The 71,650-nt window shown below is 45.3% G+C and overlaps 1 protein-coding gene across 1 annotated transcript; it reads left to right on the top strand.

The window, feature by feature from the left end:
- Positions 1-13,067: 13,067 nt before the first annotated feature.
- On the top strand, positions 13,068-48,464 carry Serpinb5 (serpin family B member 5). Its single transcript, XM_004654793.2, has 7 exons — positions 13,068-13,141; positions 27,132-27,306; positions 31,031-31,168; positions 35,848-35,965; positions 37,801-37,943; positions 41,516-41,683; positions 46,735-48,464. The coding sequence occupies exons 2-7, from the start codon at positions 27,139-27,141 to the stop codon at positions 47,125-47,127; spliced, it is 1,128 nt and encodes a 375-aa protein (XP_004654850.2). The 5' UTR covers positions 13,068-13,141; positions 27,132-27,138; the 3' UTR covers positions 47,128-48,464.
- Positions 48,465-71,650: the final 23,186 nt, after the last annotated feature.

The raw sequence follows: 71,650 nt of genomic DNA on the forward strand, positions 1-71,650 counted from the left end.
CTCTGGTCCCTCTCTCTATCTCCCCATGTATCACTTTTTGTGTCCTGATTATGTGAGTGGCTTGGAAATTGAGCCTGGGCCACCAGGCTTTGCAAGCAAGCACCTTTAACTCTGACAACTTCCCCCCCCCCAAAGCCCAGCAGAGGAGACTTCTCATGGCAGTAGATGAATGCACATGTAGATGGTGTTTTATCATTTGCCAAAAGCTGGCCACACGTACTTATTCCATGAAGCCTCATCTTTGGTTTCTTGAGGAATATACAATCCAAGTAGAAAGTTCTGCATCTGGGCTGGAGAGATGGCTTAGTGGTTAAGCACTTGCCTGTGAAGCCTAAGGATCCTGGTTCGAGGCTCCTTTCCCCAGGACCCAAGTTAGCCAGATGCACAAGGGGGCGCATGGGTCTGAAGTTCGTTTGCAGAGGCTGGAAGCCCTGGTGTGCCCATTCTCTCTCTCTCTCTCTCTCTCTCTCTATCTGCCTCTATCTCTGCCTGTCACTTTCAAATAAATAAAAAGAAACAAAAAAAATTAAAAAAAATAAAGTTCTGCATCTTATACCAGAAAAATGGAAAAGAGGGTGATATATACCCTGTTTATCTTCAAAGCATTTTCAGGCCTAATTATTTCTCCATCTCCCCAAAGAAGCAGATGTTATTAACTTCATTTGAAAGATTAAAAAATGGAGGCATGAAGAAGGCATGGGAGCTTCTTGCCCCAAGGTACGAGGGCGTCACCATGAGAGATGAGATTACAATTTTTAAATGACTTAATGTTTAATGTTAACCTCAGGAAGATAGGTTTGGAGAGACCCAGAGAAAAGGAGATCTAGAGATCTCTACTTCAGTTCTGACACCACCACCACCCTTCTGCACAGAAACTTGAGGTTTTTTGGTAGCGTAACTGTTAGCAATAAAATATTCGGTATTATGAGAAAATGCCAGATGACTGCACACAGACAATACACCGCCTTGCACCACGATCGCATCCTTCTCATGTGGTGATAATGATAGTAAACTTGTCACTATATTTAAACTCCTCAATTTCTGGACAGCAGGCAGGTGGGAGATGCTAGCCACTTCTTTCTCGAAGTTAAAGCTATTTACCTCTTGAACCAAGCCAAGCTAATATTTCTAGTGATCTCTGCCTTCGCTTCATGGCTGAAAAGTCACCTGTGTGACTGGGAACCTTGAGCAAGTGCCTTCGGTCGGTGCTTGTGCTTTTCAAGGTAGAGATATTAATGTTCAAATACTTCCATCCATCTTGGAGCTGGGATATATTAAGTTGGAGTCCTCCACCCAGACTAATTGCCCCAACACCCTCTAATTGCCTGGGCCTTGGGGAAGCTTGCTTCATCAGCACAAACTGGCTGTTAGTGGGGTGAGAGAGGGAAACGCAAGCATGAGAGCGCACAGGATGCTTCGAAGGGAAGAAGTGCAAAGCCTCATCCTGAAGTTAGATTTTCACAAGTCACCCAACAACGCCCTCGAACACAGCCCATTGGAGAACCCGGAGTTGACCCGGCAACGTCCCTCCTCCTTGCAAAGGGCCTGCACTCCCCAAGTACCGTAGACTTTTACCCATGACTCAGACACTGCATTTGACTCACTGGGTGAGAAAACTCTCTGTTTAATTTACACCTCATTGAATTCCCAACTCATGTACCAATAAACATGTGCTGATGTCTTGTTGCTGTTGGAGGAAGCGCATTTCCCTCTTCTGTTTTCCTTCTTCCTTAAACTCAAGCAGCCTTTGATGTTAGGGCTGCTCGGCTCTCTAAAGGCATGGTTAACCTTTCTGACAGGTAGAGAGGAAGGAGGAACCATCCTGATATTCCTACCCAGCCCCCTCCTACCTGGATACACTTGGAGACTCTCTCCACTCCCCTCAGGCTCCTCCTTCTCTTGCTAGGAACCTTGTCCTGTGATGTGTGACCTTGTAAGTGATGACAGCAGGTTTGCTCATCGAATTCCGGAATACTAACAGCTTGACAAAAGTAGGTATCATTGTTCGTATCCAAGACACACTTCATACAAGCACAGCAAATTACTTGTTTGTTACACTAACAAGTGGAATAGCTAATGATATAATTCAGATAGGAGTTGTGTCCACTTTTTGTCTTAACAGGATCCTGAGAGAATCAGCTGATTATATTTATTTTGGCCTGTTTTTGTATTTTTAAAAAGATATTTTATTAATTTAATTTTTTTAAAATTTTTATTTATTTATTTATTTGAGAGCGACACACACAGAGAGAAAGACAGATAGAGGGAGAGAGAGAGAATGGGCGCACCAGGGCTTCCAGCCTGTGCAAACGAACTCCAGACGCGTGTGCCCCCTTGTGCATCTGGCTAACGTGGGACCTGGGGAACCGAGCCTCGAACCAGGGTCCTTAGGCTTCACAGGCAAGCGCTTAACCGCTAAGCCATCTCTCCAGCCCTTATTAATTTAATTTTATGAGATGAGGGAGGGAGAGAGAGAGAGAGAGAGAAAGAGAGAGAGAGAGCTCCAGGGTCTGTAGTCACTGAAAATGAACTCTGAATGAATCTGGCTTTACATGGGTCCTGAGGAATCGAACCAGGATCCTTAGGCCTCACAGACGAGTGCCTTAATGGCTAAGCCATCTCTCCAGCCCTGTTTTTGGATTTTTCAGTCAATGATTGGTTGGTCCCTTTGTTTTTAGGTCTATGGCGAGGGAGAACTTCATCATAGGGTAGTAAGGGGAAGAGAGCTGGATTTTACTATTGTCTCTGAGGGTGTATCCCCCTTGACTAAAGACCTCCCATTAGGCTCCACCTCTAAAGTTCTCCAGACCTAGCCTCTAACACATGGGCTTTGGGGGATGCTGAAGATCCCAAGCAGTGCATTTGCGGGGGATAGCTGTAGCTTCACCCTGGATGAGAGGCAGCGGGTCTGGATGTGGGCGGGGCTTGGTGCTGACCACGTGAGTCTTGGGAGGTGAGACTTCTTTGGGGAGAAAGCTGATAATAATTGTCAGGGGGAATTCTTTTTTTTTTTTTTTTTTTTTTTTTTTTGGTGGTTTTTCGAGGTAGGTTCTAGCTCTACCAGCCCAGGCTGACCTGGAATTCACTATGTAGTCTCTGGCTGGCCTTGAACTCACGGTGATCCTCCTACCTCTGCTTCCTGAGTGCTGGGATTAAAGGCATGCGCCACCGTGAAGGTGTGGAATTACTTTTGGTTCTTTCATTCTTGAGCTATACTCAGGGCTCCAGATTTAGTTATTTCTTTCATCTCTCTCTCTCTCTCTCTCTCTTTTTTGGTTTTTCGAGGTTTGGTCTCACTCTATCCCAGGCTGACCTGGAATCCACTATATAGTCTCAGGGTGGCCTTGAACTCACGGTGATCCTCCTGCCTCTGCCCCCTGAGTGCTGGGATTAAAGGCGTATGCCACTATGCTCCTTTGTCTCTATTTTTTAAAATTTATTTATTTGAGAGCGACAGACAGAGAGAGAAAGAGGGAAGGAGGGAGGGAGGGAGGTAGAGAGAGAGAGAGAGAGAGAGAGAGAGAGAGAGAGAGAGAGAGAAAGAGAATGGTTATGTCAGGGCCTCCAACCACTGCAAACAAACTCTAGATGCATGCACCCTCTTGTGCATCTGGCTAATGTGGGTCCTTGGGAATTGAGCCTCAAACCAGGGTCCTTAGGCTTCACAGGCAAGTGCTTAACTGCTAAGCCATCTCTCCAGCCCCTTTGTCTCTATTTTTTTTTTTTTTGTTTGAGGTTGGGTCTTGCTGTAGCCCAGGCTGACCTGGAATTCACTATGGAGTCTCAGGGTGACCTCATACTCACGGGCAATCCCGTGCGCCACCACGCCTGGCTTTTTGTCTCTATTTTTAACAGAGGAAGATGGTGTGGTATTTGGATAGCCTTAGTGAATTGTGAGTGGGAGTTTGACTTCTTCTTTTATTATATTTATATTATGCTTTTATTTCTCATATGTTTACTTATATTTATGTACATATATCTACTTATATATTTACTTATATTTCTCATATCATTTTTTTTCTCTTTTTGATGGTGGGGTGAAACCCAAGTCTCTGCATATACAGGGTAAAGTATTTGGTATTATGAGAAAATGCCACTGAGCTGTACCTGAAGCCCTCTAATATCACTTTTTTTTCTTTCTTTCTTTCTTTATGTTCATTTGCAAGCAGAGAGAGATAAAAGAGAGGCCTCCAGCTGCTGTAAATGAACTTCAGATCCATGTGCTACCCTGGGCACGTGACCTCATGTGCCTGCTGGGAAAGTGAGCCAGGGCTGTTCGGCTTTGCCAGGATCCATCGCAACCGCTGAGCTATCTCACTATCTCTCTTGTGTTTAAGATGGGCATCATAAAAACTGCTAGGTTTCTTGGAGTTTGAGAAGAGACAACACATTTTATATAACTACGTTGGGGAATATGGTGGTAATTCGATAACAACATGATAAATTGCAAAGCACCATAAGTATTACAGTGAAAATTGCAATAGTGACAGCAGTAATATTCATTACTTAATATAAAATGTTAAATATATGTCCTTCTTTGAACTATTAGTCCTGTTATCTAAGTATGCATCTAATTCACATTTATTTTTATTTTTCTTCTTTATGAGTGTAAGCAAAATTGCCATGCAGGTCGCACACGTAGCATATGTAGTGTAGCTAATTAATTCACCTCAGGCTTTCAAGACTATTATTTTTTTTCTAATTAAAATATAATCTTTTTATCTCTGCACCTACTATAAAAGGAAAACTAACATCTTTGCATTTTATGACCTCACTATAGCTTTAGAGAATAAAAGAGGATAATGAGCACATCCAGGCAAGCTTTTACCCTTGAACTTTTACAATGTAAAAGTCACATAAATCAAAAAAAATAAAAGAAGTTACATGAATATCCACTCCTTTTTTATTGTGGAAGAGTCTCAGGCCCAGGGGAGTTGTTTCTTCCCTCCCTCCCTCCCTCCCTTCCCTCTTTCCTTCCACTGAGAACTTTAATATATGAAGCTACTGTACTTTGGTTGTAGTACCACCATATTATCTTCTTTTGTCCCCTACCCTCATCCCTGTCCCCCCTCTTTCTATTTTGCTGTCTTTTTGTCCTCCTCTGTCTTCTAAGTCAAAATGTCGATGGGCTCAGAACAGTGCACGTCTTGTGGGGACATTGGCTCCTGGTGTAAGGCCATGAATGCACCAGTTAGCTCGTGTGGGAAGGACAGCGCCCCAGCCCCATGCCTTCCCGCGTGTGACTCTGTCGCCTCAGAGAACTTGCTTCTTGCCGATTGCTGACATCTATTGAGTGGCAGAATGTGGGTCAGAACCAACTCCAAGTTAAATCCTCCCCCCACCTCATTTTACCCCTCTCCATGTCCATAATATCAAGTGTTTGATATTTTTCTGTTCTGATATGTTTTTACACGCAGCTAAGCATTTGTAAAGGAAATTATCCCCCCCTTAAAAAAAAACAAACTTGTTGCCTGTGGTTGAACCGTGTTTCTGCTCTATGTTTTTTCCATCATTAGTTTTTGTGTCTTGGTAAAAGATTTCACATATTCTTTTTCATAATTAGCTATTATTTACTATAAAATTTCTTCTAGACAAGCACTAATGGTTGATATTGATATGGATTAGGACCAAGGTAGCTTTTTCTTTCTCTTTCTTTCTTCCTTTCTTTTAAAAAAAAATTTTGTTTATTTTTATTTACTTGAGAGCGACAGACAGAGAGAGAAAGGGGCAGACACAGAGAAAAGAATGGGCCTGCCAGCCACTGCAAACGAACTCCAGATGCATGTGCCGCCTTGTGCATTTGGTTTACATGGGTCCTGGGGAATTGAGCCTCGAACTGGGGTCCTTAGCCTTCACAGGCAAGTATCTAACCTCTAAGCCATCTCTCCAGCCCAGCCCATCCCTTCTTTCCCCCCTTCCTTCCTTCCTTCCTTCCTTCCTTCCTTCCTTCCTTCCTTCCTTCCTTCCTTCCTTCCTTCCTTCCTTCCTTCCTTCCTTCCTTCCTTCGGTCACGGATGTCACCTGGCCCAGGCGAGAGTACAGCTACAGCCGTCTTCAGTCTCATCCAAGATGGTGACAAGCAGTACCATCCTGGTTCTTACTGATTCTTTCCTGAACTTTCTCAGGCTTAGCACCAGTGGGTGGACCCTTCCTGAGTCTGCGGTCATCATGGGCTCAACAACCAATCTAGATTCTTCATATACATTTGGACTTGACAATGAGGCTTATCCCAATTGGATCCCTAATTTATATAAATGGGCCTGAGCCAAGCCTCCATGAGAGATCCTTCCCCCTCCCCATTACTGTCCCCTTCCATCTGGGCCGAGAGGGAAGGAATTCTTCTTTGGTTGGGAGCTTTCTTGATTTTTCCTCTCGTCTCAGCTCTCCATTAATAGACCTTTCATAATTTGCCTTTCTCTACTGTGTGCGCCTTTCTCAATTCTTTGCTAAATGTGGCCAAGAACTCGAGACTGGCGAGTCACTGGCTTAGGAGTTCTAAGCCCATGCAGAGCCCAGAGCTCTTTTGCAAGAGTAAGACAGAAAGCCTGACACTGCTGGATTGTCAGCATGGAGCGACTGCATCATAGAACGAAGAAGAGATCACAGCCCACAACTGGATCTATGTAGATTTATGGATTGTCAAAATGGAGTTCATGCAGGTGCAGTGGCACATGCCTGGTCATCCCAGCATCCAGAGGGTCCATGCAGGAGAATCCAGAATTCAAGGCCAGTTATATAGGAAGTCATGGCCAGCCTGAGAACTTCATGAGACTCTGTTAATTGTAGGACTGGAGAGATGGCACTTATCTGCAGAGCCTAACAACCTGAGTTTGATTCCCCAATACCCACATGGAGCCAGATGCACAAAGTGGCGCATGCATCTGGAGTCCATTTGCCATGGCTGGAGGCCCTGGTGCACCCATTCTGTCTGTCTCTCTTCTCTCTATCTTTGTGCTTGTAAATAAATAAATAAAAATTTGTAAAAAAAAATCTGGGGTTTTGTTATAAACTGTTTCTATTTGTTTACTTCTTTATTTGAGAGAGACACAGTGAGAGAAAGAGGCAAAGAGAGAGGGAGAGAATGGGTGCATCAGGGCTCCTAGCCACTGCAAAAGGACTCCAGATGCATGTGCCACCTTGTACATCTGGCTTACATGGCTCCTGGGGAATCAAACCTGGGTCCTTAGGCTTCTCAAGCAAGTGCCTTAAGCAGTAAGCCATGATTTAGCCTCCCCTATTTTTTTTTTTTCTCGTCTCAACCAGAAACTTCAGGATAATGTCTACCTTATCTTGTCTGACTCAGTTTCTCCACCCTTGAGCAAGAGATAAATAGCCTTCAGTTACTAGGTGGGAGTCTTCGTTTCGAACTTCCTATGACCTGTTGGAAGTGTGCAAGGCTGATGCTATTCCTCTGTGGCATGAAGAGAGGTCAGGTGAATCAGTGCAGAGCATTCCTCACAGTGAGGCTAATAGACATGGTGACTTATAGAGGGGGACAGGGTTCAGGAACTTGTTCCTGAAACTTCTTAGAAAAGAGGAGAGGACAGAGAAAGAAGGGAAGGGGAGGAAAGAGAAGAGAAAGAAATAGAGAGAGAGAGAGAGAGAGAGAGAGAGAGGGAGAAAATGGTAGCATGTCACAACAAAGCTCCTTTGAGCTGTTCCTGGGAGCGGCTGGGCGCGTCTAGTCACCCCTGAGCCAGAGTGCTGTGTAATCCAGTTATAATGTTTGCAATGTTTCAATCTATAGTCCAGAAAAACCACTGACAAAACCGTCTCCTAGGTTATTAAATATTTGGACCAATGACTGCTTCTGTTGAACTAGAAGACATTATTGTGTGATAAAATTGTATAGTGAATGAATGGGTAAGTTATTCTTTAAGCTACAGTTCCGCCTTTCCCTGCTTCCCCCTCCCCCAACACACCTCTTAAAAGAACATCGTCAATAAAATGGATTTTGTGGCATGTAAAACAGAAAGAGCATTATGGATTAATTTTGAGTTTATAGAGCACACACATTGTCCTAAATAGGTCTATCATTTTTCACTCGGTATTCCTAAAGAAATATTGATTTTACAAATGTAAAGTGTTTGCCATGAATCAAATGTAGTGGCCCTGAGTATCTAGCAAGAGAACCGGGAGGAAAGGCAGCCAGTATTTAAGGAAGTGTCAAACTAACTTCACATGTAAGGAAGGGCTGAATTTGTAGTTGTGTGAATTTGCCACATTCTATGCAACCTCCTTTTTCTTCAGGTGGGTTATTTCTCAGTCATCTATCCATTCTCTATCCACTATGTGCTAGGTACTATTTGAATTCTTGGGGGGCAGGGGCTGGAGAGATGGCTCAGGACTTAAGGCTCTGGCTTGCAAAACCTAACAACCTGAGTTCAGTTCCCCATTGCCCACATAAAGCCAGATGCACAAGGTGGCAGAAGCATCCGGAGTTCATTTGCAGCGTCTGGAGGCCCTGGTGCACCCATCCTTTCTCTCTGTCTCTCTTCTCTCTCTCTCTGCTTGCAAATAAATAAAAAAAAAATATTTAAAGTTCATGGGAGCAGGGAGCAATAGAGAAGTACACAACCCTGTTCAGACTTTAGCTGGAAGAGACAATCAATTGTAAGCAGATGTGAACGCACATTATGTAGAAAGCTCTAAAATGATTTTATACCTGCTTCCTATAGGTTCAGTTTTTTTTTTTTCCAAGAGAAAACAAGACTGTAAGTGCTCTCGAGTTGGCTTTTTATGAGGCCACATGTCAAGAGATTGAGACTTGTACATGATAACAGTGGCATATTGTTTGGATTTTGCTGCTTGTTGAGGTTTTATTTTTAGTGGCGTGATTTTTATTGGTGTGTATTAATTACACAGTGTTGGGTTTTATGAAGATAATTCAAGTATGCCATATGTTTTGATCACACCCACCCCTGATTCTTCCCCTTCCTCTCCCTCTAATCTTTCTCTCCCCACAGTCCTTTCTGCTTTCCTGTCACGTATTTATGTCATATGTATATATTTGCATGCTTTGATGTCTCTGAAAGCCTCATGTCTCTACGTCCTCATGCTCACAACTCTTCCCGAGCATTCCCTCCAGGCTGTGTATTTATTTTTAAACTATGACAACAATCATGTCTCTGAGACTCAGAAACTTAAAGCTAAGCATCGGTTGTCCTTGAGACCCAAATCTAGGTCTCATTCTCCGTGGTGTCTGCTCCAGGCACTTGCCTGAGGCGGACACTCTTCACTGAGGCTTGCTCTAATCAGCCAGAGACTCTAGTCAGAGGGTCAGATGGACGGGGCTAGGGGCAGAGAAGGAACTCACGTTGCTGGAAGCAGGGGCCCTGAAGCCGTCGCCCCACAACTACCTCACCAGTCTACACGTACGAGATTCGTGCATAACTCTGTCCTCTCTCATTTTTTTTTCTAGTGGTATCTTTTTTTTTTTTTAATTTTTTTTTAAATTTATTTATTTGAGAGCGACAGACACAGAGAGAAAGACGGATAGAGGGAGAGAAAGAGAATGGGCGCGCCAGGGCTTCCAGCCTCTGCAAACGAACTCCAGACGCGTGCGCCCCCTTGTGCATCTGGCTAACGTGGGACCTGGGGAACCGAGCCTCGAACCGGGGTCCCACATTAGCCAGATGCGCAAGGGGGCGCACGCATCTGGAGTTCGTTTGCAGAGGCTGGAAGCCCTGGCGCGCCCATTCTCTCTCTCCCCCTCTATCCGTCTTTCTCTCTGTGTCTGTCGCTCTCAAATAAATAAATAAATAAATAAATAAATAAATAAATAAATATATTTTATTTATTTGCACAGAAAGAGATAGAGAGAAGGAAGAGAGAGAGAGAGAGAGAGAGACAGACAGACAGACAGATGGACAGAACAGGTGCACCAGGGCCTCCAACCGCTGCAAATGAATTCCAGATGCATGTGCCACTTTGGACGTCTAGCTTTACATGGGGACTGGGGAATTGAACTCCAGGGTCATTAGGTTTTGCAGAGAGGTACCTTAACTGCTAAACTGTGCCCCCAGCCCTCTTTGTTTTTAAAACTATTTTATTGAGAGAGAGAGAGAGAGGGAGAGGGAACAAGAGGAAGATAGAGAATGGGCACACTGGCGTCTCTAGCCACTGTAAATGAACTCCAGATGCATGTGCCACTGTGTGCATCTGGCTTTACGTGGGTGCTGGGGAATCAAACCTGGATCCTTCAAAGGCAAGCACCTCAACCACTAAGCAATCTTTCCAGCCTTCTGGTGGTATCTTTTAAGGTAGAACTTAAAAAGAACAACCTTGTGGCCACCATGAAGAAAAATGTCCTTGGAAAACTGCTCCCTTTAGTCAATTATAATTACTCTTTAATGCTGTGTCCCCTGAAGGGGAATCAGCTTTGCCTCAGCCAGGGGTTCTTGTCAGTGATGTTACTCTGGGACTTCGATTCAACTAGAAGGTAAAAACCCTGGAGGACATAGTTTCATCCCCAGAGACACATCAACAGTGAATGCTTTTGACGGGAATGAGGCTCTCGGTAACCTCCTGACCGTGTCTGTCCAACGTACCTCCTGCAACCCGAGCCAAGCATTTTTTCTTATTCTCTGTTCCTAGACTGACTGAACCTCTCAAATGCCAAGACCCTTGTCCTGTTCCTCCTGAGTCACCCCAAAGCTAAAGGCTAAAACCTATCTATGTACTTTATATTCCTTATGATGCACGTGCAGGCATATTGATCTTTTATTTTCTGTTTTGAAAATAGGTTTATTTATTTATTTTCAAGCAGAGATAGATAGAGAGACAGACAGACAGACAGAGAGAATGGGCACACCAGGGCCTCCAGCTGCTGCGAATGAGGTATTGGAGAATCAAATCCAGGCCATCATGCTTTGCAAGCACATACTTTTAACTGCTGATCTATCTCTCCAGCCCCCCCCCTTTTTTATTGGTGTGTGTGTGTAGTTTGCATGTGAATGGGTTGTGTGCATGTGTCCCATACACATGTGCAAAGGCCAGAGGAGGTTGTTGGATGCCCTCTTCTAAACCCTTCCACCTTGTTTCCCTGAGAGAGGGTCTCTTATTGAACTTGGAGCTTGTAGTTTTTTGACCAGACTAGCTGACCAGGAGCCTCAGTGGTCCTCCTATCTCCACCCCTCCCCCCTGCTCAGTTGTGTGGTTATAGGTATGCACGAATGCACCTGGCTTTATTTTATCTATGTGTTCACTTGAGAAAGAGACGAGGAGAGACTTCAGGCTTTGACAATAGGCCTTCAACCAATGAGCACTCTCTCCCGCCCTATATAATGTAATTTTAAGAGACATCTTGCCTTCACCCTCCTCTTAAGACTTTTTCCACTCGCTTCACTGCCTGGAATATGACTTTCAGAGTCAAGCTCATGTCTGTTTATGAGTCTGATACTGGTTAATAGTAAAATACTCAGGACGAGGGGTTTGGGGACACTGCTAATCAATCGTGATTTCGTGTGAAGTTGCTGTCATTCATTTTGTCAAGAAGCACTCACTGGCCGACCTCATAGAGCAAGTCATGCGGTGCTAAGGTGCGGCGTTAACAAGTGAGTGAGGCTTGGCCCTTACCCTTCAGACCCTGCAGTCTGTGTGGAGCGGAGTGGGAAGTAGGAGGTCGGGATGAAACAGGCTGGCAAATAAACGTGGGGAACGCCGGCACTGCGGAGAAGCGACTGGCTGGCTTTCAGGTGCTTTCCTGAGAACAGGAAGCGTGTAGGTCCCGTGAGTCAAGGCGCTTCAGGAGACCTGAAGTAGTCAAACTAGTCACAAGCAGGCTGGGGAGATGGCGAAGGCACCTGCTTGCAAAGCCTGCGGGCCCAGGTTCATTTCCCCAGCTTGCAAAGCCCAGGTTCAATTTTCCCCCGTAAGCCCAGGTGCACCAAGTGGTGCTTGCCTCTCGAGTTGTGTGCAGTGGCAAGAGGCCCTGGCGCGGCACCCATGTTCTCCCCCTCTCTCTGCTTGAATACATATTCCCAAAGTGCTTTAGAGCAAAGCTGAGCGCTCTCTTTTTTCCGCTCTCTCTGAGAAACTCCCTCTGCCACCCATCAAATTGTTTCTCCTATCAGTTCGCTATTACATATGCTGTCAAGAATGCCATAAACGGGGCTGGAGAGATGGCTTAGCGGTAAAGCGCTTGCCTGTGAAGACTGGAGCCCGGTTCGAGGCTCGATTCCCCAGGACCCACGTTAGCCAGATGCACAAGGAGGCATCTGTCTGGAGTTCATTTGCAGTGGCTGGAGGCCCTGGTGTGCCCATTCTCTCTCTCCTCTCTCTCCCTCTCTCTCTGCCGCCCTCAAATAAATAAGAGTAAACAACAGCAAAAAGTTTTATTTTATTTTTTAAAAAGAACCCCATAAACGCGTAGGAAAGATGAGACTGCAATTTACACGCAGAAGATGGGGGCTGGAGTTATTTATTTATTTGCCACTAACCAGTCTGAGAAGTTTGCATGTTCCTCTGGCCTCTTTTCGTTTCAAACGCTTTACCTTCCGGTCCGTCCTGGCTTGGCTAGGGTGGCCTTGATTTTCTTTCTTTTTATGTTATTTATTTATTTTTATTGCACATCACTCCTTTATTATACTGATCTGGAAAAGATTTAGTAGTTATGCCCAAAATGAGAACTGAGCCCACGTAGCAGGACCAAGTAACTGGAGCATGATTCAGAAATGAGGCATGGTGAAATGCACACACTTAGACATGATCAAGGGGCATTTCATCTCGCTGTCACAAAACAAGGCAGAGGAGGGATGCTAAGACACACGGCGGGAGTCAAGCATCTGGACGGTCTCTCTGAAGGGGCCATCATGGAGCTGAACCTGCCAACTGGGATTCCCATTGTCTGTGATCTGGACGAGGGCCTTGATTTTCTTAAGCACGCTTGCTTGTGTTTAGCTCCAGGCAGGATCCACCGGCAGCCGCTTCGTGCCCGAGCTTGTCGCAGGCCTCCAGAAGCGGTGCGGGCCGCAGCCAGCTCCCCCTGATTCACCGCTTTCAATGCCAGGAGTAAGAGCCCCGGGCAGCGGTGGGCGTGGCGGGCGGGCGCGGCCCAGGTGAGCCGGGCTCCGGGTCGCCGAGCTGCCGCCTTCCTGCCTCTTCCCTGCGCGCTCGTCTTCGCGGACAGCTGCCGTTCCAGGTAAGCCGGGGCTCCTCTCCTCTCGCCCGCAGTCCCCGCTCCCGGCTTCGGCGCCCGGGGGCACAGCTACATAGTCCCACAGGACGAGATGACAAGGGACATGGATACAAAGTTTCCGAGGGCCTCACCAGTGATCCGCCTAGGACGTTTCCAGCCTCCCTTGGAAACCCTGGGTGATTTTTTTCTTTTCTTTTCTTTTAATGCTAGCCTCAGAAAGGGTGTAGGATTGAAGACCCGCCGAGTGTTGCAAAGAGCATATGGGGGTTGAAGTACAAAGACGCTGCTTTTTCATTTTATTTTTCATTTGGAAACATCAGACCAGTGTTCACCTACTGGCAAACGCCTTCTCTTTCTTTCTTGTTGTACTTTAGACAAGTTGCGTGGTTCAAACACAGCCCGTCCTGGCTGGGGAGGTAGCTCAGTGGCAGAGTGCCTGGGTTCAAACCCACAGGGCACTGGGTTTGAACCCCAGCTCTACCACGGCAAGAAAAGGGTCAGTGGGGTTTTGGACTTTTGAGTTAACCTGGCTCATAGCTTTTTCCTAATGGGCTCTATTTGAAAAAAAAAAATTTACTTGAGAGAGAGAGAGGAAGAGAGGAAGAGAGGGAGAGAGAGAGAGAGGGAGAGAGAGAGAGAGAGAGAGAGAGAGAGAGAGAGAGAGAGAGAGGCGGGGCTGGGGGGAATGGGCACACCAGGGACTCTAGCCACTGCAAACGACCTCCAGATGCATGCGCCACCTTGTTCTGGCTTATGTAGGTACTGCGGAATCAAACCTGGGTCCTTAGACTTTACAGGTAAGTGCCTTAACCTCTGAGCCATTTCTCCACCGCTCTGTGTCCTTTTTTTTTTTTTTTTTGGCTTCATTTAAACATTTCACACTAAAAATCCATTTAACATGTTATGCAGTTTCACGGGCCTCTGCTCGGATTCTCAGCACTGCGGGACCATGACTAAGTCTTACTGCGCTCTCTCATTTTGTAGGCAGGCTCACGGAGGTGTCCAAAAGTCATTCAGCTGCTGAGTGTGGTGGCTGATAGAAGTGTGCCTTTAGACTTATGGCCTAGGGATGTTTCCATGGCAGCACGAATTTTCTCTCTCTCTCTCTCTTTCTCTCCCTTTCATCTTTTGTGCATCAGGCTTGCATGCATCCCACTCACATGTGTCCTGGGGATTTGAACCGGGGTCCTTTGGCTTCAGAGTCAAAGGCTCTAATCACTAAGCCATTTCCCAGTTCCTCCTTTCATCTTCTAATAAAATGAGGTGCCATTCCAAGCATCACTCACCCTCAAGTAAGTGCAAGTGTTTGATGGGTCACTTGATGGGCGGAGAGAGGAAGGGTGGAAGTGCTAGACTCAACAGAAAATGAGTCAATGGCTTTATGTCTTTGCTTCCCAACGCCTCCTCTGGGCCACTTCAGTCCCCGTGTTGCGGACTGACCTTGGCGCATGCAGTCTCAGCAGCTGGAACCCTTCTGGTGTGGCTTGGCCTGGCGCTGAGGTTTGCTGTCGGGGAGCATTGGGCTGGGTCAGCAGTCAAGGCCAGGCTTCCAGGAACTAGGTGTAACTGTGATGTCTGAACACATCTGAGCAAAACAGTGGCTCTGGAAATTACAACAATTACCCTTATTACTAATGACTGCATTGTGTCTTCCTGACATCAAAGCACTTTCCACAGCATATACTCACTCAGTCACTTCACTTAACCCTTATAGCCTTACTTTTTTAAAAATTGTTTATTTTTATTTATTTATTTGAGAGTGACACAGAGAGAGAAAGAGGCAGAGAGAGAGAGAATAGGTGCGACAGGGTCTCCAGCCTCTGCAAAAGAACTCCAGATGCGTGCACCCCCTTGTGCGTCTGGCTAATGTGGGTCCTGGGGAATTGAGCCTTGAACTGGGGTCCTTAGGCGAGTGTTTAACTGCTAAGCCATCTCTCCAGCCCTCTCATAGCTTTCTTTCACACTGTAGAAGCTAGGAAATATCTTATTTTCTAATCTTGCACTTTTCCCCACAGATTTGGGTATGAGTGGCAGCAGCTGTGTGTTAGGCATCATGTGATAAGCATTCTACTAGGCAAGGCTTCTCAAGGTATTCTGTTTTTTTTTTCTTTTAACTTTTTATTGATAACCTCCATACATGTAGACAATATACCATGATCATAATCCCCTCCGACCACTCTCCCTTTTCCCCCTCTCCTGTGCTCCCTCCAATGAATGCCTTCTTTTTTCCAACTAATGTCTCTACTGTTATTTTTTCTTTTTTATGTGAGAGAGAGCGGGAGAGAGAATTGGTACACCAGGGCCTCCAGCCACTGCAATCGAACTCCAGATGCATGTGCCACCTTGTGCGCATGTGCACCCTTGCATCACTGTGTGCCTGGCTTATGTGGGACCTGGAGAATTGAACTTGAGTCCTTAAGCTTCACAGGCAAGCGCCTTAACCTCTAAGCCATCTCTCCAGTGCTGTCTCTTCTATTTTGATGTCATCATGTTTTCCCTCTTATTATGCGAGTGTTTTATAGGTAGTGTTAGCTACTGTGAAGTCCTGAATACCATGGCCACTTGGTGTTTGGAAGGTAGTTTTACAGTGAACTCCTCTCCGTCCTTTGGCCCTTGCATTCTGTTTATTTATTTACTTGTTTAGAGTCACAAGGAGAGAGCGAGGGAGAGAGAGAGAGAGAGAGAGAGAGAGAGAGAGAGAGAGAGAGAGAGAGAATAATGAATGAATTGGTATGTCAGCGCCTCCTGCCACTGAAAACAAACTCCAGAAACATGTGCCACTTTGTGTATCTGGCTTTACATGGGCACTGGGGAATCAGAGCCCTGTTGTTAGGCTTTGCAAGCAAGCACCTTTAAATGCTGAGCCCATGTCTCCAGCCCTGGCTCTTACATTCTTTCCGCCACCTCTTCTATGATGCTTCATGAGCCTTGGAGGGTGTGATGGAGATGTCTCATTCAGTACTGAACATTCTTCTCAGTGCTTTCATGAATTTTGAGTCCTCAACGTATTGCTGCCTAGGGACAAGATACACTTGAGGAAGCTGGGCCTGGTGGTGCAGGCCTGTTAACTCAGCCTCCTGGGAGGAAGGGCAGGAGGATAGCAAGGGTAAGGACTGCCTGGGCCACAGCACAAGATCAAGGAAAGGCCAGCAATTTAGGGAGACTCTGAAAGTAAAAAGTGAAATGTGGGCTGCTAATATAGCTGAGAAGTGGAGAGAGCACTTGCCTAGCATGCATGAAGCCCGGGCTTAATCTTCAGTAAAATAAATAAATAAATGAATGAATAAATACATGAAAGATTTAAAAAGAAATATTTGGGCTTCTGCGTGAGAAGGAAAATACTTAGTAGCAGAGGCCAGTAAGCTAAAAAGCAGATATAAAGGGAAGAGAAAGGAAGGGAGGAGGGTACTTAATAGGTTGGTATTGTATATATGTAAGTAGAATGATTGAGATGGGGAGGTAATATGATGGAGAATGGAATTTCAAAGGGGAAAGTGCGGGGGGGGGGAGGGAGAGTATTACCATGGGATATTTTTTATAATCATGAAAAATGTTAATAAAAATTGTGAAAAGATAAAAAATAGAATAAAATTTAAAAAATAAATATACATAGAAGAAAAAGGGAAAAGACTAAATGAGTGCTGAGCTAAATGCTAGGTCACCACACATTGGTAGTTTTCTCCTCTCTTATGTCAACTCTGAATGGAGAGAAGAGACAGAATTTTCACCATTCTTTGTATTTTGTGCTTGGACTCTGCTGAGGCCACAGGCACAAACCATCCTCTCGGCTCCTGAGACCACAGGTGCCACCTGTAGAAGGATGAAGCCAATGTCTAGCTAATTCTGGCAACAAATGCCTATAGACTTAGCATGTCTGAGACAAGTATGGATTGTGAAAGAAATACAACTTTTGGATTTTCTACGTCTATAGAATCAGCATGCCACTACTAGATTTAGAGATTGCTTATGTCAGAAAGGATCTCAGAAGGGCTCATATGGTGACATCATATGTTTTTATTTAATAGAATATTAATTCTCCCTTGCTTTCCTTTCAGAAGAATCACCAGAGGGGGAGGAAATCACAGACATTGTGACTTTAAAGTTGGAAAACAAGGTTTTGATTTATACTTAAGTAATTCTGATTATTATACATGTCTTTTACCCTAACTATTAATAGGTATTAAGACCTATTTCTCCATTTTTATCTGGGGTGGGGAAAATGAGAATTGCAACTTGGAATGCTCTTTTTCTTGAAATTTATTAAAATACTCAGGAGCCAAACATTTAGCTTCACTTGAAATAAGGATTGTAACACCAAGAAAGTGTCTTTGGTCCTTCAGGGATTTTCTTGAAGTCTACAGAAAATCATGCTGATAGCACCTGAAGGATCAGGAGGGGATAGTTCAATTACAGTTGGAAAGCGCAGCAAAGAGACCTGCACATAATTCTCACAGTGCTCAGTACCTCTGCCTTTCTGCCTTAGCAACTGCCATGTACTACATCAAGCGTGTAAACGTTCCATGCACGATGCTTTTTTGTCCCAGCCTTTGGGACCCTCGGGCATACAAAGGGCTAAGAGAAAGTTAGCATAAGACATTTGGGACCCAGTTCCCTAATTTTTCAAAATGTTGAGGTTTTAATCATGAAACTTATGATGAATAAAAAAAAATCTAGATGCGCTACAAAACAATTAGTTGGTTATAAAAGGCAACAGTCCTGCATGGGATATAAAGGCTGTGACTATCTTCTGGGTGTGGTTGATTTCCACGGTAGGATTTGCAGTTTCATCCTGAACTATCCAAGATGTTCTGTCCACATAGTCTACTCTCTCTACTCTATTATGTTCTGCTGAATTCATATGAGGTCTGGGCTTTTTTTCTATTAAAGCTTGAGTTTCCTGAAAAAAAAACGTAGTTCTTTGGAGAAGGGGGGAGTCGGGGAGAATATGAATGGATCTGCTAGGGCCTCCAGCCACTGCAAACCAACTCCAGATGCATGTGCCACTTCATGCATCTGGTTTTACATGGGTACTGGGGAATTGAACCTGGGTCATTAGGCTTTGTAGGCAAGCACCATAACTGCTGAGCAATCCTGAGAGAGACTTAAAAATATTTTATTTTTATTTATTTATTAGAGAGGGAGAATGGACACACCAGGGCCTATAGCAACTGCAAATAAACTACAGATGCATGTGCCACCATGTGCAACTGGCTTATGTGAGTTCTGGGGAATTGATCTTGGGTCTTTAGGCTTTGCAGGCAATTGCCTTAACTGCTAAGCCATCTCTCCAGGTCCACAGGAATCTGTTTTCATCATGTCTCTTCATTGGCAAAATGAGGCAAGTTTGGCTAAAGGATTTCTTTTTTAGGAAGTAAAGTGTTCATTTCAGCTTACAGATTCAGCAGGAGCAGGAAGCCAGGGTCATATTGTCATATCAGCAGTGAGGAAATGGAGAGAGAAACAGCAGGTAAACTAATGCTCCAGGCCTGCCCAGTAGCACACGTCCTCTAGCAAGTGTCCACCTCCTACAGGCTCCACAGCCTTCCCACATAATGCCACAGTGTTCAAACACATGTGCCTAGTCATTAAATACTTTTCCTCCTTCTAGAACATTCTTTTAGAATATTTTATTTATTTGAAAGAGAGAGGCAGAAAGCCTCTGGATCTCTGCTTTGGTAGGTGCTGAGTATCCTCAGCGTCTGTCTCCTTCACCCTGGCGCTGATTGTCAGGCTCACCATGGAAGCAGCGCTCTTGCTCATCTCCCCAGTTCCTCTGTGGTTTCAGCTGAGGCTTGGCTGAAGTGCAAGGGGTGGTTTATCTCCTCAGATCTCACTACTTTCTCAAAAAGAAAAATAGATTCTCCAATGGAGAGTGAAGTCAGTATAGGTTAAGTGGGATAATTTGGGGAGAGTTTGATGGATGTAACCCCTCTTTTAGCCAAAGACTAGTGGGAGCTTGACCTTTTTGGAGAACATAATTTTTGTCTCCATAGGATTCTGACCAGGTTCCCAGTTCCAGATATAGGTTCCTTTACACTGAGCAGATCTCTCAGCCAATCAGAAAGCTACTGGTTACACACCAAGGCTGTGTGCCACTATTGCCCAAGCGTGTACATCCTGTCAGGGTGTTTGCTGCTGAGTAGCTTAGACCTTTGTTTGCTCAGACCGTTGTTGACCACTTTCCCCCAGTAGCTCATGTAGCACTTTATTGAGACATTTCATATATGAGCATACAGTAATTTAACTGTGGTGTCACCCTTTTTTATATTGCATTTCCTATATTCTAAGAAACTGAAATTTAAAGGGTATAATCCCGATTTTAAAACAATATAGGCAGCCTACTGTATTCGTGAATTCCACACCATGGATTGATAATATTTAGGACAAAATACATCAGTGCTAAACTTAAAGACTGTTTTTCCTTACCAATTCCCTAAACAATGTAGTATAGCAACAATTTACATAACGTTTACATCATCTCAAGTGTTATGAATATTTTCATGTAATCTATACCATCCTTTTCTTATTGCTGTTCCCTCTTGCTCTTCCCCCACCCTCTGAGGATCCTCCCCTGCCAACGTAGTTCTTCCTCTTTTTTGTTGTCTAGGATTCCCTTTTGTACTATTTGCTTAGTTATCAGTTTCTGTCAGGAGGCGTACTGAAATTTCCAGTTTGGGTTAGGTATTGCTAAAGGTTTCCATGGTAACTCTCTAAAACATCCATCGCAGTTAACATGCCACTAGCTGATCAGTCAGTGGAGGAAGGAGCCAGGCTGTGTTTGTTCACCTTCGTTTTCTTTTCTTTCTTTTTTTTTTCAAGGTAGGGGTCCTGCTCTAGCTCAAGCTGGCCTGGAATTCACTATGTAGTCTCAGACTCACAGCGATCCTGCTACCTCTGCCTCCCAAGGACTAAAGGTGTGTGCCACCACACCCGGCTTCCTTGGGTTTCTTAGTACCTACATCTGCTTGGCATGAGCTGGGCACTCAGGCCTTCTGGAATGAAAACATTAAAAAAGACGAGTTTGCAGGAGAAAGAGAACCAGACCCCCTCTAAGTAGAATGTCAGAGTGGAAAAGTTCTGTACTCATTAAAAACAAACAAACCAACAAACACCAAAAACAGCAAAAACCTCCACCTAGCACATCTCAGCATCTTTGAAGGGGGCCATTCAGGACCCAGGAGTTTTGGAACTTGAGAAACTTCTAGGAGAACAAATGCCAAGAAAGGCAAATTAACAAGAAAGAAGTGGTGAGGTGTGGTGGGGAGCTCCAGGCCAGGAGCCAGGAGAGGTGCAATCCAGGTCTGGCGCTGCCACTCTCCCTCCCTGCGTGGGTGGCCTGGGAGAATCACCTCATCTTTCTCCACTGCACTCATTTGCAAAATGAAGAGGTGGAGCCAGACTAGATCCCACTGCAAGATCTTGTCCCACTTTAAAGGTTTAGGATTGAACAACACCTTGGCAAAGAATCGCAAAATGCAAAGCTGTTTACTACAAGTTTTTACAAGTTCTATCTCCAGTACTAGTTCAAATGCCATGTCACTTTTTAAGATGGAAGTTCTGCCTTTTCTGGTTTGGAATGGCACAGTGTTTCCTGTGGGGTTATAAAGACATTTATTTTTGTCAAAATTGTTGCTAGATTATCATGAAAATGTAAAACAACTCTGACAGGTAACTATAACAAGATGATAGTAAAAATGGGGGAAAAATAAACGATTTTAGAACTTTTAGGATCGATTTTAGCACAAGCCACTGACACACGAACCTGTTGCACAGGGCTTGTTTATCTTTACTCTTGTGGTTATAACTTTGTACATAGCATTTGCTCATGCAGAATGGTCTGTGTGGGAACTGGACACTTTTCCTTGGGTTCACATTGCTAGCCTTGACATTTGTTTAAATGTCTTGCCTTACAGCAAAGAGGTACCAGCTGGCTATGGCAAAAGCTACCTCAGACCAGGTCAACTTGCGGTGTTTGAAGGTCACTTGGGACTAATCATGGAGCAACCAATGAGATGTGATTTTCTAGGCAATATTTGACAGATTGATTTTTCTTGTGTGGATATGTGTGGTGTGCATGGGTATGTGCCCACGTGGTGCCTCATGGCCAGAGGAGAATGTCAGGCATCTCCTTCTATTAGTCCTCTGCTTCTTCTTTCTTCTTCTTCTTTTTTTTTTTTTTGTAGTTGAGGCAGGGTTTCATGCTAGCCTAGTCTTGCTTCGAACTCACTGCATTCCTTCTACCTCAGCCTCCTGAGTGCTGGGATTAAAGGTAGATACCATCATGCTTCATTTCCTGTTCCAGGCTTCCTTGACCTGGAGTCTCCTACTGACCCAGGAGCTTGCCCTTCTTTGGGGAGACCCACTAATTCTCTGGTCTCTGCTCCACACATGACTGGGCTTACAAACATGCATGGTCTTGGCCTGATGTTTATGTGGGTCCTGCACATTGAACTTGAGACATCTCTCAGCCTTCCTAAGGCCCTTGTGCTTACACAGGAATCACTCTTAACTCCTTAGCCATGTCTGTAGCTATTGATTGATTTCTTTTTTTTCTTAATTTTTATTAACATTTTCCATAATTATAAAAAATATACCATGGTAATACCCTCCCTCCCCCACTTTCCTCTTTGAAATTCCATTCTCCATCATATCCCCTCCCCATCTCAATCAGTCTCTCTTTTATTTTGATGTCATGATCTTTTCCTCCTCTTATGATGGTCTTGTGTAGGTAGTGTCAGGCACTATGAGGTCATGGATATTCAGGCCATTTTATGTCTGGGGTGAGCACATTTTAAGGAGTCCTACCCTTCCTTTGGCTCTTTCATTCTTTCTGCCACCTCTTCCACATTAGACCCTGAGCCTTGGAAGGTGTGATCGAGATGTTACTCAGTACTCCAGTCACTTCTTTCCAGCACTATGATACCTTCTGAGTCATCCCAAGGTCACTGCCATCTGAAAAGAGAAGATTCTCTATCCAAAGTGAGAGTAGTGTTAATATAAGGGTATAAATATTAAGAGAAGTGCTTACTGGGAAGTTTGATAAGCATAGATATATACATTTTTCCAGACATCAGCAGATGTTATACCCCTAGGGCTCATGACTACCCCTGTTTTAAGTTTTCAGTATCAGGGATGTATTCCCTCCCATGGAGTGGGCCTCCAGTCCAATTGGAGGGCAGTTGGTTTCCACCATGACAGACGTGCCACTATTGCACCCATTGGCTCATTTGGCCTGGCTGGCCAATTATAAGGCTTGCAGTGTTCACTGTTGAGTATCTTCACTGGTGGTATCGCTTTCTCCCACTGAACTACATGTAGAATGGCTTCTTCTAGTTTTCTGTCAGCTGGTTTACATGGAGGAGGTTATCATCTCAGTTCCAACAGGATTTCTCAGTGGCCTTGCAGCCCAAGTATGTGGAGTCTTCAGCAGTAGGGTCTTACCATCCTGGTGGGAAACCCAGGGCCTTGGCAATGGCCTATAATGTTTTGGGGGCATCAGGGACCGCCCTGGCCAACAATTCACTGGAGGTATCCCATCCCTGGCACTGAAAATTTTCTAACAACAATCTATGGCTCCTGAGTGTTCTATTGTCTGAAACAAGAGGATTCCATACGATTTATTTGCATCCTCTTAGATTTTGATTAGCGACCCCCCCGCACCTTTCCTTTCCTTAATCTCTTCCCCTGACCTCACTTTGGGCCTTTTCACCCCTGTTAATCTATTAAAACTCAATAGCAGAGGCCAGTAAGTTAAAAAGGAGATATAAAGGGAAGAGAAAGGGAGGAGGGTATTTAATAGGTTGGTATTATATATATGTAAGTAGAAGAATAGATTTCTTTTTTAAAATTATTCTTATTTATTTATCTGAGAGGAGAGAAAGAGCAGATAGAACAGACATGCTAGGGCTTCCAGCCACTGCAAACAAACTGCAAATGCATGTGCCACCTTATATATCTGGCATACGTGGGTCCTGGAGAATTGAACCTGGGTCCTTAAGTTTCGCAGGCAAGCACCTTCATGCCAAGCCATCTCTCCAGCCCTTGATTGGTGACTGCTTGCCATTACAACACGTTTCATGAACAGACCATTCCTGGCACCTTTGGCCAGCATCAAACTCTTGTACAGTAGCTGGGACCTGAGATATTAAGGGTTGCTTAGCCCTCCCCAAGGTCAATAAGCATTTTCTAAGGAAGGAATCAGTCAGCGTATGGGAAGGAAGGCAGATGGCTTTATGACTTAATGCGCTAAGACCACCTTTCAAAGAAAGGTGGGAGGGAGGGCTGGGCTGGAGGGAAAGCCTCCCAGGTGGCCGGTGTGCATTAATTTATGTTCTCCAACAGGGACCTGGATCTAAGCCTTGCCTTGCAACAGCATATTAATGTGTTGTGTAATTAGGCTGTTTGAAAAATAAATGAGTCTGAATTCACACAATCACGTAGGCAAAATGTATCTCAAAATATTATAACAAGTGAGTGATAGAATGAATGTTTCCTTACCTTTGGGATAGCTTCTGGATCAGTTCATAGGTTGTGGTAGCTACCTTCACATTGCTGGGACAAATACACACCAAGAAGCAGCTTATGGGATGAAAGGGTTTATTTCAGGCGTATAGATTCCAGGGGATGCTTCATCATGGTGAAGAAGCTGGCTCATTTTATCATACACTTATAGAAGAGAAAGACAAGCCAGCACTGGTGAGAACAGCCAGAGCTCAAGCTTACTCTGTACCTAGTAGGGCTGGACTCAAGATTCTACCCCCAGTAACACACCTATTCCAGAAGGGCTCTGCCTGTTGGAGACTTAAGTAGGAAACTTAATCTTTATCAAAAATACTTCAAGTTGGGGCTGGAGAGATGGCTTAGCGGTTAAGCACTTGCCTGTGAAGCCTAAGGACCGCGGTTCGAGGCTTGATTCTCCAGGACCCATGTTAGCCAGATGCACAAGGGGGCGCACGTGTCTGGAGTTCGTTTGCAATGACTGGAAGCCCTGGCATGCCCATTCTCTCTCTCTCTCTCTCTCTCTCTCTCTCACTCACTTGCTTGCTCTCAAATAAATAAATGAATTATTAAAAAAAATACTTCAAGCTATGAGGGACATACATTGGCATTCAAGCTACCACATAAGTCTTTAGAAAATATTTGAGAAAAAGAGAGAGAGAGAGAGAGAGAGAGAGAGAGAGAGAGAGAAAGAATGCTGCCACTTCAAATACATGTGCTACTTTGTGCATCTGGCTATACTGGAGAATGAGGCCAGGGCAATCAGGCTTTTTCAAGCCAGCACCTTTAACAACTGAGCCATATTTACAACGCTGTTTGTTGGGCTTTCTAGCCGAACTTCCTTAGCACATTAATACACGATTTTAAACACAGTTTTTCTAGGGACTGGAGGGATGGCTTAGCATTTAAGGCATTTGCCTGCAAAGCCAAAGGACCCAGGATTGATTCCCCAGGACCCATGTTAGCCAGATGCACAAAGTGGCACATGTATCTGGAGTTCATTTGCAGTGGCTGGAGGCCCTGGCACACCCATTCTCTTTCTCTCTCTCTCTCTCCCTCTCTCCCTATTTCTCTCTAAAGTAAATAAATAAAATAAAATAATAAAAACAGTTTTTTTAGACAAAGAAAATTACTAAGAGCAATGATCAACTCTGCACACATTATTTTCTACAACCTTTCTTTTTGAGGGGAGTGTAATAAACTTATGTGAGGGAGAAAGAGTTGAGTTGTTGGGCTGGAGAGATGGCTTAGTGGTTAAGGTGTTTGCCTGTAAAGCCAAAGGATCCTGGTTTGATTCCTCAGGACCCACATAAGCCAGATGCACAAGGTGATGCATGCGTCTGGAGTTCGTTTGTAGCGGCTGGAGACCCTGGTGTGCCCATTCGCTCTCTGTCTATCTCTCTCTCAAATACATAAAATATACTTAAAAAATAGAAAAAAAATAAAAAAAAGAGTTGAGTTGTTAAAGCATGGCTAGTGTATTTTGTCATTATTGCCAGCATGATTAAGTCTAGGGTTGTGGAGGCTCTGAAAGATCTGCAGGTAGCTGGGATCTGGTTTCTAGATTCGATGAGGAGGAAGCTCCTTTGCTCCTCATTCACATGGAGTGCTGGTTGTCTATGAACTAAGCATTGTCAGTATTACATCTTCTGCTGAAGGAAGCCAGATCTCTTGCTCTGAAAGTCTCTTGTGCACATTCCCCGAACCTCGCATGAAGATTTTCTTGGCGGCTCCCCAGTGGTGAGCACGTGGGTTACGACCTTCCACAGCCCTTCCCTTTGTGTCTCAGGACACTGCTGGTCCCTGTGCTGCTAATGCTGGTCAGCTCTCACCTGGGTGTGATGTCATCCTTCATCTCCCAAAGGAAGAATAAAGCCGGGAGCTTGAAACAAACAAACAAAAAATATGATGCTCACTGTAGTTTTGGGAAGCCTTGTGATGGGCAAGGTGCTCCTGCCATGCTTAATCAAAGGCATAAAGAGGAGGAAGACACTGGTAGGCACAGCCAGTCAGCATGGATGGGGCCACCTTTGTGTTCTGTAATGAACTTGCTTTTGCAGACTTGGGGATATATTACGATCCCTTTTATTGTGTCTTGCACTCAAGCTCAGAAAGAGAATTCTGGGGGCTAGAGAGTTTTCTTAGTGGTTAATGTGCTTGCCTGAGAAGCCCAAGGACCTGGGATCGATTCCCTGGGAGTGCATGCGTCTGGAGTTTGTTTGCAGTGGCTAGAGGCCCTGGTGCACCCAGTCTGTCTGTCTCTCTCTCTCTCTCCCCTCATTCATTCTCTTTGTCAAATAAATAAATAAATACATAAATAACATATGAAAAAAAAAGAGAATTCTGGAGAAATATTTCAAAACCAGGAGCCTATTCCATGATCTTATTCTTATTATCTTTGCAAATTAAGTGTTTCTTTCTGGGAGTAAGGAGCAGATGCCATTCGTGTGTGTGTGTGTGTGTGTGTGTGTGTGTGTGTGTGTGCACGTGTCTGACTCTGACACACTGTGTGTCCTGGTGAAGGAACCCCTTGATCTTCAACAGTAAAATTTTCTCTCTGATATTGAAGTGCATGTTCTGCCCAAGACATTTAATGTCAAGTTTGCTCAATATGTCTGTGCACACAAGCCATCTTCCTTCTTAGTGTGTCTGCCTTTGTGTCCTTTCTCCTGTTTTCAGAAGGACACCAGTCACATTGGATTAGTACCCCCTTAACTCCAGTGTGACCCCATTGAACGCATTCAAGCTGCATAGACTATTTCCAGGGGAGGCCATGTTCACAGGTACTGGGCATGAGGACTTCAGTATGTTTTGTGTTTTGAGGACATAATTCTAAGTATCAAATAAAACCACACAAACTGCCACAATTACTTTGTGAGCTATAAAATGTCAATTTTGTATGATTTAACCAGATATTATGTAATTATGAAGCCAACTGATTTTGTCTAGTGCAGCCAGTTTTCTGTGGCCACTTGCTAAGGAAGAGGGGTGATGGCTGAGCTCATGGCATGACCCCTGTGTCTGAGCAGGGCCTGAGTGTGGCGATTCCTAGCAGAGCATCTTAAGTAAGAAGACCTCATGTGACTTAGGACACATTCCCAGAACTTTCTTCACAATTGCCTTTCTTTTAATTTAATTTACTTGAGAGGGAGAGATGGAGAGAGAAAGAGAGAGAGAGGCATATATATTTAGAGAGAGAAATAGAATGGGCATTCCGGGGCCTCTAGCCACTGCAAACAACCTTCAGATGCACGCGCCACCTTGTGCAACTGGCTTAGATGGATCCTGGGGAATTGAACCTGGGTCCTTAGGCTTCACAGGCAAGTGCCTTAGCTGCTAAGCCATCTCTCCAGCCCTGCCTTTCTTTTTGAATTCACCAAGTAGTTCTTTTCCCTGTTCTATCCTTCGTAGAATGAGAATCCGTACCGCCGGCAGAAGGCAGCGGCAGATGCTTGCTGCGCTGGAAACTAACCTGTCCTTTGCCCCTCGGTTCCAGACCCACCATGGACGCCCTGCGCCTGGCGAACTCAGCTTTCGCGGTTGACTTGTTCAGACAACTGTGTGCAAAGGAGCCGCTGGGCAACGTCCTCTTCTCTCCGCTCTGTCTCTCCACCTCGCTGTCTCTTGCTCAAGTTGGTGCCAAGGGCGACACAGCCAGTGAAATTGGACAGGTAAGCCACCCTGGCCTTGTTTGCATCTTAAATGGGCATAGTTACTGGAACCCGCAGGCAGGGGAAGAAATCAGAGACTTTGTGGAGCTAGGGTAATGGCCCAGTCAATACATTGTGCTTGCTGGGCAAGCAGGAGTTCAGCTTCCCAGACCCTCTTAAAATCCCAGGCACGGTGGCTGGCACCTGTAATCCCAGTGCTGGCAGTCAGGGGTGGAGATAGGAGCATCCCTGGGGTTTGCTGACCACGTAGTCTAGTCTAGCGGAATCAGTGCGCTGCAGGTTCAGTGAGAGATGGCTGTCTCAAAAAGAATAAGGTGGAGAGCTATGGAGGAAGACACCTGTCATCTACCTTTGGCCTATACACGTATGCACATGCACACCTACACACACAGCTGCACCCATATGTGCACACATACCGCACACACACACACACACACACACACACACACAAACACACACACACAAATATGGGGAGAGAGACTTTGTGGCCAGAATTGCTTAGGATTGAGGTTTATGTCATTTCCAGGACTCTTCAAGCCTATTTTATTTATTTGTTTTGAGAGAGAGAAGGAAAGAGGTTGGGTGGGGGAGAGGTAGAGAATGGACATGCCAGGGCCTCCAGCCACTGCAAATGAACTCCAGATCCCTGCACTTTATGCATCTGGCTTTACATGGAGTCCTGGGGAATCGAACCTGGGCCCGTAGGCTTTGCAGGCAAGTGACTTAACTACTAAACCATCTCTCCAGCCCGAGTTTTAGAATTATTTTATTGGTTATGATTGATTAGCATTGTAAAGTTCTTGGTCCTTCAAAGGAGATATTTTCCCCAATTTCTATGTTTTAAATCATTAACTTTTAGATAGAAGGCGAGCATCTTCCCAATTCCTTTTGATTAGTTTTCTTAAGTTGATTGATATAAGGTTCCACAGCACCTCTCTTTCCACAGCTCATAAGCATTCTAAAAGGGAACACCTCGCTACGTATCTGTACACACAGAAATAATGACCTACAGAACACTGTGCAGGTCAGGAAGAACCCTTCTCGCTCGCAGTTGAGGGAGGCTGGAGGAGGCGCGTTCAGTCCTGGGAAGAGGGTCTGTGTTGTCTCCTCGGAGCTTCCCAGCTCTGGGCTCTGTTCATCATCCTTGTCAGAGAAGGGTCGTGGCTCCTCTTCTAAACAATACTAGTATCTCAGTAGATGCGGCCAGCCCCCCAGGACGGGTTCCCTGGGCTCTTTAATTTGCTAGTCTTGACGCAGCATTGGGACGAACGCTGCGCCCCACTCTGACCTGACGAGCTGGACCAGCGGTGCTGAGGCTGTGCGAGGCGCCGGCACGGCATGCTGCTCTGGCGGTGCGGCCTGAGGCACGGCATCAGGGTACGGGAGGGAGAGGATGAGGAGGAGACCACCTCATGCAGTCATCATATTCGGAGTGCCACCAAACAGAGGAGATGCCGGATTGTGAGTAGGAGCAAAAGAAGAGTTAGGGGGCTGGAGAGGTGGCTTAGTGGTTAAGGTACTTGCCTGCAAAGCCAAAGGACCCAGGTTCGATTCCCCAGGATCCCTACAAGCCAGATGCACAAGGTGACACATGTGTCTGGAGTCCACTTGCAGTGGCTGGAGGCCCTGGCGTGCCCATTCTCCCTCTCTCTCTCTCTCTCTCAAATAAATGAATAAAAAGAAAACATTAAAAAGAGTTAGGAACCAAGTAAAGGAAGTTAATTCCTCTAAATGATAGCATCTTAGATTTAAATGTCAACCATACTTACTACAAGAATAATAAACAGTTGACACCCTCATGACAGTTTAGGTGTTTTTAAATACATCATACTCAGCAGAGTGAGTGTTCTCAGTTCATTGTATGGGGGGCCTGTGAGGCTGGGGGAGTGGGACAGGATTGCATGGCCAGGAGGTAAAGGCTGGGTAAAAGCAGAGCTGTGGGATCTGGCCCACCATTGCCTGGCGCTGCTCCGGTTCTCCCGGCAGCTGGGGAAGCTCTTGAGTGGACAGGGCTCCAGCTCCACGTGAAACTGGCACCTGCCCAGTGCCCTTGCCGTCATCTCTGAACTGAATGGAAATTATAACTCAGCTTCACCTTTTTCTCAGTTTGCAGCTCCTTCTGAGGGAGCCTTCGAGGCTGGGCTTTGAAGAAAGGGTCAGTTGAGCAGGAAGAGTGTCTTTAGGGCCCTGGTTCTCAAGTGGGGACAGTTTTGTCCTTCATCCCTCCCTCGGCAACGCTGGTAAAGTCAGACAGATTTCACCAATAGTGCAGGCGCGTGGGGGGTTGTAGTTACTGACATCTTGCATGTAGGTCAGGGTGGCTGCTTAGCATTGTGCAGAACCCAGGGCAGCCCCCCACCCCCCAGTTAAGAATGATGTAGCAACAAATCCCAGTAGCACTGAGGTTGAGAACCCTTATGAGAATACCTGAGCAGGTAGCTGCCGGGTGCCCCTGGGGTCTGGACATCCCTGGGTGTCCACTTCAGGAGGGAGAGGCGATATGTTTTTATTTTAAATTCTCTCTATTCATTTACACAAGTGTATGTGTGTGGGCACACGTGTGGAGGTAAGAGGAATCGTTTGTGCTCCATCTTCTTTGACACAGGGTCTCTTGCCCGTTTACACATGAGTCTGGCCTGTGAGCAGCTTCTGTGAGTGTTGGGAAGTTGATTATGGCCTGGAAGGCTTTGAGTGGCCTTTAACTGCTGTGCTATCTCCCTACCCTAGCGATCTTTTCTTGACTTTTTTGCTTTCTATTAAAAAAAAATTTTTTTTTATGAGAGAGAGAGAGAATTGGTACACCAAGGCCTTAGCCCCTGCAAACAAACTCCAGACATGTGTACCATCTTGTGTACATGTTTCACCTTGTGCATCTGGCTTACATAGGTTCTGGGGAGTCGAACCTGGGTCCTTAGGCTTTGCAGGCAGATGCTTTAACCACTAAGAAATCTCTCTAGACCTCTCTGCTCTTTTTTTAAAAAAAAATTGAGAACTTTATTGTATAAATATATTGCATGTTGGTCAGAGTCCCATTGTGTTATTCTCTTTTGTTCCTTCTCCCCACACCCATTCCACTGAGCACCCTCCTCAGTGGGGTGATCAAAATTCACTGTGAGGTCATCCACTCACTGGGAGGGAATTCCCACCTGGTACTGAGAGCCAAGTCAGAAGCCCCTGGCTTGCAATGTCATTGGCCCTAGACGGAAGCTCTCTCTGGTCTTTGGCTAAAAGGAGGGGATGGGCCTGTCTAAAAGTCTCCTATGTTTGTTTGTCCCTTTTGATCCAAGCTGTCTCCATTCTTGGTTAGTATCTTTTTTTTTTCAATTGGCTTTTGGGGTAGAGTCTTACTTTAGCCGAGGCTGACCTGGAATTAGTGTCGTAGTCTCAGGCTGGCCTGAACCTCACAATGATCCTCCTACCTTAGCCTCCCAAGTGCTGGGATTAAAGGTGTGTGTATTTAGGGGAGAGAGAGAGAGAGAGGGAGGGAGAGAGAACAGACACACCAGGGCCTCCAGCCACTGCAAACAAACTCCAGATGCACGCACCATCTTGTGCGTTTGGCTTATGTGGGTTCATGGGAATGGAACCTGGGTCCTTAGGCTTCATAGGCAAGTGCCTTAATCACTAAGCCATCTCTCCAGCCCCCCCTTTATAATTTTATTTATTTATTTAGTTGAGAGAGAGACTGCTTTTTGATAATGGATCTTCTTTTCTCTTTCCATAGGTCCTTCATTTTGAAAATGTTAAAGATGTGCCCTTTGGGTTTCAAACGGTCACTTCGGATGTAAATAAACTCAGTTCCTTTTACTCACTGAAGCTAATCAAGAGGCTCTATGTAGACAAATCTCTGAACCCTTCCATGGTGAGTTGTTTAGAGCAATCTGTGGGGCGTTCCTTCTTGCCAGGAGCAACATTTGACATGGTGAGGCCTGCAGCTCATTTCAGTGCAGTTCCTTCCTGGGAAATTCCATTCTGATTGGAGTCATCATTTTCTTCTTAAAACATGTTTTATTTGTATTTATTTTATTTGACACAGAGATATTGAGACACAGACAGACAGACAGACAGACAGATAGATAGAGAGAGAATGGGTATGCCAGACCCTCTAGCCAGTGCAAATGAACTCCAGATGCATGTGCCACTTTGTGCAGCTGGCTTTACATGGGTGCCTTAACTGCTAAGCCATCTGCTTAGCCCTGGAGACTTGTTAAAATAAGCCAGCCCTAGTGCAGGTGGTGAGTGTAATGGGACGTGATGGCAGTCACACATTCCAGCTCAAAATACTGAGGAATTTGTGTTTCCTCTTTACTTTGAGGTAGGGTCTTACTTTAGCCCAGGCTGACCTGGAACTCACTCTGTACACCAGGCTGGCCTTGCGATCATGGGGATCCTCCTGCCTCTGCCTTCGTAGTGCTGGGACTAACGGTGTGTGCCGCCACATGCATGCTTCCCTTTGCCTTCTCAAGTGCTCAGAAGTCTCCTGGGCCCTTTTCCAAGAGAAGGGACAGTGGAGTGTCCACCTACTTAATATTTTTACCTCCGTAGATAAGGGATACAAGACAACTTGTGATAAACTTCTTTCTCTGTAAGCAAAAGGGCACACGGGAAGGCCATGTTTCCAGTTCTCTGTCTTGCCTGTTTATGATAACAATGCCCCTCAAAATCAGCAAGGCAAATAATAACTACAAATTGGCAGTTTTCATCAGGTCTACATTGATTTTATTTGTTTACTAGGCTGGTCAAGTGGGCTTTCGTATAGAACATGTCTAGTTAGTGAAGTTAAGCCATTTCTTTCATATATAATATATAATATATAAATAACATATATAATATATATATTTTAAAGTATTTGAACCAGATAGAAAAGGAGAGAGGATCCAAAGGAAGGGGGGCAGAGAGAGAAAGAGAGAGAGAGAGGGACAGAGAGTGAATGGGCACACCAGAGCCGCTTGCCACTGCAAATGAATTCCAGACACATGTGCCACTTTCTGCATCAGGCTGTACGTGGGTACTGAGGAATCAAACTCAGGCCTTCAAGCTTTGCAAGCAAGGGCCTTTAACCATTGAGCAATCTTTCTGGCCTTTTATTATTATTTTTAATTTATTTATTTAAAAAAATTTTTGTTGTTTATTTATTTATTTGAGAGCAACAGACAGAGAGAGAAAGAGGCAGACAGACACAGAGAGAGAGAATGAGCGCGCCAGGGCCTCCAGCCATGCAAACGAACTCCAGACGCGTGCGCCCCCTTGAGCATCTGGCTAACGTGGGTCCTGGGGAGTTGAGCCTTGAACGGGGGTCCTTAGGCTTCACAGGCGAGCGCTTAACCGCTAAGCCGTCTCTCCAGCCCCCTTTATTATTTTTGTGAGTAGTGTATGTGGTATGGATATATCAGCATAGGCACACGTGTGCGTGTGGGGGTCCTATGTGCGCATGTGCCGATGCCAGAGGAGAGCCCTGGGTGTTCTGTACTGCTGTCGATCCCGTTTGCTTGTGGTGGACTCTGTCATTGCACCACATCTCCAGTTTTTGTTCAGCCTGGCTGAGCAGGAAGCTCTGGCGATGCTCCTGTGTCCTGTGTCCACGGGGCTGAGGTTAGAGTAGCCGTGGCCCCACCGAGCTGCCTCCGCGTTGTCAGGGGCAGACTCAGGCCCTCATGCTTGTACAGAAAACACTCGTTACCCACCGAGCCATGTCCCCAGCCTCTAAATCAGGACATTTCTTGGGGCAATCATATGAAGAGCCTCGTGGTCCCCTTCCATGAGGCCCCAGAGTGCATCATAATATTGATCCTCGTGGTCCCCTTTCTGTGAGACCCCAGAGTTCATCATAATATCTTTAACATCCATATTTAGATCTGTAGCTACCATTATAGACTAAGAGAAAACTCCCTCCCTACTTCAGTAAAGCAGAACTGATTCATTTCTTGTCTGAATGGTGAGAATTTCAAACTTCCAGAATTGGAAAGCTAGATTACTAAGCTACATATTTTACCAGGATACAACTTTTAGATTAGATATTTGTTTTTGAGGTTGGCTCCTATATTAAAAAATATACTTTTAATTTTTTATTTATTTGCAAGGAGAGAGGGGGTGGGAGAGAGAGAGAGAGAATGAGAGAGAATGAATACGGGCGCACCAGGGCCCGCAGTCACTGCAAATGAACTCCAGATGCCTGTGCCACTTTGTGCGTCGGGCTTTAGGTGGGTCCTGGGGAACTGAGTGCCCGTTGGCAGGCTTTGCAGGTAAGTGCCTTGACTTCCGGGCCGGGTCTCCCACCCAGGTTGTTTCCTTTTGGTAACATGAGTTGGTAGGTGGGGTTGAGAGTTTACTGTTATAGTTGAAGACATATCCATAACCGTTCTTGCTCCAACCATCAGCTGGGAAATTAAAGAAAATTGAGATGTGAGCTGGGGCTGGGCATGGGCAAGTTTTGGAAGCTCCCCCAGGGATGCTTAACAGACTGGCTGCTGGACGTGAGGGTGATGAGGATGCTTTAGTGGCACCGGCTGTTTCGTTCAGTGGCAACTGACAGTCCCGAGGCTGGCGCTTCAATTAACTGAAGCCAAGTTCATTGGCTACGGCTGTGGTTTCCCTGTAGAACTTCAAGGAGCAAAATGACATGGCATTAGGTGATATTTAGTTTGCTTAAATTTCCATTCAATTACTAGAATTATTTCAGCCAAACTAGGAGCTGAAGTGTTGAAAGATTTTTTTTTTTTAAATTAAACTGATTTTCATCGTTCCTGTTGCTATATGGTACCTGGAAATTTTCTAGTTAGTCCAACAAGCCATTGTGGTCTGAGGAGGGCCACCTCCATCTGAATGACCCCAGTGTGGTCTGAGGAGGGCCCTTGCATGCGAACAATGTGTATGTTGAAAGCATGGTTTCTTAAGCTCAGATCTCTTCAGCTGAGATCAGTGGGGATGAAATTCAGGGATTTTATTTTATTTTATTTTATTTTATTTTATTTTATTTTATTTTATTTTATTTTATTTTATTTTATTTTTCAGGATAGGGTCTCACTCTAGCTGAGGCTGACCTGGAATTCACTCTGTACTCTCCAGCTGTCCTTGAACTCCCAGTGACCCTCCTACCTCTGCTTCCTGACTGCTGGGATTAAAGGTGTGCGCCACCAGGCCTGGCTTCAGGGATTTTATTTTAAACAAACATTAGATTAGAGACCCTGCCATGCTCCTTACAGAACCATGTTTCAGATTTTATAGAAGGACCATCTGGAAATCTTGCTGACATGAACAGTTTGACTCAGTAGATCTGGTGGGGCCTGAGAATAATCATTTCCAGTGAGATCCCAGGTTATAACTGGCTCCTGATCTTTGGATTATAATTTGAGAACCAGAGATCTAAAGAATATAGTTTATTTTAGCGAGGAAAAGAGTATTCTGCTGTTGGTTCTCTTTATTGTATATTTCCTTTATGTTATGACATACATCAATAATATGCTATAAATGTAAATACAATTTATTAGTTACTTTTTTTTCAGAGTAGAGTCTTATTCTAGCCCAGGCTGACTTAGCCGATCCTCCTACCCCTGCCTCTTGACTGCTGCGGTTAAAGGCATGCACTACCACGCCTGGCTATTTATTAGTTACTTTTCTTTTTTTAGTAGAACTTTATTTTTGTTTATTTATTTGATAAAGAGAGAGGCAGGTATAGATAGACCCATAGATACATAAATAGATAGATAGATGGATAGATAGATAGATAAAGAATGGGTGCTCCAGGGCTCCCAGGCACTGCAAATGAACTCCAGATGCATGTGCCACCTTGTGCATCTGGCTTATGTGGGTCATAGGAAATTGAACCTGGATCCTTTGGCTTTGCAGGCAAGCGCCTTAACCACTAAGCAATCTCTCCAACCCTAGTTACTTTTCTTGTTGCTATGACAAAACATCTGCCACGAGAAGTTTAAAGAAGAAAAGATTTATTTCGGCTTACCTTTTCAGAGGGTTCAGTTCTTGGCTACCTGGTTCCACGCAATTGGGCAGAATATCATGGCAGTCAAAGCAAGTGAGAGAAGATGGTTGTTCACATCATGGAGGACTAGGAAGCAGAGAGTGACAGGAAGTGTTGAGGGATAATATATGCCCAAACTCACCTCCGGTGACCTACTTCCTTCAACTAGGGCCCCATGTCACAGTTTCCAGAACCTGTCAAAATAGTGTCAGTAGCTAGAGACAAAGTGTCCACAACATGCATGTGGCATATTTTTATATTCAGAACATAACACTGTGTGTGTAAACACTGGTGCAGTTTGGACTCATAATTGCATGTATTTAACATAGTATTTTTTTTTTTGCCAAGGCTGATATTAAATTAAAGAAATGAGATATCTAATACAAATAAACTTGATTGATTTCTACACAGGGTTTCAGTTCATAGAGTATAACCAGTTTTGAAAACTGTCTCCATGGTAAAATTGACATTTAAGGAATCCTTTGGCTAGGATAGTATAACAGCCCAGGCAGCCCCATTTCTTATGTGAAGTACTTTGTGATTTTTGTGAATTGGTTGTTTTTCAGGAATTTATCAGTTCTACAAAAAGACCATATGCAAAAGAATTGGAAACCGTTGATTTCAAGGATAAACTTGAGGAAACGAAAGGTCAGATCAACAGCTCCTTTAAGGACCTCACAGACGGTAAGTTCCTTTACTCATTGTGCTGGATACGTGGCTGAGTGCACAGACCCTCCCTTCTTGGATACAAGCAGGAACATGTTGAACATCTGGAAGATTCCTTGGATATTTGAGTACACAAGCCAAATTCTTGCGCATCAAGCCATGTCAGCAAGTTGAATTTCTGAGCATTTCTCATAGCATCTCACTTGGCAGAAACTGTGGTCTTCAGTTTTCATGTTGCTTCCTCATTCTCTGACAGGCTGCCACACGTCCTGGTGGAGGCGCAGCTGTGCCTGTTACAAAGCACAGCTCTTAGGAAACCCTGAAGCCAACTCTTCAGTCTGGGAATGGAAGGACTCGTATAACTTGGTGATCCTTGAAGGTGCTTCCAGCTCAGAATTCTATATATATATATATTTTTTTAACAAAGCAAAAGCACAAGAAGTCCTAGGCAAATTTAAATCTAGAACAAAGCAAAACACACCTCCGTGGAAGCTTGACGTCACTCTCTCCACTCCTCACTCTCACCGCTCTCGGATAGCCCCGGGTTTCCTGGTCTCTGGTTTTGTAGCCTTCTCCCTGCGCTGACACCACCAGCCCCCAACAGAAGCCCCCGTGAGCCATGCCGCCTTCTTGGTTAAAAAGGAATCGGAGCTAGGATTATTGGATTGTGAATCGGTGGCTATGTCTCCTTTCCTAGTGATGTTTCTATAGTATTTGCATAGAAAGGGCCTGCGGGGAAATAGTTGAGCATCATGAAGTGCTGCAGCTTAGCAAGGTCACTGCTGGAGAGGAGAGCACTTCCGGGTCAGGGAGACATACTTCCTGGGAGAACAGGCAGAGCCAGGGTGATGCTCCGTTTGCTCATGAGGTCACGAATGCTACCGTCTGCCTGTAGCAGCGAGGAGCTGACAGGAACATCTGTAAGTCCGGTTCTAGGGGGACAGAGAGCAGAGAATTGCTGAAGCTTGTTGATGGACAGCAGCTCGTGGTTGAGGGAGAGACCCCATGGCAAGGAAGTACGTAGATCAGCAATGACACAGGACACCCAACATCTCCTCTGACCTCTGCACGCACATATGTGGGGCACACCTGGATCTGCACACACACGTGCATGCACTAAACTCACACACAATGCCAGGTGCTATTCAAATCCAAAGAGCTGCTTTTATTAAAAGGTTCTCATTGTCTCACTGTTTTGGCTGTTGGATTCTAGATAGTTTGTCTGCCTGAGGCGTGAGATTGGCAAAGGGCTAGAAAGCTTCAGGGGTGAACAAAAGTGCCTGTCTTGGCATCGGATACGCTGTATAGCCGAGTGTGCTAGGTTGGTCCCTTGGCCTCTCTAAGCCTCAATTTCCTTAATGGTAAAATGAAGATAAATATATGTGAAAGTGCTGAGCCTAGGCCAGGTGGAAAACAAGAGTCCACTTGTTTTTGCTCAAGAGTATCAGGATTATAGACTTTGAGTCAGAAAGACCCAACTTTTTTCTCCTTTTCGTCGTCGTCCTCCTCCTCCTTCTTCCTGTTCCTCTTCCTCCTCCTCTTCTTCCTCCTACTTCTCCTCCTCCTCCTCTTCTTCTTCCCTCTTTGAGGTAAGGTGTTGTTCTAGCCCAGACTGACTTGCAATTCACTAAGTAGTCTCAGGGTGGCCTCCAAACCTGGCTCCAAAAAGAGCCAACTTCTAATTTCAGGTCTTCTTGGAAAGAAAAGAGGACTGATACTGGACAGTCCTGGCTGTCTGGCCTTACACGGGACATCTCTAGCAAGCAATCAGCGTCAGTGAGCGCACACGTGCATCTCAGATGTGATTTGGGGGAATAACTCTGCATCTCGTGGTTTTCCAAAATCATTTGCAGGTCGCTTTGAGAACATTTTGTCTGACCACAGTGTAAACGACCAGACCAAAATCCTTGTGGTTAATGCTGCCTACTTTGTCGGAAAGTGGATGAAGAAATTTCCTGAATCAGAAACCAAAGAATGTCCTTTCAGAGTGAGCAAGGTATGCATGGCTTGCAGTGGGAGTTAGATTTTAATCATTTAGGCAATAAAGTAGCATTCAGGAACTCATTCCAATACAGAGAGTGAAGGTGCAGGAGACCCGAGGGAGATAGGCGGAGGAATGGCAAGAAAGCAAACCAGAGGCCTCGGGATCGTGAGGCAAGCTTGGTCACTTAAGAGGGTTGTTTTGAGGGCTGAGGAGATGACTCAGCAGTTAAAAGCAGCCAGGTTTGACACCCCAGAACACACGTGAAAAGCTGAGTGTGAACACACGTATCTGTAGCCTTAGTCCACAGGGGCAGAGACGGAACAACCTGTGGGGCTCTCTGACCCAAAATTGCGGGTCTGGGATGTGGGGGAGATCCCAGCTCAAGGAAGTGTGTGGACCAGCAATAGAAAAAGAAGGGCACTCGAAGTTCTCCCCTGGCCTTGCATTCACGTGCATGGCACATGTGGATTTGTGCACGTGTGTGCATGCAACACACAAAATACACTGCACCACACCACATGTACTAAATACTTGGGACCCCACGTTTATTTGGGTTTGTTTTCAGACTTTAGAATATTTGCATATGTGAATAACAAGTTATCTTGTTACTGGAACCCAAGTTTAAACATGAAATTTATGTTTCATACACATCTTATAGCCATAGTTTGAAAGTAATTTTATGCAGCAATGTCCTTTTTGGTGGGCATGTGTGTGCACATGCATGCGTGCATGTGTGTGCGTGTTGCTTGAGATCTAACCCATGCTAGGCAAGTGTACTACGCCTGACCTCCACCCTCAGCCCTTGTTTATTTGAGACAAAGTCTTGCTCTGCGGCTCAGGTTGGCCATGAATTTGCTGTGTAGTGCAAGATGGCCTCCAACTCCTGCTCCTCCTGCCTCTGCCTCCAGAATGCTGGCATTACAGGGTGGTGTCACCGTGTCCAGATAGTGCCCTCTGTTTTGATGGCTACATATGATATGATATGAGCTATGAAGTCAAGTGTAGAATTTTCCACCCATGGAATTGTCTTGCTAGTACTCAAAAAGTTTCAGATTTTGTAGTACTTTGGATTTCTGATTATAGTCATTCTTTTTTTTTTTCTTTTGGATCAACGTTATTTAATTTTGTTTTCAGAAAATATATCTCAATTTGTGTTTCGTAGAATAGGATTGTTCTGTCTACAGTCAGTGGACTTGATGACGACTTTTGGTTATTTTTAATTTTGCGATGTGGGGGACTGAACTTAGGGCCTGGCACGTGCTAGGTGCTCTGCCACTTCAGGACGCCTCATCCCTGCCGGCAGCTTGTGGAGGCCACAACTGTGTGCATGCCCAGAAATCATCCGCAGCTTAACCTGGTGGAGCATTTGTAGAAGAAATAAATGAAAGAATTATCATCTTTATTTGTTTATTTTTGGCTTTTTGGGATAGGGTTCCACTCTAGCCCAGATCTGGAATTCACTATGCAGTCTTGTGGTGGCCTCAAATTCACAGTGATCCTCCCACCTCTGCCTCCTGAGTGCTGGGATTAAATGCGTGCGCCGCCACGTCTAGCGTCATTTAATTTCCAGAGCAACATACTTCCCTAACATAATCCTGTCTCTCCTCATGCACAGAGCTATCAGTTGTTTATCAACCAGTTACTTAGAGAACAATGGCAGGATGCTGTTTAATGTTCTGACTGCATTCTGTCTGCTGTGGGAGGTGAGAGATAGCAACAGAAACAGTTCTAGGACTGTGACAAGTGTGAAGATGTCATTTCCATGCCAAAAAGCATAGTAAGGAAGGCATGCCCCGCTTGAGAGAGACATCACGAAAGGCTCAGCTTACTGCTTCTCTGAGGTAAAGGTTCCCCTGAGTGTTCTCCGTAGGCCTGATCTGTCGTATGAAATCTTTCCTGGAAAAGGTTTGGTTAATGGGGAGATAGATGCCCACCCACCGGAGGTGTCTGTCAGGGCAATCAGCTAAACTGAATTCCTAACAGTAGTTTTGTTTGTTAGTATGGGTTAGTTTGTTAGTGTGAATTGGTTTTAGAAAACCAGTTTGTTACCTGTTTAGTAGAGACAGAGGGTCAGATATTGGGAGCAAAGAGAGAAAGACCTGGGACAGTCTCTGAGCTGCCTGGATGATGAGACCCATCCGGGGACTCCATCACCCAGGAAGCAGGGCGAGCACTGGGTCTGGCGGACACTTTGAAAAAATAACGTTTTTTTTTTTTTTTAATATTTTTTGTTCATTATTTATTTATTTATTTGAGAGTGACAGACACAGAGAGAAAGACAGATAGAGGGAGAGAGAGAGAGAATGGGTGCACCAGGGCCTCCAGCCACTGCAAATGAACTCCAGACGCGTGCGCCCCCTTGTGCATCTGGCTAACGTGGGACCTGGGGAACCGAGCCTCGAACCGGGGTCCTGAGGCTTCACAGGCAAGCGCTTAACCGCTAAGCCATCTATCCAGCCCAAAATAACGGTTTTGTTTGTCCAGCTTTATCGTTTTTAAAAGTGTTCTCTCTGTGTCTCTCACTCTCAAAATAAATAAATAAAAATTAAAAAAAAAATTAAAAAAAATATTTAGTCTTTCAAACATACAGGATATCTAGAGAATAATGCAACACCACCAATGGACCGACTGACCGACCGGTGACCTTAATGCTGTAGCTTATTTGATAGCTGAAAGAAAGAAACAAACCTGCCCGCGGCCGCGTTGCTGTCCAGGCTTGTCCACCTCGCGCTACGGCCGCAGCCAGAGTTACTCTGGGGTTTTCAATTCTCATCATTCCATTGACAAGGAAGCTGAGATTCAGAGAGGAGTTCAGTGAGTTTTCTGAGGTCACAACATCTGTTTTAGTCACATTTGGGACCCAAACAAATGGTTCTCATGTCCACCCCAGTTTCATCTGCTCAGATTAAACAGGTGGCCATACAGGAATGAGGGGTGGCTTAGAACCAAAGTCAGCAGAAAGTACAGGCGAAATAATGAGTCTGTCATGTCATATGCTGAATTTCTTGATTAGCTGATTTTTTTCAGGAAGCACTAGTAAAGTAGATATGTGTCTTTGTGCTGGAATTTTCCTTGAAGTCTACTCCACCAGGGATCCAACTCACACACGCTCACAGGCATCTGTGAGGAGTCACTGCAACTTTGCCTGTGTTGACAGCCACGCCGTCTTATTTTTGATAGTCTGTATGCAAATATAGTACATAGAATTCCTAAAAGGTAGGGGACATGGACTTAGAAAGTATGTGAATAACTTTTCAAAGGAAGTCATTGGCTCTTCACAGGACAGTCTGATGGTTTGGGTGTATATAGTGTGGATCCTGGTACATGCATCGTGAGTCATGGTGACTCAAGACCACAGAGCACATTTGTGTGTGTGTGTGTGTGTATACACACACATGTATATATAGATACACATACATGCATAGCTTCATACAGGAGTGTATATATATATATATATATATATATATATATATATATATATGTATGCAGGTATATATGTGCATGTGCATACATATGTATTTGTATATATATCTATTCTTGTATAATTTGAGAACTAAGCCCTCCCTTTTGTTCCCCTCTAACAGACAGACACCAAGCCAGTGCAGATGATGAACCTGGAGGCCACATTCTGTTTGGGCACCATTGATGACGTCAACTGTAAGATCATCGAGCTTCCTTTTCAGAATAAGCATCTGAGCATGCTCATACTGCTGCCCAAGGATGTGGAGGATGAGTCCACGGGCCTAGAGAAGGTGAGGAGGTGGGCGGGCTCGCAGCCGCAGGGGCTGCACCCTGGAGAAGCGCTGCACGCACTCGTGTGATGTGGAGGACAGTCCTGCCTCGGCCTCCGCTGGATCACCTTCCCCCAGGGTTTCGAGGTCCACCCTTGAAGCTTTTCATCTTTTTAAAAATTTTAACTAAATTTATTTATTGGAGCGAGAAAGAGGCAGATGAGAGAGAGAGAGAGAGAGAGAGAGAGAGAGAGGGAGAGAAAGAGAGAGAGAGAGAATGGGCACGCCAGAGACTCTCACCACTGCAAACGAACTCCAGATGCGTGCATCATCTTGTGCATCTGGCTTACTTGGGTAATTGAACCTGGGTTCTTAGGCTTTATAGGCAGGTGCCTTAACTGATAAGCCATTTCTCCAGCCCGAATCTTTTTCACTTTGATGTGGCATTTATTTGGCACTTACAATATGCTAAGGATGGTAATAAATTCCCCACATAATTGTCTCATTCATGTCTTACCATGATCCAAAGAGTAAGAAATTATCCATGCACTCTTATTTACCAACGAGGGAGGAAGGATAGCTGGTCAGCCTCCACAGTCTCCACCCACATAGCTCATGATAGGTAGACTCAGGGTGTAAGCCCAGGAAGGGGTAACCAAGTTCTTCTCTCTAACCTGGACTCACCTTGCAGTCTGCTGCCCACTGCTGCCTGGAGAACAAAAGCTCTTTTGTCATTTTGAATTTTTTTTTTGGCAGTGGGGGCGGGGGTGTGCAAGGTAGGGTCTCCCTCCAGCTCAGGCTGACCTGGAATTTTAATTTAAAATTTTTAAAATTTAATTTAAATTTAAATTTTTTTTGTTTATTTTATTTATTTATTTGAGAGCAACAGACAGAGAGAGAGAAAGAGGCAGATAGAGAGAGAATGGGCGCGCCAGGGCCTCCAGCCTCTGAAAATGGACTCTAGATGCATGGGCCATTTTGTGCATCTGGCTTTATGTAGGTACTGGGGAACTGAACTCAGGTTGTTAGGTATTGAAGGCAAGTGCCATAACTGCTGAGTCATCTCTCCAGCCTACAGTGGACTATTTTTTGAGAGCAACTTTAAGGTTATAGATAAAAGAACAATAAATACAGAGAGCTCCCATGTATTCTCTCTCCTTCTAGTTCTGTAATCTTTAGTGCTGTTAGTGTCTTAGGTTAGATTGGTATGTGTCTTGTAATTGATGAGCTAGCATTGATTCTCATTAACTAAGCTCCACAGCTTACCCTAGGGGTTACTCTGTGCTATCCGTTTATGAGTTTTGAAAAGTTTAAGGCATATAACATGAGGTTTAAAAAAAATATATTCAAGTGAGAGAGAGGGGAGTGAGAGACAGAGACAGAGAGAATGAAAATGGGCATGTCAGGGTCTCCTGCCACTGCATAGGAACTCCAGACTCATGTACCACTTTGTGCATTTGGCTTTACGTGGGGACTGGGGAACTGAATCTGAGCCACAGACTTTGCAAGCAAGTGCCTTTAACTGCTGAGCATGTATCCAGCCCTACACATGGAATTCCATTCTGATTCAAATTTTGTACTTTGAATAGATTAGTGTATTGTTTTATAATACTTACTCATTTATAAAAAGTCTCTGGCTGTGTTTACAACCCAGAAACGTCTTTTTTTTAAAAAAAATTATTTATTTATTTATTTGAGAGTGACAGACACAGAGAGAAAGACAGATAGAGGGAGAGAGAGAGAATGGGCACGCCAGGGCTTCCAGCCTCTGCAAACGAACTCCAGACGCGTGCGCCCCCTTGTGCATCTGGCTAACGTGGGACCTGGGGAACTAAGCCTCGAACCGGGGTCCTTAGGCTTCACAGGCAAGCGCTTAACCGCTAAGCCATCTCTCCAGCCCCTTACTCATTTATATATTGCATACAAATACATGATTTTCAATTATACAAATTATATTATTGTATTCATACAGATTATTGTAGACCCCAGTTTTAAATAAAAGTAGTGGTTTTATTTGCCTGTCAGTGCATTTTAGCCTTCCTGCTATTCTGTCTGTCTCTGTGTGGCCGCCTGAGGCTGTCTCTTCTCTCTCAGGCCTTCCCTCCCCGGTTTCCCTCCTAACCCCACGTGGACCTCAGCCCTTGGCTAGGCAAGAAGAAAGGCTCGTGTGCCGCAGTTCCAGCTGGCTCTTAGTCACTGCCTGGTTCCCAGGGGACAGATCAAGCTTGCCCCCACCTTGCCTCTTGCTGTAGTTGTCATAATGCTGTACCCATCACTTCGTGAGCTCAGTAGTGGTTGCCACCCTCATTCTTCGGGGATGTGTGGCTCTACCCATTTTTTAAAAGAATATTTTTATTTATTTATTTATGAGCAGAGAGATGAGATACAGACAGAGAGAATGGTCATGCCAGGGCCTCCAGCCTCTGCAGACAAGCTCCAAATGCATGCGCCTTTTGTGCATCTGGGTTTATGTGGGTCCTGGGGAATTGAACCATGGCTGATCACATCGGATCAAGGGTCCACATCAATGACTTCATCTTAGCTAATTATTCTGTACTTGACCACATTTCTAAGGATTGTCACATTCTGAGGCGCTTTCATGAGAACTTCTCACACTTTCGCCTTTGCCACATCCACAAAGTGGTCTTCGAGTTATGAATGGAGTTTTGTCTCCTTACCGCCTGGTGGTTGATGGGCAAGACAATATACCTGTTGGTCCCAGAACTCTAGTTACATAGCTGTGACAATCTTTTGGCACTACTAATTTCTCCAAAGTGAGAGAATGCTCTTTGCACAGTAGTTATGGTAGGTGGATCAAAAGATATAATTGTTTCTTCCCCATTTGAAAATGCACAATCATCTTATGACCTTGGCGTGTCCGTGATCTTTGTAGGTGCCTTGAAGGTAATATTGGTGCCGTCCTGCTCCCCGAAAGGAGCAGCAGGGAGTTCCCATTCTTCCTGGAGCTGCTGCTTCTCCTGTAGCCAGTGCTGACACTGCAAGGTCAAGGAGCAACTTCATTTGCTCCATGAACCATTTTATGACTAAGCTATTTTGTGCACCATTGCTTATCATTTTTTAAAAATCGAAATGGCGACATTCATCACCTATTGTCCTAAAGAATGACTCAGAGAGAGCCTAAGTTCCCATCCTAAAAATGAAATAGAATAACTTCACTTTGTATTGAATTGATGCCATCCTTGAATCATGAGTAATCTCACTCCTTTGTAGAGAAATTAGCATAATAAATCAGGAGAACTGTGTAATAGCCTTCTTGCTATTACCCTCACTTCACCCTGTGTGTGCAGCACCACAGCCCGTGCCTCTGTCCCTGTCAAGTTACATGTCATTTCCAGAAATAAAACCCATGCCTCCCTCTTGTAGGCTGGGAGGGGAAAGGTAGTTGGCTGGGGTCTCTCATAAGAGAAGCTAGTCCTATGCCAGAAGTGCTGGACTATCTTTATTATTATCATTATTGTTATTGTTTTTTTAAACTTTTTATTATTTTATTTTTGAGAGTGAGAGAGAAAGAGGAAGAGAGAAAGAGAGAGAGAGAGAGAGAGAGAGAGAGAGAGAGAGAGAGAGAGAGAGAGAATGGGTGTGCCAGGGCCTTTCAGCCACTGAGAACGAACTCCAGACATGTGCATCCCCTTGTGTGCATGTGTGATACTGCACACTTGCATTACTTTTGCATCTGGCTTATGTGGGGCCTGGAGATTCAAACAAGCATTCATAGGCTTTGCAGGCAAGCACCTTAATCACTAAGCCATCTCTCCAGCCCTGTTTGCTATTGTTTTGGTCTGCCTGTGGTGTACATGTTTCTGCATGTATGATTGTGTGTGCATGTGCATGAAGTGGACAGTCATTGAGGTGGGCTTGCCCTCCTCAATCACTATCCACCTTTTTTTTTTTCTCTCAAGGCAAGCCCAACAGACTGGCCTGAAAAATTTTTTTTTGTATTTTATTTTTATTTATTTGTTTGAGAGAGATAGAGATAGGTAGAGAGAGAGAGAGAAAGAGAGAGAGAGAGAGAGAGAGAGAGAAAGAGGAAGAGAGAGAGAGAGAGAGAGGAAGAGAGAGAGAGGGAGGGAATGGACATGAAAGGACCTCTGGCTGCTGCAAAAGAACTCCAGATGCATGTGCCACCTTGTGCAACTGGCTTATGTGGGTCCTGGGGAATCAGACCTGGTTTCTTTGGCTTTGCAGTCAAGTGCCTTAATTGCTAAGTCATCTCTCCAGCACTGGCCTTTTTTAAATGCAAGAGTGAGAGCAAGAACGAGCAAATGTGAGAGAGAATTGCCTTGGCCGGGCCTCCAGCACTGCAATCAAACTCCAGGCACGTGTGCGTGTGTGACCTTGTGTGCTCGCGTCACTTTGGGACCTGGAGAGTCGAACATGGGTCCTTAGGTTTCTTAATTTCTAAGCCATCTCTCCAGCCCTATCCACCTTTTTTTTTTCCCCCCGAGGTAGGGTGTCACTCTAGCTCAGGCTGACCTGGAATTCACTCTGTATTCTCAGGGTGCCTTCCAACTCAAAGCAGTCCTCCTATCTCTGCCTCCCAAGTGCTGGGATTAAAGGTGTGTGCCAATATGCCCGGCTTACCTATCCACCTATTTTTGAGAGAGGGTCTGTAACTGAACTTAGAGCTCACCAACTTGGCTGAAATAGCAGGCTAGCAAATCCCAGGGACCTTGCCCTCTCTGTCTCCCCAACACTGAGATTCTCGGCACCTGCTGCTGTCTCTGGCTTCTTACATGGATGCTGGAGATCACAGTCAGACACTACTGACAAAACCCATCTCCACAGCCACTGGATTATTTATAATCAAAGGTACCAGGTTTACGTTAGAACTTAGTGATTTTTTTTTTCTCAGTCTAGCTCAGGCTGACCTGGAACTCACTCTGTATTCTCAGGGTGGCCTCGAACTCTCGGTGATCCTCCTATCTCTGCCTCCCGAGTGCTGGGATTAAAGGCATGCGCCACCACACCTGGCTAGAACTTAGTGTTTTTATTCAAGCAAAATATCTTACAATTGGAAGTAATGTTAATTTCTTTACCCTTTTGTCCTTCAGATTGAAAAACAACTCAGCTCAGAGACACTGTTGCAGTGGACCAATCCCAGCACCATGGCCAATGCCAAAGTCAAGCTCTCCCTTCCAAAGTTTAAGGTGGAAAAAATGGTTGATCCCAAGGATAGCCTGGAAAGCCTAGGGTTGAAGAATACCTTTAATGAAAACACGTCTGATTTCTCTGGCATGTCAGAGACCAAGGGAGTAGCTCTATCAAATGTGATCCACAGGGTATGCCTAGAAATCACCGAAGACGGCGGGGAATCCATCGAGGTGCCGGGGTCCCGCATCCTGCAACACAAAGATGAATTCAATGCTGACCACCCGTTTCTTTACATCATCAGACACAACAAAACTCGAAACATCATTTTCTTTGGCAAGTTCTGCTCTCCTTAGGTCGCAGAATCCTAGTTAAGCCCTACTTGACTTGTCAGTGGGTACAGATTGCTGTAAACTTTCTACCAGATAGTTACTTTCTTCATATGACAAATTGTCAATGTTACTGTGTCGGGAACAGCTGGTTCTTGTCGTAGGTAATCTTCACACCAACAGGCCCTTCTTCTCCAAATCTTCTTTCTTTCTTTCTTTATAGAAGCAAAAGACACATGCTTTTAATGAAAAGTATAAAAAAAAATACATTTTTCTCCTCTGTTACTGCATGCAGGGCATGGCAGAAGTTATCTTCAACACAGAGTGTTTCTATAAGCCGAATTTGGGAGATTATCCCTAGAATGAAATGTCTTTGTTCAAGGCGTTTTCACTTTCTGCAGGTGTTAGTAGCCTGTGGAGCAAGGACCCCTCACACCCCTCTGTGGCATCATGAAGTCGGGGTGCATGGTCACAGCACTGCAGGCCCATCAGTCCTTACATTAAACCCTGGGTGACCAGGTTTCTCCTTAAGCTCTTGGGGGGGGATTTTAGGAAGATAATATGTTATGAATACTGCACTTCATGGAACTCCAAAAATAAGGTGTGGAACAGCAGCAGCCTGTAAGACAACACCTTCGTACTTCCCTAACAAAGTGTAAACTTTCAGAGATGAATACCCATCTTAAGTGGTTAACTGTTGCTAAAAAAAAAAATGACATCAGTTCATGCCAACACTGCGCAGAACTTTAAAAAGTTTTGGAACGTGGATAAACAACTGTTGACCTATACCCGTGGAGAGTGAGACCCAAGGGTTAGCTCAGATGTTAGTAAAAGATGACCTTTAGTTCTGATAGATGTCTCACCTGGTCATTTGGTTGGTGCTGGATTTCGGTGGCAGGGTCTCCTGAGTGGCTCACAAGGGTTTGGCTGTCTCTCATCAGGGACTTATGACCCACAGGGAGACTTAGAATACTCAGAGAATTTTATGAATGTTGAAGGAACTTTATTATTTGTCTAATGTGACAGTGGGAAAAGGAACTTAAGACCTTTAGAAAGTAGAAGCAAAACTACGGGAGTACCCATGATGCCTAGGCACATTTTTTTGTTTTTAGTCTGCGAGTCTAGCTGTTTTGGATGACGAGTTTGTAATTCACACAGCGGTACTTTGCAAAGCGGTTCTGAATCGTTATCTGTGCTGCAGCCTACTGTATTAAGTCGCTGCCCAAGGGGTACATTTGCTGCAGATTGTGTGACGTTCTCCTCTCAACCCTTCTTTGCCATTTATTGTCAATAGGTTCTTCTTGCTCTGAAGGTTCAATATTGAATTTCTTCTTCGCTATTGGCAATAAAATATGATTAAATTACACGTCTTGTTCTTTTTTCTGTCGAATTAGAAGTGAAATAGAATCAAGCCATCCATTTACCAAAAGCATTTTTATACTCAAATGCATTTTATTGGATCACTGATAGGGACAAAAAAGAAATATGAACCATTCCTGCCTTTTTGGTTTTAGATTTTTAAAAATTTATTTGCAAGGAGACAGAGATAGAGAATGGGTGCTCCAGGGCCTCCAGCCACCCCTGCATACAAACTCCAGATGCATGTACCAGTTTGTTTATCTGGCTTTACATGAGTTCTGGGGAACTGAACCTAGGGTGTTAGGTTTTGTAGGTCAGTCCTTTCTCACTTTCCCCAGGCTTACCACAGAAAATATGTAATGATGAGTGACTGTGCAGAGGAGGGGAGAAGTTAGTGTTTCTGAGGTCAGTGGCTCAGGGAGCTTCAGGCGTCTCTGGAAATTTGGAAGACACTGAAATTTTCGGTCAACACTTCCCTAGAACAGTTTAGCCTGCATAGGGGTCTTGAACTCCTGAGGAATTGTGGCCTCTAGGGGACATTTTTGTTGTCACTGCTGGGAGGACATCTCATGGGCAGAGGCCAGGGAGACTGCTGGACATCTCGACGTTATCCAGCCCGCAGTACTGACACTGCTGACGCAGGCTGGAGTGTCCTTAAGCAAAGGCTATGCTGCAAAGGAGGGGTGTCTGCTCACGGGCGCCTATGGGGAGCTGTGGGCTAGCAGGGTTTGGATGTCTTGGAAGAGACTCTGGGGGCCGGCTGGGGGTGGTGAGGGGTCTCTAGAGCCCCATGAGTACCAGAGGAGGAGCTGACATTCGGGCCCCAGCTCTAGGTCACAGTGGGCTCCACCCAAGCAAGGTCTGTCTGTCCCATCTTCTCCATCCTGCCTTGGAGCCCCACAGTTGAACGTGGAAGGGGAGCAGAGGCCGTGTGTGGAAGGTGCATTGGGGAGGAGCTGAGCAAGTCTGGGTGAGACGTCAGGCTCCGTGTGAGATGAATGGGGAAACTTTCTAGCAGAAGAGACTCGGTTTTGGTTCAGACTAGTGAGCTCGTTTCTGGAAGGGGGCTGGAGCTAGTCTAGGCGTTTTCCTCTATCCCTGTGGATTGGGGAAGAACCTGGGGCAGAGGGGAATTGGAAAGGACACCTGAAGGGAAGAATTCAGCCACACTTTGCTTCTGGGTCCACCTCATCAGCAAACCAATTGCAAGTATATTTTCTTTCTTTTTATTTACTTTTACAAACATTTATTTGATTGTTTGCAAGCAGGGAGAGATAGACAGAAGAGAAACAGACAGAGAGAATGGGTATGCCATGTGCTCCAGCTACTGCAAACGAACTCTAAGCATGAGCCACTTTGTGAATTTGGCTTTACGTAGGTACTGGGGGATCGAACTTGGGCCGTTAGACCTTGCAGGTAAGCGCCTTAACAGCTGGGCCATCTCTCCAGCCCCAACAAGTATGTTTTCTTAGTCCTCCTAACAAATACATGATAAGGAAGCCATGTTTCCCTCTTACCAGTGAGGCTGCTGGGGTATTGACCTTCACGTGCTCAAGGTCACAAGCTAGTGAATGCTGGAGACTAGATTTGAACCCATGCAGATGGATGCTAGTCTCTGTGGTCAAGGCCATCATCTTCTGGCTGGCACCAATACCTGACAAATGTCCACTGAGAGTCCCTGGAAGACTCTCTCTCTCTCTCCTTTGTACCTTCTCTTTTTATAGTTACCAAATGCTTCCTTCTTCTTTTGAGTATTTTTTGTTTAAATTTGACCAAACAAAACCTCCTATAGCCACAGGCAGCCAGCAGAAACATACTGAATAGCCTCCCTTGCTTATTTTCACAGAAACTGCAGAGTTAGATAGAGGCTGACTTCCCTGAAGAGACAGGGAAGGATCCAGGATCAAGACATTGGCTTTGAGGCAGCAGCATCCTTTTTATTTTTATCTTTGCATTTTATTTTTATTTTAGAGAGAGCAAGAGAGAGAGAATTGGCAAGTCAGGGCCTCAGCCATGGCCATCCAACTCCAGATGCTGGCACCACCTAGTGGGCATGTGCGACGCTGCACTTGGCTCACCTTTGTGCGTCTTGCCTAGGTGGGATCTCGAGAGTTGAACATGGGTCCCTAGATTTCACAGGCAGCTGCCTTAACGGCTAAGCCATCTCTCCAGCCCTGGCGGCAGCATCTTCCTGGTCAGGCAGTTTAGGCCCCCTCACACCCTCATGCTTGCCCAGGAATTGCGCCCAACCACTGAGCCATCTCTCCAGCCTACAGGGTTATGTTTTAATGATCTCAAAACTAACCTTGAATAATTTTCCTCACAAGCTCCAAGTTTCTTTTTCTTTTCTTTCTTTCTTTTTTTTTGTTTTGGTTTGTCAAGGTAGGGTCTCACTCTGGTCCAGGCTAGCCTGCAATTCACTCTGTAGTCTCAGGGTGGCCTCGAACTCATGGTGATCCTCCTACCTCTGCCTCCCGAGTGCTGGAATTAAAGACGTGCGCCACCTCGCCCGGCTCCAAGTTCCATTTTTAGCAGTGCTTTTCATTAATGTACCAATCAACGCGGCTTGAGTTAGCCAGTCACATGCACAATTCCTCCTTCTTCAATTTTGGGCTAAGGGAGATGGGATTTAAAAGAGGGACACTATTTGGTTTCTCTCTTCACGGAACTCATAATTTAATTAGGGTAAGTTACATTAAAGATGGGCATTTAATAATAGCCATCCCCAGCGCGCACCAGATGCTCATGTCAATCAAAATACTGGAAAGTCCCTGGGGGCCATGCAACAGTCAGCCACTTTCCACAGAAAACCCACAGGAATCGGATGCATTTACATACATTTGTCTTGCTGAGCCCGCCCCAAGTGACACACTGTGGTAGATCCTGAATCTCCAGTTCAGGAGTGAGGACTGTCAGGCCCGGGGCCCTTCCTAACAGCTTCCCTGAGCCCTTCTGTGAAATTACAGCGCCCCCTGTAGGCTACTTCTTTTAAGTGAAATTTTTTCCAGAGTAGAATGCACAAAGCAGGAAAGTATAGTGTGTAGAATGAAGTGTTCACACTGAGCCCATCCATGCGCCCGTAAGGAGCAAACGAACTTTACCTCGTGCATCTGGCTTACGTGGGTACAGGGGAATTGACTCTAGGTCTTTAGGCTTCGCAGCAAGCACCTTAACCACTAAGTCCTCCCTCTAGCCTGGTGGCGCACGCCTTTAATCCCAGCACTCGGGAGGCAGAGGTAGGAGGATCATTGTGAGTTTGAGGCCACCCTGAGACTACAGAGTGAATTCCAGGTAAGTGTGGACTAGAGTGAAAAAAAAATTTTTTTTTCTTTTAAAGTAAAAGCACCTATGACTACTGTTCACAAACAATGAGGGAGTCACGTGGGAGCCTGGATCCTTGGCTGCATCTGGAGATCTTGCCAGGCCATGGGCCGGGCCGCTTTGTCTCTACCACATCTCATGGAACAAACTCTGACTAATAATAACTACCAAAATATATTTTTGAATGACAGAAAGTAGAATTTTGACTAGAACCTAGAATCCACGTCTTGCTTGCCCCCTTGGACCTAACAAGGGGTTCTCTGATGGCGCCAGAGGCGTTTCTGACGGCGTATTTGGAGAAGCTGCCATCAAGCAGAGTTCATGGCTGGCTGAGGAGTCTGCGTTAAACAAGGTTAATCACGTTCGCGCAGGTGTCGGGCGGTTCAGCCTCTGGGAAGTGCTGAACTGTTTGTTTCTCCAGGGTGCGGGGCCTCTTTTAGCCATACTAGCCGTCCTTCATCTTGCAGGGCTGCTGTTTAGTGCAGTGAATTTCAGGGTGAATCTACATATCCTGTAAACTGACCTGTGGAGGAAATTCCAGATCTGTTGGGTGATCACGTGGGTGCTGTACCAAGAACCCTGGTGAGGGAGGCAAGGAGCCTTGGACCCCAACATCCAACCCCACACCTTGTCAGGGGCTCAAGCCTGCATCTCCCACCTTTGAGGTGTTTTTTTTTTTTTTTTTTTTTTTTTTTTTTGGTGCCAACAGTCCACAAAGCCAGGACCAATCCTTCCTCTGTCTACTCTGGGCTTCTCCTCCCTCCCCCCACCACGCCCCACCCAAAGCTCTCAGATAAGGTCTGACACTTGTTCTTGACCCAAACAACCAAAGTTAGTCTCCCCAACACGAAGGGGGTGATTGCTACAGACTTCCTTCCTCACCACATTACCAGGACCCTGGGTCCATTTGCTACAAGGACTCTTACAATTCGCGGTTGCATGACTTTTCTTTCAGCAGATCGTTGCTGAGGGAGGGAGAAAGAGCTCAGAGAATATAATCAGTGTCTTCTGTCCTGTACCACGAAGTTGTTTTGTCTGTGTATGTACAACCACAGATCTGCCTCTTTTTCATGCAGGCTATTTAGTCTTTCTTTGGGCTTTTCCTACATTTTGTGCCACTGCACACAGTTTTGTAAGTTGTCTGGGCACAAGGGCACAAGGGAAGGTGAAAGAGGCTGCAGGCAAGCTCCGGTACCCAGAGCCAGGGCACGGGGGCTGTGTCCACCCGAGGGAGGGTTACCTCTTTAAGTTCCCAGAAAGGCGCTGTGTAGGCGTGAAGTGGCTTGTCCAATACTCAGCAAAACTTTCAAAACAAATGTAACATTGTAACATAATCAGTAGTATGGATGCGACTGCTGACATCAATGCCAATTCAGAAATTTCTATTTTTTTTAAAAATTTTTATTAGTATTTTCCATAATTATAAAAAAATACCCCATGGTAATTCCCTCCCTCCCCTCCACACTTTCCCCTTTGAAATTCCATTCTCCATCATATTACCTCCACATCTATTTTTTTTTTTTTGAGGCAAGTCCAACAGACTGTGAGATATATGAGATAGCTAGAGCGAGAGTGAGTGAGCGAGTGAGCGAGCGAGCGAGAGAGAGAGAGAGAGGGAAAGAATTGGCATGCTAGGACCTCTAACCACTGCAATTGAACTTCAGATGCACGTGCCACCTTGTGTGCATGTGCCACCTTGTGTGCTTGTGCGACCTTGTGCTTCTGGCTTACGTGGGACCTGGGGAGTCGACCTGGGTCTTTAGGCTTCGCAGGCAAGTGCCTTAACCGTTAAGCCTTCTCTCCAGCCCCAGAAATTTCTGTTTTTATGCACACGGACATGCACGTGTGTGCATGCCTGTGTGTGAGTGTGCAAGCGTACGTGTGTGCACATCCCCAGGGTCATCCAGAGGCGTGCTGCCTGCCTCCCACCGCTCTGAGATGGGGTCTCCAGTCAGCCCCAAGAAGTCACCGGTCAGTGCTGAGATTACAAGCGTGCATTTGGACACGGGTTCTGGGAATCAGACTCAGCTCCTCACGCTTTCAAGTCAAGCACTTACCAACTGTGCTATCTCCCCAGGCCTCAGTAATTTTCTTTTGGAAAGCAACAGTCCATTGTAAAGTGACCCCCTTCAAAGCTGGTGGGTTTGAGAAGCTAAGACGCTGATGAGGAGCAGGCTATGCTGGAGAGAGTAAGCAGACTTTGGGGAGAGGACGAGAGAGAAGCGGAGTGCCCTGGTGCCCTGGTGCCCTGGTGCCCTGGGAGTGAGTCCTGCTAACAGCAGAGGCTGTTGGAACGGACAGCTCGCTGGCTGCAATGACAAGTTGAGCCCTATCTGAACCCTTTAGCATCTGGCTCAGAGAGTTTTATGTCTAAACGTCCAAATGTGGGCACCTAGAGGAATGGTGCCTGTGCAAGCCCCCCAAATGAACAAGCCTTCTCCTTGGCGTCAAGAGCCTGGAGACGCTTGCTACGTTTGGTCAGCCACTGAGGGCAGAGGGCATGGGAAGTTGGGACAAGCTAATTGCCCTCAATGTCCTTGGTTAATTTTCTCTGCTGACTTAGGGGAAAGCTGGAACTCTATGGGAGGGATAATTGGGTCAGTGCTTTTCCGTGTAGAGAACAGGTTTCCCCTCCCCAGGGAGGCATCGTTGCCACATCACTGGCATGAGACTCGGCCTGCCCGAGCTGGTACACAAGAGACAATCTGAGAGGGCATCAGGCAATCTGACAGGGTGACCCCTGAAAATTAAAAAAAAAAACAAAAACAAAACACTTGCTTGACTGCTTATCTCTTGCCTGGTTCCCTAGACCTGTTTTTCCACAAATCACTGGGGCCTCTCCTGGGAGTGGAGGTCTCTCCTAGAACTTTTTATTTTATTTCTTTGTTTATTTATTTATTTATTTTTGTTTTCAGAGGTAGGATCTCACTGTAGCCCAGGCTGAAGGGGAATTCACTCTGTATTCCCAGGGTGGCCTCGAATTCACAGCAATCCTTCTACCTCTGCCTCCCGAGTGCTGGGATTAAAGGCATTTGCCACCACACCTGGCTTCTCCTAAAATTTAAATCTAGCCCTAACATGGTGGTTGGTTCAAAGTTCAGTCCCAGAATCTGGCATCATGGTCAGCCTCTTCTCCAGATGGTCCCTACCCCTAAACTAGTCAGCGGTGCGCCTGGCCAGGGCTCTCAGCTCATGAGACCCCGCCTGGCAGGGCCGAGCGTCCCTCCCCAGCCCCTAAGCCCTCACCCTCCACACGGGCTCTTTATCCCCTCCGGCTGCCCACGCGGCAGGCAGTCTTGGACATTCCTTTTCTTTTTTCCTCCATGGTTTTCCCAGGCCCTCCATGTGGGCTCTCAAGCCATGTGGGTGTCTTCCCTCAGTTCTGTACTTTCCTCAATGAATACAATTTAGTAATTATTCTTCCCAGTCTTTTAAATTCAAAGGCCCACGCCTTTAATCCCAGCACTAGGGAGGCAGAGGTAGGAGGATCGCTGTGAGTTCGAGGCCACCCCAAGACTACAAATTCCTGGTCAGCCTGGACTAGAGTAAGAACTTACCTTAAAAACCAAACAAGCCATGTCTCCAGCCCAGATTTTCTTTTATAAAATATTTATTTACTTGAGAGTGTGAGAGAGATGCAGATAGAGATAGAGTGAGAGAGAAAGAGGGAGATAGATAGAGAGATAGAGAGAATGGGCATGCCAGGGCCTCTAGCCACTGCAAACGAACTCCAGATGCATGCATCACCCTGTGCATCTGGCTTTATGTGGGACTGGGGAATCGAACTTGAGTCCTTTGGCTTTGCTGGCAAACACCTTAACTGCTGAGCTATTTCTCCAACCCCTACAACCGATTTTCTAAATGAATTAGCTCATCTTCAATTTCAAGTTTGTATTAGAGCCATGTGGTAATGGCTATTAAAGTGTGCATACCGTTGGAATATGAATGCATTAAGCAGTTTTATATCAGAGACATAAGCTATTTCAAATAGAAAGTTACTTATGTTAATTACAAGAATGGTTCCAGTTTTTTTTTTTTTTGTGTGATCCATGAAGCTTTTGGAATGTCTAGAAAATGAGACACATCTGACATTATTATGAATTCAAGTAGAAGTTCAATGTTGAAGATAAAATTATATATTTTATAGCAACAGCATAAATAGAAGCTTTGGAAAACCCCTTGTTAGGATGGAAACAATTTTGTTTTCTATGTGTAATGTGATCTACAAGCCAATGATAGACTTGGAATTAATTGTTGGGTTCATAAAAGTTATAACTTTGTCCAAATTCACCCTGTTATTTTACCAAAAGAGAAGTTGTGGTTGTGAGAATTGATGTGATAGCCGTAGAACTTCTGCCAACTGGATCTTAGGCATATTTGCATCCTTGAAGAATTATCTTGTAAAACATTTCATATCTTGAAATAGTAGTGACTTTTCTTTTTGAACTAATTCATTGCCTTTTGATTCCATTTTGTTCAAAACCATTTAGAAGCCGCTAATCTAGCATCTAAAGGACAGAACATCAAAAAATATTGCAGCTTCTGGGCACTTTAAGCTAATTTTTGTGATTAAAAACATAAGGGATACTGACAAGAAGACACTAAAATTGATTCCTGAAGAAGTTGATGGTGACAGGGAAGCTAAACCAATTTAGAATTAAGGGTCGTTCAGACTTTGCAAGAAAGCTTTGAAACCACATCTCTATACTCTTAATATCTTGATTTGTGGGGAGAATCTTTTGCTATGATTTATATTTTTAAATTTGATTAATATATTTTTTAAACCTTTAAAAAAACTAAAAATATTTTAGATTTATTCATTAGAGACAGAGAAAGGGAGAGAAAGAGAGAAAATTTGAAGATTTTTTGCACTGACTTGAAATAATACATCCCATTAGAAAATAACTGTGACCAATTTAGAGACCTATAAATACTACTGAAATAACAGAATAATTCTGATTGTCATTGCACTATTTTTTTCTTTTTAAAAGTATTTTTTATTAGTTATGTACACAGTGTGGATACAGCCATGTTGGTACCATCGTTAGCCTCTTCCCTGCCCGCCCTGCTCTTCGGGGACCCTCCTCGTTGGGGAATGTGGGTCTTGCTTTGTGGGGTCAGCCATCAGTTATGGGTAAGAGGCACTGTCTCTGTGCATCATGACCCAATGTGTGGCTCTAATAATCCTTCTGCCCCCTCTTCCACAAATTTCCCTGAGCCATGTTGGGTTCATTTTAGGTCTACTTCGGTGATGAGGTCTTGGGAGCCTGTGTGTCTCTGGATCTCTGGTTTGGTAGGAGTTGAATGTCCTCAGTGTCTGTCTCCTGTACCAGGTTCACCACGAAAACAGCACTTTTGCTCATTTCCCCAATTACTCTTGATTTCTGCTGGGGCCCTGGTGAGGTGCGATGGGCTGATTCTTTCATCAGGATCTGTGTCCATCTGACAAAGAGAAGCAAATTCTCCAACAGAGAGTAAAATCAGCACCTGATAGATAGGATAACCATTATTCCTTCAGAGAGAATTTAACAGGTGTAGGCCCTCTTGTAGCCCATGACTGGTGGGAGCTTGATAGTGGAGAGCAGGCTCGAGTTTTAGATATAGTTCTGACTTGTTTCCCAGCTCCAGCTACTGGTTCTGTTCCACTGAGTGGATCAATTAGCCAAATAAGGAGCAGTTGGCTTCCCACCATGGCTGTGTGCCACTATTACACTTGTGTGAGCCTCATGTCAGGTTGTTTGCTGCTGGTAGCTTAGACCACGAGTTCCTTGGAAAGCTGTTGGTCAATTTACCCCAGTTGCTCATGTAACATCTTCTGGTAGTAGATGAGCTAACCATCTTGGGACTGACTCTTCTAGCTTCCAGCCAGGTCACTCCATGTTCCATACCAATAGCATATGGTGTCTTTGGCAATAGGGTCTTACCACTAACCCTTGGTGGGTCATCAAGTGCTCTGACAGAAATCTGTCTACTTTTGGGAAACCTTGTTGGTCTCTCTGATCAATGGCTCATTGTAGATGTTAACTACATGCTAGTACTGGGAGTTTCAGTCCAGGACCAAGGAAAAGAGGAAAGAAAAAGATAGGTAATATAAAGGAGATAGAGAGGAGATAGATAGATAGATAGATAGATAGATAGATAGATAGCTCTCCAGGGCCCTGTGATGCAGGTGTTCTCTCTAAGGACCTGATGAAGGTACAATAATTTAGTTTGTCTTTTAGGATGTAGAATTTTATGGTACCATTACCACTTGGGTCCAGTTTTATGTCCCTCATCCTTACCCTTACCCTCCCCTTCTGCTCCACCCTCCCTATTGTCCATCTATTTTTTAAAAAAATACTTTAATTTCTTTTACTTAGGAGAGAGAGAGAGAGAGGCAGGTAGGTAGGGCACACCAGGTCTTCAGCCACTGCAAACAAACTCCAGATGCATGTGCCACTTGTGCACTTGGCTTATGTGGGTCCTGGGGCATTGAACCTGGGTCTTTTGGCTTTGAAGGTAAGCACCTTAACCTCTAAGCCATCTCTCCAGCTCCCACTGTGCTATTTTTAATGTTTAACTGGTCTAAAGAATATTTTCAGTGGATACAGATATAGGTTATTTAAAAAGACATATATACATATCTCTTTGGCTTTGTAGGCATACACCTTAACTACTAAGCCACCCCTCTGGCCTAAGAAATATATATATATATATGTATATATATGTTTTTCGATGTAGGGTCTCACTCTAGGCTAGGCTGACCTGGAATTCACTCTGTATTCTCAGGGTGGCCTCAAACTCACAGTGATCCTCCTACCTCTGCTCCCTAGTGCTGGGATTAAAGGTGTGCCACTACGCCTGGCCTGAGAACTATATTTTTGAAAAGAGTTTTTCTTTTTCTTTCTTTCTTTTTTTTTTTTTTTTTTTTTTTAGGGCTGGAGGGATGGTTCAGCTGTTAAAGATGTTTGCTTGCAAAGCCTGATGGTTAGGGTTCTAATCCCCAGTACCCACATAAAGCTAGGTGCATAAAGTGGTGCATGCATCTGGACTTCATTTGCAGTGGCAGGAGGCCCTGGCATACCCATTCCCCCTCTCTTTACTTTCTAATAAATTAAAAAAATAATAAAAAGAATTTTTAATAGAATGATTGAAAAGGTCCATCTATGAGATCTATCAAGTAAAGATTTCGTCATATCTATATATCACTACACCTCACTTGAATTGCTTTTGGTGTCTCTTATCTTGGCTTGGGAGGATAACTATATGGTCACACCTTTGTGATGTGAAACGTAAGTTTCCTTTAAATGTGGAGTTTCCTCATCTCTGGAGGAGGTTCTCTCTGTTGGCTAGTGGGAGGGTGTCTCGTTTTTTAATTTTTTGTGTGGGCTGTTACCTCAGCCCTCACACCACTGACGGTGCTGTGTGCATGGATGCTACATGGAGTAAAGGGAGGTGAGACAGCCACCGGGAGAAGGTGGCACCCAGGAAGCCAAGAAGGTGGTGGGCACTCTGCAGGGTTGGAGAGAGGACCCTGAAATCTTAGGTAGGCCTGTAGGAGCCTTTGGCCCCAGCCCACATGTGGGGTGCAGTCAGGCCCTGCACCCTCTATTCTCTGCATCTTTGAGATGCCTAATGAGGGTGCTGGCTTGGGATCTGACAAGCCAAACACGGATCCAAGTGCTATCACCCGAGAACTCACATAGCTTGTGAGGAAACTACACCTAGTCTCTGCGGCTCGTTTCTTCTATTTATTAATATCTTTAAAAAACTGATTTGTGGCTGGAGAGATGGCTTAGCGGTTAAGGCCTTTGCCTGCAAAGCCAAAGGATCCTGGTTCTAGTCTCCAGGACCCATGTAAGCCAAGTGCACAAGGGGGTACATGTGTCTGGAATTCATTTGCAGCAGCTGATGACCGTAGAACACACATTTTCTCTCGCTCTGTAACAAATAAAATGTATTGTGCCAGGCGTGATGGCACACACCTTTAATTCCAGCACTCGGGTAGCAGAGATCAGAGAATCGCCATGAATTCAAGGCTACCCTGATACTATCTACTGAATTCCAGGTCGGCCTGAGCTATAGAGTGAGACCCTACCTCGAAAAACCAAAAAAAGTATATATTTTTAAAAATTTATTTATTAGAGACAGAGAGAGGGGTGGGTGAGATAGAGTGAGAATGGGCACGCCAGGTCCTCTAGCCACTGCAAATGAACTCCAGACACATGCACCACCATGTGCATCTGGCTTACGTGGGACCTGGAGAATAGAACCCAAGTCCTTAGGCTTTGCAGGGAAGTGCCTTAACCGCTTAGCCATCTCTCCAGCCCCTCTAGCATTTCGATGTTAGTGTCTTAAAATCTTAAGGCCCACTTCATCTCAGGTCTGTTCACCTAGACATCCGCTAGATGGCGCCATCCGTCATGCTATCGCAGGAGTGCCCAGGTCCTCAAACCGTCCCTGCTCTCTCTTCTCTAGGTAGGTCTCACTCACTGCCAGTTGGGGAGGTGCTCTTGCTTCTCTGAGATGTTCTTCAAGTGGGAAACACAGCCCAGCTCTTCCTCTGTCTGCCCCTTGTATGATAACACTCCTTATTGTTTTTTATGTATATATATATTTTTTTGGTCAAGAATTGAACTTGGGGAAGAATTGAACTTGCTTCAGTGCATATTACGGTCAATTTAGTTTTATTTTTGGATGTGAATGGGTGGGATATAAGAGCTTGCCTTTTGGATCTGTACAACCCGGGTGTTGGAATTCTGTACTTGCCTGGGTTTCTTTATATGCTAGAAACTTACCTGAGCTCAAACAGACCCAAAGAAGAGCCTTCAGGGAGGTGTGGGAAATTGTCCTCAGAGTGCCCTTGTCCTCAAGCTGGGCGTGAGGACTAGTTTTTGGAGTTGAAGTGAGCTCTGCTCTTACTTTGAACCTGAATACTTACTGGACAACCTTTCAAACAAGAGCCTTGGTGACTTGCTTCAGCATGAGTCACAATTGTCACACAGGTTATGGCCCAGGCCCGGTGAGATCACGACCAAACAGTTGGCTTGGATTTGTACTCCTAAGAATAGCACCTGCCTTCTACACGCGTGTGTCAGCAGCTGCTGGCCGCTCACAGAGGCCTGCAGAGGTGGCGGCTCTCTGCATTAGTTGCTCCACTTAGAACAGGGGCCTCGCAAGAAACAGCTTGAAGAAGAGGCAGGATTTATTTCCACCTACCGGTTAAGGAATACTGTCCTTCATGGTGGAGTGGATGTAGCAACAGGAGCAAGAGGTCACTTGGTTACATTATGTCCGCAGTGAGGGGGGGGGGGGAGAAATGGAAGGGTGGGGTGCTGGGCTATAAAACCCCAGCACCCTTTCTCAGCCACCCATGTCCTCTAGCAAGGCTCTCTGCCTGCTCAGGTCCTCACCTTCCCCATCCAGGCCACCGGCTGGGAAGCAAGAGTTTAACCCTACAAACTGTGGGGGACATTGCACATCCAAACCACAACTGGGGTGTTATTCACCTCATTTTGAGGAGGCAGTGAAATGTGGTTCGGGGAAGACCTCCTGTTCCTCTCTCAAGGCAGTAAAGCCATGCAGAAAGAACTTGCAGGTCCCCTGTGATGGGATAAAGGCAGTGGGCAAGCCCTGCGTGTCAGGAAAGGAGACAAGTCCCACAGCGTCACGCCATTACCCCCTCCCCGCACCACTGAGCCCTTGTTCCAGGAGAGCGCACAGACAGCTCCAGACAGTTCTGTGGCAAATGTGGCCATCTGTGCCTTCCCTGCATTCATTTTAATTTCCCTCTTCCCTCCTTTTTCCTTCCTTCCTTCCTTCCTTCCTTCCTTCCTTCCTTCCTTCCTTCCTTCCTTCCTTCCTCCCTTCCTCCCTCCCTCCCTCCCTCCCTCCCTCCGTCTTTCTTTCCTTCCTTCCTTCTTTCTTTCTTTCTTTCTTTCTTTCTTTCCCCCTTTCTTTCTTTCTTTCTTTCTTTCTTTCTTTCTTTCTTTCTTTCTCTCTCTCTCTCTCTCTCTCTCTCTCTCTCTTTCTTTCTTTCTTTCTTTCTTTCCTTCTTTTTCTTGAGGTACGGTTGGTTTCACTCTAGCCCAAGCTCTCTGGGAATTCACTATGGAGTCTCAGGGTGGCCTTGAACTCTGCCTCCCAAGTGCTGGGGTTAAAGGTGTATGCTGCCACACCTGGTTCATTTTAATTTTTCTTTCTTTCTTTCTATCTTTCTTTCTTTTTGTTTTTGTTTTTTTTTTCCCAGGTAGGGTCTCACTCTAGCCGAGGCTGACCTGGAATTCACTATATAATCTCAGGGTGGCCTCAAACTCATGGAGATCCTCCTACCTCTGCCTCCTGAGTGCTGGAATTGAAAGCTGTGCTCCCATGCCCGGCCTCATTTTAATTTCTTAACTTCTTCACCTTCCAGCCTTTCTGGAACGCCTGTAAGCACTGCTGTGGAGCTGAGAAAGTCGCGTGCATGCCGTGTGATGTCCTGGGTTCCCCTCGTATCAAGCTTGCTTTAAGTGCATAAGCTCTACCTCTGTCTTTAGCAATTTTTATTATTTATTTATTTTAAGAGTACACTTTGCATGGACACATCGTTGTGTGGGTACCATCATTGCCCTCCTCCCTGCCCCCATCCCACTGAGGCCCCCCTTGGTGGCATTGCTGGTATCCACCATGGGGTTGGGGGTTGTGAGAGCGGCGGCCAGTCGTGTCTACTGCTGTCTTTACCTGCTGCGCTGACCCCGGCCCGCAGCAGTGACCGTGGGGCGGGGACTTTCCACCTGCCCACCTGACCCCACCGCCTCCCCAGCTCCGTGCCTTGGATTCCAGCGCCATTCGGTGCCTTACCGGCTAAGCGATGACGCTAAGGAGGCTGTCTTTGATTTACTGACAGTTTTATGCGCATGCAGACGGTGTGTCTTGCTCACAGTGCCTCTCACTACCTTCTCTTTTTCCTCCCCTCGGCCTCTCACTGAATCCCTTCTTTCCAATGTGACCCTCGTCCACGTTGGTGTTTCATGTGTGGACGCGACTCGGTGAGCTGAACTTCTCCGTGGCTCCCGGTCCCTGCAGCCAGTCCTGAGAGCAAGCCCTCGGTGCAGGGGCCTCGGGCCTCCGCCTCCATCCAAGGGCGGCGACAAGGACGGCTGGGTCGAATCCAGAGCTGGAGCTGGGTGTCCACCTTGTCTCTCTTCCTGTCTGAGGTACCTTTGCTTTTCAGTCTAAGAGTTCCAGAAATTCCATGTCTGTTAGAATCTCTTGAGAATATTGTTAAAATGTAGAATATGTCTCATGCTTATTACTTCTGATTACTTATTTATGAGAGAGAGAGAGAGAGAGAGAGTGGGAGAGAATGGGCATGCCGGGGCCTTCAGCTAGTGCAAACGAACTCCAGACACATGCACCACCCTGTGCATGTGGCTTGCAGGGGTCTTGGTAAATCGAACTTGGATCCATAGGCTTCACAGGCAAGCTAAAGCCATCTCTCGATTATTTGAAGAGGGGTCCCGAAAAATAAACATCTTGAAGCAAACACCACTGGTGATTCTGAGGCAATTTCCATGGATCTCAGGTTAAGAAAGTGCACTGAATCCACAAGGCTCTTTCGTCGTTGCGGATGTTTTGTCTGTGTCCTTTCAGTCTCTATGCTTTTAGCACCCTGCATCCTGACCCATCAGCAAGCTGTCTCCGAGCCCCAGGACCTTCCTAGTATTGTACGCCAATGCCTCAGCTCAGGGGAGGCTACCTGGACGAGCTCCTCTTGCAGGTGGGACCGGTCACTGGAACGGGGCGAGGCCTCGGGGACAGGGCAGGCTCTGAGTGATCTAATGCCTTAATTGTGGAGCTGGGAGAGGACCAGAGTAACCAGGATGGGACAATAGTGGCAGAAGCTGTGTTTCTGCCCAGCCCTGGAGGAGGGTGAGGAGTCGTTAGGCAGGGTAAGGGTGGGGTGAAAGCTATTTCTGGGAGAGAAAGGCAGGATCGTTGAAGAGGTAAGTAAGGTGTGCTTGGCAGCATGGAAGAGGCTGGTGTGGCCAAAGTGAATCTGCGGGGAAGAGTGAGGGCTGATTGCTCTCCAATATCAAGTTCCCTCCAGTAGTGAGCTACAGGAGGGCCTACACCTATTAAATTCTCTCTAAAATAAGAATGGGCATCCATGTACCTTGCACTGACCTCACTCTCCATTGCAGAATTTGCTTCTCTTTTTCAGATGGATGCAGCACCTGAGGAGAGAATCACCCCATTGCACCCCACCAGGGCACCAACTGAAGCCATAGAGTTACTGGGGTAATGAGCAAGAGAACCTGGTACCAGCACAAGGGGGAAGGACACAGATACGGAGGACACTCAACTCTGACCAAACAAGAGATCCAGCGACACAGAGGCTCCCAAGACCTCATCACTGAAGTAGACCTAAAACGAACCCAATGTGGCCCAGGGGAATTCATGGAAGAGGGGGTAGAAAGATTGTTAGAACCACAAGTTGGGTAATTATGCACAGAGACATTGCCTCTCCCCCATAACTGATGGCCACCCCCACAATGCCAACAATCATAATCCTCATGGGGGGGGGGAAACAACAGGGAGAAGGGTAATGATGGTACCACTGTGGCTGTATATACACTTTTTATATATAACTAATAATAAAAAAAGTGTGAGGGCTGAAGCCTGGGTGAGCGCCTTCCTGGAGGATGTATCCTACACAGTAGCTGGTGGTGTGAGCCGGCGAGGATTTGCTGAGAGAGGGAAAAACAGACTGAACCGGTGCTCACAGTAAGAGAAAGATGGACGGAGGTCTAGCATCAGATAAAGACCACGAGAGCTTAACTCATGATGGTGTGAGGAGGCCTGTCAGCAGGACAGAGACCATGGAGGGCTTTGGGAGGTCAAAACCAAGCCCTTGGAAGGAGGGAGTGGGCAGAACAGAAGAAGAAATCAATACCTTTCAGGTTTCAAGCCAGATGGTGAAGCCATTCTCCTGATGGAAGAAAGCCACTCTGGAGGAAAGAGACTGAGTCCATTGTTTTCTATGTGACGGCTTTTCCATTGACCCAGATTTTATTATGCCAATATAAATTCACATAGTAGAATATTCTAGAATATTTTTTTGGAGGCGAGCCCAAAGGACTTGCCTCTTTTATAAAAGAGAGTGAGAGCAAGAGAGAAAGAGAATTGGTGTGCCAAGGCCTCTAACCCCCGTAATAGAACTTCGGACACAGGCGCCACCGTGTGGGCACGTGCAACCTTGCGTGCTTGCGTCACCTTGTGTCTGGCGTAGGTGGGAGGGATCTGTAGAGCTGAGCATGGGTCCTCAGGCTTTGCAGTTAAGTGACTTAACTGCTAAGCCATCTCTCCAGCCCTGGGATATTCTTTTATTAAACAATCAATGAAGTTTTATTGCATAAAATGGTAGAGGTGTGTGTGTGTGTGTGTGTGTGTGTGTGTGTGTAGAAAATTTAAAATCAGTAAAAATAGAATCATGCAATTAAAAAGATAAGATGTGGCCTAAAATCTGATGTCTTGTTCATCTATTTGGGCATGAGGTTAATTTTTTTCATTGACCATACTCAAGTGACACTGCTATTGGTTAGTCACCTCTCTGAGTCTGTAATATCTGTCTTCCCTCCCATCGTGACATCAAACCAGATTCTGACTTGATATAAGGAATCTGCCTTGATTGTAGTAATACGAAAATACTGAGGAAAGAAAAGAACATATCAAAATGAAAAAGTCTGTAGGGTCATCCCATTCTTTAAGTGTATTTTGTTTTTCTTTTATTTATTTTTAAATATCTTTTTTTAAATTTATTTGAGAGAGAGAGAGATAGAGGCAGAGATAGGAGAGAATGGGCATGTCAGGCCCTCCAGCCTCTGCAAACTCCAGAAGCATGTGCCACTTTGTGCATCTGGCTTATTTGGGTCCTAGGGAACCGAACCTGGGTCCTTTGGCTTTGCAGGCAAGTGCCTTCACTGCGAGCCATATTCCCAGCCTAAGTCATCCCATTCTTGTCACAGTCACTGTTGCTTAGAAAGACAGGCAACCTGTGTGTATCATTTCCCCCCCAGTGGGTAGTTTGGGTGTCTTGGGCATCAAAATCTTCAGGCTGGCTGTCTGCTCTGGTGGGGTGTCACAGTCCACTGAAGCAAAGTTCTTTGTTGACCATTGCTGTCCCTGGGACAGTGGGAGGTCTCCAGCCATTACAAATGAATTCCAGATGCATGCGTCCCCTTGTGCATGTGGCTTACATGGGTTCTGGAGAATCAAACTGGGGTCCCTAGGCTTCGCAGGCAAATGCCTTAACCACTAAGCCATCTCTCCAGCTGCCCCCCACCAAGATTCTAAATAGGAAAAGAGCCTTATCCTTACCAAACATTTCTGGATGTTACCACCCTATGGTGATTTTTTTTTTTTTTTTGCTTAAATCAGTTATTATTATAATTGTGGCAAAATAGTGACTTTTAAAATCAGCATTTCATCTTTATGAATTCCTTGGTCATATGGAATGGCATTCTTACAATTAACTTCAAGAATTTCACCTGAAATGTTCTAAGTAAAACAGCTTCGTCTCTCTGAGGCTCTGGCTGTGCTCCTAGGAACTCTAAAGGTGCCCTTACAAAACCAACTGGTTGGCTGTTAGGTGCCGCCGGTGAGGACCTTTATGCAATTTCAGTTTCCAAATACATTGGATCCCAGCTCCCTCCCTCCTGTGTCAGGATGCCAGGAAAAGCAAGGAAGACAAAGGCTCTTGCCAAGTGTTACCACTCGTGAAAAAGCAACCTGCAAGACAAGTCCTCATGACTAATGAATGACTGGAGAATGCCCCATTAGAATATGAATGGGTACAAATTACTGAGGACGCTGCTGGGTGGAGTTTCCTCTTTGTGTTGGAGGAAAGGAACATCTTATGAATTTTGCATTCTTCCTATGCTCCCTGAGTGTACAGTCAGCACCTGCAGAGCTTTGGAAAGTGAGGGACAGAGGGGCCCCCTTTAGTACTGAGCGCTCTAGGGTCGTTTCTCCCCTTTACCTTCAGGAGATGGGGACGGCGGCGGAATGACCATGGCATTTGTGGTCACAGCACGTGCGCTTACTCGCCCAGTATTGGGCCAATCAACATGTCTGTATGGATGATGGGGAAAAAGGACTTCAAAATAGGAGACAGAGTGGCCGAGGAAATGGCTTGGTGGTTAAGGCCCTTGCCTGCGAAGCCTAACCACTGTGGTTCAATTCCACAGTACCCACATAGAGCCAGATGCACAAAGTGGTGCATACCTCTTGAGTTTATTTGATGGGGTTAGACACTCTGGTGCACCCATTCTCTCTTTCTCTTTCTCTAACTTGCAAATACATAAATAAATAAATAATTTTTTATGTTTATTATTATTAATAACATATTTTGTATGCTTATATCATGTGTTGGTACCCTCTTTTCCCTTATCACCTGGCCCCATTCCATTGGAGACACTGCTCAATGTGGTTGCAGTTATTAAATATTTATGAGAGAGAGAGAGAGAGAGAGAGGGAGAATGGGTGTGCGAGGGCCTACTATCACTGCAAACAAACTCCAGACACATGTGCCACCTTGTGCACCTGGCTTATGTGGGTACTGGGGAATCAAACCTGGATCCTTAGGCTTCACAGGCAAGTGCCTTAACCACTAGGCCATCTCTCAAGTACTATTGATTGGACAGCTGCTGTGGGTGATGTTTTCGTTCTTGTTTGGATACTGAGGCTCTTTGAAAAGATCTGCCAGGCATGTCTCAGCAAGGACAGTGACCCTTCCGATGGTGGGCAGCTTTTCCAACCACATGGCGAGGCAAGGATGGACCACGTGTGGGGCTGGCAAACAGATGTGGTCCTGGATTCTGCATGCAGCAGCTCCTTGTTGAACCCCAAGACTGCCTCCCCTCAGCGATCTGCTCTCTGGAGACAGTAAACACGGTTGAAGAATTCAACCGGTTCTCATTGAGTTAGCATTCTCCCCACGAATGCTTGAATGCTCTTAGCATAGCCCTGAAACTTCCAAAGGCCGTAAAGGTTTGGACCCAGAAAGACAGCAAGGAGCAAGAAGTCACACACACACACACACACACACACACACACACACACACACACACACACACTCCAAACCAGTGCATCTCCCACATGCCTGCACAGATCTCTATAATTCTACCCTTGGACATATTTTCTTTTCGCCTTGAAAATGTAAATGCCGGGAGGGTTATCACCCACGAAGGACAAAGAGGAATGCCTTTATGGATGGAGTTGATGCAAACTAAACCTGTTAAACTCCAGCTCTGGATTGATCTGGGATGATGAGGATCAGTGCCTATTCATTACAGCCTGCAGGGAGGGGAATCTGGATTAACATGTTTGCAAGAGGATGACCAACCCTCTCCTTCATTATCTGCAGAATTAACGATTTGTATAAAGGGAAACTGTAATTCCTACCAGCTGTGACATTCTGTCAAGTCAAAACCCACGTGGACAATGTGTTAAGGTGCCCCATTTGTTCCTGTGGAAATAGAATGGATGGACAATAGTTACCTGGCCACTAAGTCAAATATCAAGGTTGAACGACCTCATCAAATGCTACATTCATGAGTCAACCTTCTCATGCACCTCCAAAGCAGAACTTAATTTTTTTTATTCATTCTGAAAATTTTGTTTAATCAGAAAAGAAGCTTCTCTCACACCGAAGGCCAGCCTTTTTAGTTTCAGAAAGGGTAGGGATAGACTGGAAATGTAATGTATAAAAGAAAATGCTAATATGATTTGTTGTTTTGGCTGCTGCTAGCATAAATTTCTCTACTATTTAGTTTCCTTTAATTTTAGACAGCATCTGGAAACTAGAATTTTTACAAGCTGCCTTGCAAACTCACTTAAACATAGCAACAAGCTCTTCCCAACTGAACTTCAAGAATCATTTCCATCTACCATGGCGACAATCTCTGTCATCTGCAACAACCCTGCTCTTAAAGATAAGTACAGGGCAGCATGAGAGGCGGAAGTGCTGAGCGGGAGGAATTTATCTCTAGCTCATATCTCCACCTCTGCTGTGGACACGTGGCCCAGGATGGCATCGTGTGACACCAGTTGTGGTGGTTTGAAACAGATGTCCCCCATCAACTCACGTGTCCTGAATGCTTGGGTCCTGCTGGTGGCAATTTGAACCTTGCTGGAAGTGGTGTGTTTCTTGGAGAGGGCTTAGAGGTTTACGGTGAGCTCCCCCGTGCCAGAGCTTAGCTCACTCTTGTTGCATTTTACTATTGCTATTATTTCTGGCTTATTATTCATGGCTCTAGCCTGTGCTCATGCCATGCTTTGAAATAAATATCAAATTTTTAAATTTTAGTTTGTTTATTTGAGAGAGAGAGAGGAAATAGAGAATGAAAGAGAGAGAATGGGCACACTGTTCAGCTGTGCAAACGAACTCCAGACTCATGCACCACCTTGTACATCTGGCTTACACAGGTCTGGGGAATCTAACCCGGGTCCTTGGGCTTTGCAGGCAAGTGCCTTAGCTGCTAATCCATCTTTTCAGCCCTAAATAACACAGTTAAAAATCAAGTGCCATGCATCTGGAGTTCGTTTACAGTGACTGGAGGCCATGGAGTGCCCATTTTCTCTCTCTCTCTCTCTCTGTCTCTCTCTCTCTCTCTGTGTGTGTGTGTGTCTGTCACTCTCAAATAAACAAATAAAAATTAAAAAAGACAAAAGCAAATCAAGTGCCAGAGATGGCAGAGCATTCACAGTAAATGCAGGAAATGTACTCGATATTCACAGTAGGTCAAGGAAATGTATATGATGCCCAAAAGGATTTGCATGTCAATGAAAATATAAAGATTTTTAATTTTTAAAAGTGGATTTTTTTAAAAAGTTTTTTTAAAATTTATTTATTTATTTATTTGAGAGTGACAGACACAGAGAGAAAGACAGATAGAGGGAGAGAGAGAGAATGGGCGCGCCAGGCCTTCTAGCCTCTGCAAACGAACTCCAGATGCCTGCGCCCTCTTGTGCATCTGGCTAACGTGGGACCTGGGGAACCGAGCCTAGAACCGGGGTCCTTAGGCTTCACAGGCAAGTGATTAACCACTAAGCCATCTCTCCAGCCCTAAAAGTGGATTTTTAATAGACACAGACACATGTCATTGAAAAGCAAATAAAATCCAAGTGTTAATGAACACACAAAGGTACTTAAGGTCTGGAAAGATGGCTCAACAGTTAAAAACGCTTGCTTGCAAAGCATGTCTGCCGTGGTTCAAGTCCACATAAAGTACCCACAAAAAGCCAGGTGATCAAAGAGGTGCGTGTATCTGGAGTTGGTTTATAGTGGCAGGGGCTTTGATGCCCCTGTACTCTGTCTTCTCTCCCTCTTTATTTCTTTTCTTTTTCTCAAGTAAATAAAAAATATATTTTTTTTCTTTTTTTGAGGTAGGGTCTCTAGCTCAGGCTGACCTGGAATTCAGTATGTCATCTCAGTGTGACCTCGAACTCACAGTGATCCCCTACCTCTGCACTGGGATTAAAGACATGCATCACCACGCTTGGCCTAATATTTTTTTTTAAAGATAAAGTATTTAACTTATAACCAGTCAAAGAAATTAAGTTAAAACAAGGATTGTATTCTTTGTCATTTTGTCTAATGTTAGACAAATTGCGATTTGGAGAATTTGCCTTTTTCATAGAGAAGTGAACATTGTTTTTTTTTTCCTTTCCTGTGAAGGAAGCGCAGATGGCCTGACATTTCCGCCTCTCTTCACTCTTCCTGATATACCCTAGGAAGATTGCCTAGTTGGGCAGAACTTGATCGTTTTGGGGCTAAGTGACTCAGTATCATATTGTGAAAGCTTTTGTGTGCTAAAAAACCATGCAGAATCCATTATGTGCATACATACTTAATTCATGTCCATTCTATAAAGTTATGAATACTATTGTGTTTTTACTAATGTGTTAGTTTTATCATATGTAACAATTTGATTGGGGCTGGAGAGATGGCTCAGCAGTTAAGGCACTTGCCCTCAAAGCCTAACAACCCAAGTTCAACTCTCCAGAACCCATGTAAAGCCAGATGCACAAAGTGTCCCATGAATTTGGAGTCTGCAGTTGCTGGAGGCCCTGGTGCACCATTCTCTCTCTCTCCCTCTTCCAGGCATGGTGGTGCGTGCATTTAATCCCAACACTCAATTGGCTAAGGAAGAGGATCACTGTAAGATAGAGGCCAACCTGAGACTACAGAGTGAATTCTAGGTCAGCCTGAACTGGAGTGAGACTCTACCTTGAACCCACCTCCCCCCTCAAAAAAATTAGTTGTGTAGTAACAGAAACAATGAAACTCATCATTCAGCTCAGGGAACATTGGTTGGATATTTAGGTGGAAAAATGGACTGAAATCCCTACCTCAGACCAGATGCCAGGAAGGATTCCAAGATGGTATCAGGCATACCACCGAAGGGGAAGAGACTGATGGATGTCAAACTGGGGAAGCTGCCGAGCCGTATCTTCCCGTGGGATTTTGTCCCCCAAGGCAGTCCCCGGAGTGTTGCAGAGAGGTTTATTGGTGTTACAAGTACATCAGTGCCAAGAAAGGGAGCGTTGCTGGGGTCAATGTGGCGTGCTCCCCAGCAAGTACCACTGACGAGGGGTCGTTGTAAGTGTGACTGGACCCTGAAGATGACCGCTTGATGAACTCCTGTCTGTGAGTCAGAATCCTTTCATATCCTGAGTCCTAATATCCAGTAAAAGTTGACTGGTGAGCCACGGTCCACCACCCCCACTGGGACTATCTGCGGCCTTCTTGACCCCACAGTGCACACCATCCCCCCACTGAGGGGGGCCCTCAGGCTCACAGGAGCTGGGGTGAGTGGATAAAAGGGTATAATCTGTTACAATATGC

This window comes from Jaculus jaculus, chromosome 15 (assembly GCF_020740685.1).
Source record: "Jaculus jaculus isolate mJacJac1 chromosome 15, mJacJac1.mat.Y.cur, whole genome shotgun sequence".
In the NCBI taxonomy this organism is placed as follows: Eukaryota; Metazoa; Chordata; class Mammalia; order Rodentia; family Dipodidae; genus Jaculus; species Jaculus jaculus.

Excerpts from the sequence above, each read along its gene's own strand:
- Serpinb5 (XM_004654793.2), top strand. The coding sequence starts at position 27,139 with ATGGACGCCCTGCGCCTGGCGAACTCAGCTTTCGCGGTTGACTTGTTC. Across the intron at positions 27,307-31,030 it reads CAGCCAGTGAAATTGGACAG|GTCCTTCATTTTGAAAATGT; the intron begins GTAAGCCACCCT and ends CTCTTTCCATAG. Across the intron at positions 37,944-41,515 it reads GTCCTTTCAGAGTGAGCAAG|ACAGACACCAAGCCAGTGCA; the intron begins GTATGCATGGCT and ends CCCCTCTAACAG.